Source organism: Phyllostomus hastatus, unplaced genomic scaffold, assembly GCF_019186645.2.
Source record: "Phyllostomus hastatus isolate PE091 unplaced genomic scaffold, TTU_PhHast_1.1 phas_contig_90, whole genome shotgun sequence".
Taxonomy (NCBI): domain Eukaryota; kingdom Metazoa; phylum Chordata; class Mammalia; order Chiroptera; family Phyllostomidae; genus Phyllostomus; species Phyllostomus hastatus.
In genome coordinates, this window is record NW_025333984.1 from 4,325,710 (window position 1) to 4,380,199 (window position 54,490).

Here is a 54,490-nt window from a genome sequence, read left to right on the forward strand (position 1 = left end):
TCACTTAAAATAATCTTTCCCATTTGTGCTCTCACCTGAAATGAGTAAATAAGCTTTTAGCCACCCTTTCTTCTTGGTATCCAAGAAGAGAGCAGCAGGCAAAAGGTTAGTTCTAACGTACCGGAGCAAATGGATAGATATACAATCTAAAATAGGAGTGACCTACAGAGCTGCCCTCCAAGCCCATCTCACCTGCTTCAATAACACCACCACCCTTTGTTGGGAAATGGAAAATTCCACAACCAAACATTAAAGCAGACTACTTTTCTAGAATGTAGTCCACCTCCTCTTCTCCTGTCCCAGAAATACCTCAGGTCTACAGGATCAAGAAAGGCAAGAGTACATGATAAAGAAAGGAAAGGCTAGCAGCCACTACTCATGACCAGAAAAATAGCCTAACATGGTGCAGAAAAATTCTCAGTGAGTATATCCAACAGAAACAGATGCCTTAGACAGGGATGGGCTCTATTCTAAATGGAATGAAGTCTACTAACAATTCTCAGCTTTGTTTTTCCCACCCTTATAAGTTCTCAACTAATTGAGTTCTGAGGGATGAGGAAGAAGGGAACAGCAAACCCTGTTTCAGAGAATTAGAATCTGAAGAGTTAGGAAACAGTAACTGAGAATTGGTTATTAAGTAAATGCTTAATTAGGCTGAGGTTAGTTGTTAAGCTCATAGTTGAGGCTGAGGAAGAAGTGGAAATTAATATCCAGCTATGGCGGAAGAAAGAGTGTGGTTAGAGTCAATTACATCTTCTGCCAGACAGGAGACCTGCTGAATGCTCCAGTCCCTCCAAAGTCCATTAAGCATCAAGTGAAAGGAGAGAGAGCCTGGCGAGACAGTGTGCACTAGGTACTTGAGCGTTGTCTAGTAACTTGGTTGTTGGAGGGGGAGGGACTAGCTCAGGATCCAGGGGAGGTCTGCATGGAAATTGCTGCCTTCAGAGAGCTGAGGAGGCAAGAGGCTGAGGACTGAAAAGGAGAAGAGGGTGAGTGAATATTAATAACCAGCAGGATCCCAGAGATGGCAAGCTGCCAGCCTGGACTGCCAGTGATGACCAGAACTGTGCTGCAGCTCTGAATTCACAGCTCCTTCTCTCCCAGCCCACAAGAATTTGAGTTGGAGAGCCAGCATGCTCTGGTAAGTGGAAATCCTGACACTTCCAGAGATGGAGTCATCTTTCTCATTTGGAGTGATCCTTGCTGTCCTGGCCTCCCTCATTATTGCTGCTAATGCACTAGTGGCCGTGGCTGTGCTGTTGTCAATCCACAAGAATGTTGGTGTCAATCTCTGCTTCACCTTGAATCTGGCTGTGGCTGACACCTTGCTTGGTGTGGCCATTTCTGGCATAGTCACAGACCAGCTCTCCAGCCCAGCTCAGCCCACACAGAAGACCCTGTGCAGTCTTCGGATGGCATTTGTCACTTCTTCTGCAGCTGCCTCTGTCCTCACCGTCATGCTGATTGCCTTTGACAGGTACCTTGCCATCAAGCAGCCCCTCCGCTACTTCCAGATCATGAACGGGCTCGTGGCTGGAGCCTGCCTTGCTGGGCTGTGGTTGGTGTCTTACCTCATTGGCTTCCTCCCACTTGGAATCCCTATGTTCCAGCAGACCACCTACCAGGGCCCCTGCAGCTTCTTTGCTGTGTTTCACCCACGCTTTGTGCTGACACTCTCCTGCATTGGCTTCTTCCCAGCCCTGCTCCTTTTTGTCTTCTTCTACTGTGACATGCTCAAGATTGCCTTCGTGCACAGCCAGCAGATCCGAAAGATGGAGCATGCTGGAGCCACGGCTGGAGCTTACCAGCCCCCACGGACTCCCAGCGACTTCAAGGCTGTCCTCACTGTAGCTGTTCTCATCGGGAGCTTCACTCTATCCTGGACCCCATTTCTTATCACTGGCATTGTGCAGGTGGCCTGCCAGGAGTGCCATCTCTACATAGTGCTGGAACGGTACCTGTGGCTGCTTGGCGTGTGCAATTCCCTGCTCAACCCACTCATCTATGCCTATTGGCAGAAGGAGGTGCGGCAGCAGCTCTATCAGATGGCCCTGGGAGTGAAGAAGGGGCTTGCTTCATTACTTCTTCTCTTCGGCAGGGATGGCGGCCCAGAGGTGTCAAGGGAAACTTCCTGTCACATTGCCACTGTCTCCCACCCACAGCTTGATGGCTAAGTTGGTAAGGGCAAAGAAGTTCAAAGTGCCTTTTCCCTCCTCTCTCAGGGTCCCAAATAGTAGATCAGAAGGAACGAGAGGAATGAGAGCACTTATTTCAGGCAGTGGACCACCCCTCACACCACCTCACCCCAGACTGAGAGGTAACTGATGCAGAGTGCTTTCTTCTATAATGTTTCCTTATTTACAAATCTCCACTCCACTTCTCTTGCAATGAGTCTGTTTCTCCTGTACAGGTATACTTACTTAAAGTAAGAAATGTACTACTATAAAGATGCTTAACAGTCAAACTCTATTTTTTAATACACTAGAGGAACACCATTCAATAGAAATATAATGCAAGCCAGGTTTAAATATTCTCGTAGCCACATTGAAAGGATAAAAAAAGAAGAAACAGGTGAAACTAATGTTAATGCTTCATTTAACCCAATATATCCAAACACTATTTCAATGTAATCAATATAAAAAAACTATTACATTATTTTTCCATGCTAAATCTTTGAAGTTTGGTGTGTATTTTACTCTTACAGAACATCTCAATTCAAACTAGCCATATTTCAAATGTTCAATAGCCACATGTGGCTAGTGGCTACCGTATTAAACAACAGAGTACTAGAGAAATGAAGTTCTGTTGTTTTTAACTGTTTACTATAGTGATTGCTTTGGTAAAGCAAAAAGTCCTGTCCCCTGATGCAAATCAGACGTTTTAAGTAGTGAGTTTGTATAAAATTTAGGAACCTGTATTAGATCCTAAAGCATGTCTTTCCCCATACTTCATGGTGTTCAAAACAGTGTTTCTTTGGGAAATAGCCTATCTTGTGATTTTTTTCTATTAAACCTCCCAATCCACCACCTTTCTAACCCTGTAATGCCCCTTTCCCTCAGTTGGCCTCTTACTTCACTTGTAGCTACTTGATTATGACAATGCTGAACCACAAATTCTGAGACACTGGAAGGGAAAGGAGAGGAAAGGGGGTAGATACCAAGGAGGGCACTACCAAGCTCTCCACACTGGGCCCACTTTGCTCCTTAGAGCTTGACCTTCTTCCATTTACTCCCAAACTTTCATTTTCCTAAGAAACCTGATCATATAAGAAGATGTTTCTAAAATGGCTCAGGAGATCAGCTGAGGAGCAGATGCCTCTTTCTGCTCTCTGTGGGTACAGAAAATGACTGTTGGCATCTGGGAATTATGCTCAGGCTCTCTCTGGGAAACCTAGAAGCAGAAATTCAAGAACAGAGTGGGGAAGAAGCCCAGGAACTATGCTCAGCCTTCCAGAGCTTCCCTGTAACCCTTTCCTCAACCTCCTGGTCTCCACAGTGGATTCCTAGAATGTTTGTCTCTTAAGACCCTAAACTAGATCATCTCCCTAGAAAGCTGAATAAAGAGGGCAAGAAACCTCAAAAGTATGGATTAATTTGTCTAGGATTTGGTGCCAAAACCACCTTGGACGGTTAACCACTCTGTATCTCTAAAATGATGGCCTGAGAATACATTTGAGTCCAATGTATAATTTCCAGCGACCCTCGAAAGTTTTCATTCAAATCTCAAACTGTGACGTTCAGGAGCTGGATGGAATCTAGCATTATCCCTCTCAAAAGAATGGCACATACCATAACACTTTGCACTTGGGTTTTAACGCCCCCTCAACCTTAGATGAACTCCTAGTTTGTTTTCCCTAAATTGTTCAAAGGTTAATGATCATCCCTTTCAATTTCTATACTCTCAAAAATTTCCTCCCATCCTCATCCTCTACCTTCAGCACAAATTATCTGTTTATAATTTATTCTATTTTTTAAAGATTTTATTTATTTATTTTTAGTGAGAGGGGGAAGGGAGAAAGAGAAGGAGAGAAACATCAATGTGTGGTTGCCTCCCATGCACCCCTTTACTGGGGACCTGGCCTGCAACCCAGGCATGTGTCCTGACTGGGAATCAAACCAGTGACCCTTTGGTTTGCAGGCTGGCATTCAACACATTGAGCCACACCAGCCAGGGCTCACTAATTTATTCTAATATATAAACCCTCCTTTGGCAGATCTTTTTGCAGTGGCTTTGCTTACCCCTCTGGCCCAGAGGAGGACTGTGCTTGCCTTCACCATAGTAGGTTTTGTGTTCCTTGACAACAGGAGAACTTTTTCACTGTCAAGGGGATGATGGAAGCCAATATGATTTGAAATGTTGAGTACCGAGCAAGGACAAGTTATGCCAGAAATAAGGCACACTCTTGGATCGGGTTATGAATTACTGGGAACTAGGTAAAACAAAAACAGTAACTGGGTTTTTGGACAAAATTGAAAGCTGCCTCCAGTGAGTGCCCTTCTTATTGGTGGTTCAAGGCTTAATTTCCTGGCTTTGATGCAAATAATTTATCTTGCCAAGGTAACACAAGCAAAGTATAATGGAAATTAGTTAATTATAGGGTAAAGGCAGGATCTGAGGGGAGGCTAGGTGATTATTGTGTTATTAGGCTCAGTCTGAGAAACCCTGCTATCCCTGGGAGTCAGTATGTGCAGTGGAAAAATCATGGGCTTTGAAGTCCAACAGGCCAATGTTCAAATTATGACTCAGTCATTTAAATTCTCAAAGCTATAGTTTCCTCATTTGTAAGATTGGGGTAATAATGTCTGCCTTCTATGGTTATAGTGAGGACTAACTTCAATAATGTATGTGAGAAATGCCTAGTAAACAACAGCACATTGTTAGTGCTCAGAAAATGTTCTCTCTCTTCCTTAAAAATCCAGAATAAAACATCAAAATGGCCAATTTAAGGGTGCCCATCATATCTGTAGATGTTATGACCTCCAGGACAAGGATAATTAGGCTCTGAACTGTGAATTCCTCAACCCTTGAATAGGGTTTATTAAAATGAGTGATGAGAGGTGACTCGGGTTGAAAAACACAAAGAGTAAAATCTAATATTTTAGCAGGATCAAGGCAGAGCAGATACAAGCAAGGAACTATTATCATACACTTGGGCTTTAGGGTAACTGAACTTAAAAACACTGCATATAAAAACCCACCACGAGCAGAGATACAGAATGCTATGAAAAAGTCTAGTGGCTTTCTTTGACACAGCCTCCTTCACAAATAAGGGAATGCACTTGGAGAAGAAACATTTGGATTTCATTCATGCGCCCAATGTTGTCTCCGGATAGACTTGAAAAAAGCCAGATCCTGTTCAGCAATTTGATCAAACTAGCCAAAAGATATTAAGATCTTGTAGGACAGAATGTAGGTCAATTGGTCCCATGTATAATTTCCATAAACAGCTTATTGTGAATTTGTTATGGAAATTGTGATGACTAAGTTTTATATTGATTCCTCAGGTAGCTAACATTATACATAGCACAACTCAATTTCAGAAGACTACTCTCAAGAAAATTAAGAACACACAGCACTCAGAACATGTCCAGGGGCATTTTGAGTGGTCTCACAAGTGTTAGAGGCAGGTTTCCCTGATCCACCAACACTGACCTGCTTGTCCACATAACCAGTAAGCCCATCTCTGAGAGTTGGCCAGCCAGAGTTAGTCTTGGGATATTTTTTCCCTATATGGAGAGGTGATCATGGTTCAAATGGGAAATGAACTCATGACTTTTATTTCATTCTTACTTAGTAACTGGCAAAACTGAATAGAAACCAGTGAAATCAGCAGGCATCAGAGATACTTCACGGACACAAATATACCAAGAGGAAAAATGGTGTTGAAAGCTGAGCAACAAGAGCAACAATGGACCTAAGGCCAGAACACAACTCCTAGGCTGCCATCAGCCACTCACTTATTTTGTGACTCTTTCAGTACCTTCCATGTCATCCTTCAAACAGCTGACTGATCTGGAATTTCCTCCTGTTAATTCAAAAATCTTCATTTTTTCATTTCTGCAGTTATATAAACTCAATGATGGTGCCTACAGGTGTCAACTGCCAATCATTCATTCATCTGTCTATCCATCTGTCTGTCTACCCCACAAACATTCATTCAGAGTGAGGTATTAAAATTGCCCCAGCTTTCCTGGGATGTTAGAGATATATATTGATGCATATATAATTGTAATGATTCTTTTCTGATTATAAAAGCAATTTTTGCTTATTTTAGAAATTTTTGAAAATACATAACCTATAATTGCATCATCCAGAGATGATCACTGTTATTCTCCTTCATCTGTTTTATTCATTTAACATTATATTGTATACTTTTTCTGTCATTAAGTTTTCTTCAAAAATATGTCTTGTAAAGGTTGCATGTTTTTTTTCAGGATGAGCATATAATATTTTAACCATTTCCTTATAGTTGTACCTTTATTTTATTTCCAATTTCTCACTGTTATAATAGCACTATAGATACCTTTGTGTATAAATATTTGACATGTCTGTTTAATTCCTTAGGATAAGCAGTATTACTAGGTTAAAGAGCATTAAACATTTAAAAGAATTCTGATTCATGTTTTTGCTGGCATTTCTTGAAGTGTAATGTTTCCCTAAGGTATCTGCTAAGAAAAGTCAAAATGAGCCATAAACGAACAGACTACACTGATATGAATATCTCAAAGAAATAAAAGTACATGATTTTCTGAAAGTATAAACCATAAAGAGGGGTTTACCCAGTTGTTTTTCAGAAAAGAAAACCTATTGATATGTCCTACTGCTAGAGTTAATCTGCAAATTTAGAAATCTAGACTAACGGGGCACAGCACTTTAAGAACAACCCTCACAGTACAACTAGATAATCAACCCAACATTGTGCAATATTCAGGTATTGATTTAAATGTATTTTCACTCTTAAAATTTTCTGAGGTAGTTGCTTTGTGCAATACCATAAAATGCTAAGGCATGAGAATATGAAAACATGATCAAATGGAGCCAGGAGACAGGTCTTGATCCAGTTGAGCCTTGAAGCTGTAGTCTCACAGTCTTGCAGAGAGGGAATGGTGTGCTCCACCTAATGGATCAACTGTAGCAGGGTAAAGTGCATGAGAGCTTAACGTGCGACTACTACCCAGCCATATGTTCACTGGATTTATAAGCTGTTGGGACCATAATCAGCCTCTGGGCTCAAAGAGCCCTCTCATGAGGAATCCTAGAAACAAGCAGTGCAACTGCTAAGGGTCTCAGAGTCTGTTTCAATGCACAAAGCAGCTTCTGGTTTTTGTTTTTGTTTTTTTTCCAAAACATTTTCTATACAATGGGACAGGCAGAATTCATTTACTCCAGAGCACTGGAGGGACTAAAATCATGTAAGACCAAGAGCCTGAAGCGGCGGGGGGGTCTCTTTTATTTGTTTAGGTTTGTTTGTATTTGGTGTATGTCACCCAACAGCCCTGTGATTGAATCATATTTCCCACTTACTATAATAAATCCACATCAGTTCCAGTTCTTTCTCAACTGTGTTGACATTAGGCACTAAAAAGCTGATAAACACACTGAGATAACACAGTCATTGGCCCAGTAAAATGCCACGCTGTCTTACAAAACTGTTCATTGTGCTTTTTATCACTCATAATATTTTTACAGATTTGCCCACTGGGCCATTTAACAAATACTAAAGCGCTTCCTATAGAAAAGCAAACTGGTGTCATATTATCTCAGAGGAGTTTTAAAAAGTGAGAAAACTGAACCAAGAAATTATTGCTGAATGGCGAGAGGTTATTTTAAATGTGAAAAAGACTTACAATCCAAAATTCCAACTACTAAAGTATTTAAGATTATCAGATCCCTTAGTAGTCTTATATACTGATATGTTAAATTGGTTTCCTTATTTACTAAATAAATGGGACAGACAAGGATGCATGAAGAGTGTTTAGAGTTAGTTAGGCACAGCCCAAAATACAACTGAATTTTGATGCTGTGACACTGAAGAAAATAAGTATCCTTTACTGAAACCTTAGGAATTAAGATTAATACAAAGTGGTCATTCTGAGAAAATATGAATATATTTGTTTTTTAAAAAGCAACATTACTTTAACTTACATGTAACGTCCTGACTGGCTAGGCTAACAAAAATATTACCCCTTATATGATATACTTTATTGAATAGAAAAAAGTATTTATAATCAGGTTCATAATAGTTTAATCATTCCTCCCATAAATTTATAAGACTAACAACACACTTCTTTGCACTGGATGCGAGAGGGCGAGAAGCCTAGCCCCATGTTCACATCATTCAATTTCAAACTAGAGGCATCTGTATCAATAATTCCAAGTTCTTTAATAAATAGTAAAACACACAAGAACAAGGTCCTCTGTATGTTGGACTAGTGATGAAGGAGGTCCTGGAGAACAAAGACCAACAAAGGAAAAAGAGGGAAAGCAGTAGAAAGTGGAGAATAAAAGTTCTACATTTTACAGTCACATGTCTCCAGAAAAATAGATGAAGTGCAGTATTACAGTTAAGTGTCAGAGAGTGACCAACCACAACAACTACTGACCTTCTTTCTCCCAGGGTGCTATAAAGATAGGGGAATTAATGAAATCAATATTCTTTACTGCTCACCTGCCATAAACTTTAAGTAAGCCTGGACAAGGTTGAGTCAGTACACCTCTAGCATAGTGATTACAAGCATGGGCTCATGAACCAGACTGCCCAGGTTAGAATCTTAGTTCTGCTATTTCCTAGTAACAAAAGTATTTTACTTTTCTGTACCTCAGTTTCTCATTGAAAAATAAGAATAGTACCTACCTCATAGGGTGGTTGGAAAAATGTAAACAGAATTTTAGAAACACAATATACTTATAACAGTATCTGGCACATAATAAAGCCATATTAAGTGCCAGTTGTTATCATCATCATCATCATCATTATTACATTGTATCATGCTCTAGCCTCTCAAATTAAAAAAAAATAAAATGATTAAAGAAAGAAAAAATAAAAATAATGAAAACTTTTTCATCATATAGCCTACAGACTTTGATCATTATTTTATCCCTTCAAACCCAGGGGTTCCTGATCAGAAATGTCAGTCATTTGATCTTCAGGTCGCTGGTAAAATAAGGGATTTGCTTATTCCAAAGGAAAAAATATCCATGTAATCATCTGGAGTTAATATGAATCAATCTGTATTTTGTTATCATGCAGCTTCATTGAAATTCCTCACTAGCCATCCCAATCACATGCTAGTCTTTAAAATAAAAGCTTGCTTGAGATATAATTTACACACCATAATGATTACCTATTTAAAGCATACAATTTAATGTTTATTAGTATATTTACAGAGTTACACAACCATCACCATAACCTAATTTTAGAACATTGTCATCCCAAAATGAAATTTTATACCTATTTCTAGTCCCATCCATCCCTCTTGCAAGCCATAGGCAACCACTAATTTATTTTCTATCTTTATGGATTTTCCTATTCTGGATATTTAACTTAACTGGGATGATATCATATGTGTTTTTTTGTGTTTGACTTCTTGCATTTATAATGTTTTCAAGATTAATCCATTTTGTAGCACATATCAGCAGTTCATACCTCTATGGCTGAATAATACTCCATTGTATGGATAAACCACTAATTTGTTTATCCATTCATCAGGTGATGGACACCTGGGTTGTTTCTTCCTTTTCATTTTCATTTCTCTCTTACAACCCAAATCCTATCCTTTAGCAAGTCATTATTTGCTATTCTCCAAAATATAGGTATTCCAACCACTTCTCCCACTTGCCCTCTACTGCTACTACCATCATCCAAGCCACCATCACTTCTTGCTTGTATCATCACATTAGACTTCAGGTACATGCTCACCTCAGGGCCTTTGCATTTGCTTTAAACCTAGATAGGCTTTTATCTCACCTCCTATAGACTTTAATCAAATTTGGCTTTCTCAATGTACAACCTTGCCCCAATATTCCCCATTCCTCTTCCTTGCTTTATTTTTCTACAAAGCATCTATCACCCTCCAATATATATGTTTACTCATTACTCTTTTATTATATCTCCTTTCTACACAGAGTAAGCTCCATGAGACAGAAATAGATGTTGAATAAATAAATAGTTAAAAAGATTAGGTGCATTTCCCCACTTTTATTTTCCCTTAAAAACCTGTTCTTAGCCCTGGCTGGCGTAGCTCAGTGGATTGAGCGCGGGCTGCAAACCAAAGTGTCACAGGTTCAATTCCCAGTCGGTACATGCCTGGATTGCAGGCCATGACCCTCAGCAACCGCACATTGATGTTTCTCTCTCTCTCTTTCTCCCTCCCTTCCCTCTCTAAAAATACATAAATAAAATCTTAAAAAAAAACAAAAACAAAAACCTGTTCTTTATCTACCATTATCAATAATCCATTATCAATAATTCAAAATTTAATTTCATTCCATTTAAATCCCATAGTATTTGCTGAACCCTTGCTATATTTTAGGCATTTTATCGGCTCTTTGGATATTGATCAATTCACTTACTCATTTAACAAATATTTATTAAGTAATATAACTGTGCTATGCACTGAGAACACAGCAGTAAACAAAATCAACAGAATCCCTATTTTATGAAGCTTACAGGCTGATGGGAGATAGAGATATTAATCAAATAATCACACAAATATATAGTTATAAATATATAGTATAAGAAATTATAATGAGCACTGGCTGGGTTACTCAGTTGGTTGGAGTATTGTCCCATACACCAAAAGCCTGCAAGTTTGATCCTGAGTCAGGGCACATACCTAGGTTGCAGGTTCCATCCCCAGTCGGGGCACATACAAGAGGCAACTGATTAATATTTTGCACATCTCTCTCTCTCTCTCTTTCTCTCTCTCTCTCTCTCTCTCTCTCTCTCTCTCTCTCTCTCCCCCTCCCTCCCTCCATCTCTCCCTCCCTCCCTCTCTCCCTCCTTCCCTCCCTCCCTCCCTCCATTCTCTAAAATCAATAAGCATATCTTCAGGTGAGAATTAGGGAAGAAAAGAAATTATGAGAAAAGTTCTTTAGATTGGTGACCAGAAAATCAATGGAAAATTTCCCTGAAGAAATTACATTTACCGGGAGGTAAATGAAACCTAATTGCCAATATATATAAACCATTTAAGAAACTATCTTTCACTCTATACCAGCAATTTTCAACCTTTTTCATATAGTGGCACACATAAACTAATTATTAAAATTCTGCAGCACACAAAAAAATATATACTTTTGCTGATCTGACAAAACCCAGGTATAATTTTGATTCATTCACACCAGACAGCTATTGTTGTGTTGGCTGTTGTCATTTCTTTATTTGACACTCTAGGGAAAAGAGGTCAGTGCCCCTAACTAGTCAGGTATTACGTGTTTTTTTTTAAATGAACATCTATTTTTTATTAGTAAGCATATATATTTTTAATTTTTAATTTTCAATATATTTCATTGATTATGCTATTACAGTTGTCCCATTACCGCCCCTTCATTCCCCTCCACCCTGCACACCTTCTCTCACCCACATTCCCCCCTTTAGTTCATGTCCATGTGTCATAAGTGCTTTAGCTTCTACATTTCCCATACTACTTTTGCCCTCCTCCTGTCTGTTTTCTACCTACCATCTATGCTACTTATTCTCTGTACCTTTTCCCCCTCTCTCCTCCTCCCACACCCCTGTTGCTAACCCTCCATGTTATCTCCATTTCTGGGGTTCTGTTCCTGTTCTAGTTGTTTGCTTAGTTGCTTTTTTATTTTGTTTTAGGTGTGGTTGTTAGTAATTGTGAGTTTGCTGTCATTTTACTATAGATGTTTTTTTATCTTCTTTTTCTTAGATAAATCCCTTTAACATTTCATATAATAGGGGCTTAGTGATGATGAACTCCTTTAACTTGACCTTATCTGAGAAGCACTTTATCTGGCCTTCCATTCTAAATGAAAGCTTTGCTGGATAGAGCAATCTGGGATGTAGGTCCTTGCCTTTCATGACTTGGAATACTTCTTTCCAGCCCCTTCTTGCCTGCAAAGTCTCTTTTGAGAAATCAGCTGACAGTCTGATGGGAACTCCTTTGCAGGTAGCTGTCTCCTTATCTCTTGCTGCTTCTAAGATTCTCTCCTTCATTTTTACCTTGGCTAATGTAATTATGATGTGCCTTGGTGTGTTCCTTCTTGGGTCCAACTTCTTTGGGACTCTCTGAGCTTTCTGGACTTCCAGGAAGTCTATTTCCTTTGCCAGAATGGGGAACTTCTCCTTTATTATTTGTTCAAATAAGTTTTCCACTTGTTGTTCTTCCTCTTCTCCTTCTAGTACCGCTATAATTCAGATGTTGGATCATTTAAAGATTTCCTGGAGGTTCCTAAGCCTCTCCTCATTTTTTTGAATTCTTATTTCTTCATGCTTTTCTGATTGTATGTTTTATCTTCCTTCTGGTCCACTCCATTGATGTGAGACCCAGCTTTCATTCCATCACTATTGGTTCCCTGTGCATTTTTCTTCATTTCACTTATTATAGCCTTCATTTTTTCATCTAATTTGTGACCAAAATCACCCAATTCTGTGAGCATCCTGATCACCAGTGCTTTGAACTGTGCATCTAATAGGTTGGCTATCTCTCAGTCGCTTAAAAGTACTGATTGTGAGGCTTTCACATCTGTTTTTTTTTCCCCTTTGGTCTGGTTGCACCTGTTATGTATGAGGGGCAGAGCCTTAGGTGTTCATTAGAGTGGGGCACCCCAATCACTGGGTTGTGACATTGTATGTGGGGGCAGGGTCCGAGAGGGAACAATGGTGCTTGCTCCGCTCTCCGTCGGACCTCAGTCCCTTCCGCCACTTCCCCCGAAAAAACTGGGCCCCTCTGGTGCCAATTCCCGTGTGGGTGGGCTTGTGCACCCCATGGGACTTTCCAGGGACCTCTCCTGTGAGGCTGGGAGTCTCTCCCTGCACCTCAACACCCACAGGTGTTTTCATCAGTGCCCTAAGTTCTATTTCCCAGCACTGTGATCCTGGGTTGTGCGCATATGCCTTGCTTCACAATTGCTGCCTCGCTGGGTCTGCCAGCTGCCTCTTGCGCACTCAGGGTCCACCCCTTGAGGTCTTGCACACCCTGGAGGCCTTACGCACCCGGTCCCAATGCTCTCTGCTCTCTGCACGGCGAAGGCACCCGGCTGCCCGACTCCACCCCTCCTACCGGTCTGGATGAATGGGTCTATTTTAACGTCTTGGTTGTCCGACTTCCTTACAGTTCAATTTTCTGTCAGTTCTGGTTGTTATTGTTTCTAAATTATTGTTGTCCCTATCTTGGTTGTGTGTGGAGGTACAGTGTGTCTACCTATGCCTCCATCTTGGCCGGAAGTCCCCTTAATTTTTATTTTAATTGTTCCAGTACAGTTTTCTGCCTTTTACTCCCCTCCCAGTGCCCCCAGCCCTCCCTACCTCCCTCCCATTGCCACTCCCCGCTTGTTTTTGTCATGTATCTTTTATACTTGTTCCTGTAAACCCTAGTAAGCATATATTTTAAACCTAAAATGCACATATATTTTCTTAAAATTTTTTATTGTTGTTCAAGTAGTTGTCTCCATTTTTACCCCACCATGCTCCCCACTCCACCCACCCCCACCTCCCACCCTCAAGCCTGCCCCCCTTTGACTTTGTCCACGTGTCCTTCATACATGTTCCTTGATGCCCTCCCATTATCCCTCTTCCTCCTCCTCTCTGGTCATTGTCAGATTTTTCTGCATGTTTTTAAAATTCTTGTGGCACACTAGTATGACTGTTACAGCACACTGGTTGAAAATTGCTGGCCTATACTATTGCAAAAACATGACTTCCTTTTTATTAATCTATTTTGGAGTAAGCTGGGTATCTGACTGGTGTAGTAGTCTTTATTTTATTTTTAATTACAGTTTATATTCAATATTGTTTGACTAGTATGTAGCCTTCAAATAAATATAAACAATGAAATACCTATAAGAGTACCCAAAATCCCAAACACTGGCAATTCCAAAAATTAGCAAAGATGTAGAGAAACAAAAACTCTCATTCATTGCTGGTGAGAATGCAAAATGGTATGGCCACTTTGGAAGACATTTTGGAACTTTCTTATAAAACTAAATTTATTCTTATCATACCATCCAGCAATTGTACTCTTTGGTATCTACCCAAATGAGCTGAAAACATGTTCACACACACAAAAAGCTGCACATGAATATTTATAGCAGCTTTATTCATAATTGCCAAAACTTTGAAACAACCAAGACATCCTTCAGTAGATGAATGAATATACTATAATGTATCCAAAAGTGGAAAAAAAAAAGAAAATGAGATATACAGCCACAAACAGCTGTGGAGGAACCTTATGTGCATACTACTAAGTGAAAGGAGCCAATGTGAAAAGATGTCATACTGAGTGATTCTGACTATATGACACTCTGGAAAAGGCAAGCCATAGAGACAGGAAAAGGATCAATAGATTCCAGTGATTATGGGATAGAGAAGAATAAGTAGGCAGAGCACAGAGGATTATCAGGACAGTGAAACTATTCTGTATGATACTATGATGGTAGATAACATGTCATTACACATTTCGCAAAACCCACAGATGTGTATCACCAAGAGGGAACCCTAATTAATGTAAATGATAGATTTGGGGTGAAAATGATGTGCCAATGTAAGTTGTAACAAATGAATCACTCTGGTGATGAATTTTGATGGGGGGAAGCTGGACACATGTGCGAACGAATAGGGAGTGTATGGGAAATCTCTGTACCTTCTGCACAATTTTGTTGTGAACCTAAAACATCTCTTAAAAAGGTCTATTAAAATTAATTTTCAAAAGGTAGTACTTTAGACTGACAGTTCAGAAGCCACTGTGGGGTGGTAGAATGAGACAAAGAAACCCGAAAACTATGTGCTAGTCTCAAACCTGCCACAGTCTGGCTATGTGACTTAGAACAAATTTTCTTAGTTTATCTGGACCCTATTTTGTCTACCTCTACATAAAGGGGAATAGATTTCAGTATGCCCTAACCTTTTTAGGGTCATTCTGTTCCATTTACCCTCCACATTAGGGTTATCTTCCTAAAAAACAAAAGCTAGTTATATTATTTCCCTATTTTAAACTTCCTTAGTCTGCCCCATCTCTCAGGATAAAAGTCAAACTTTCCTTGGGCATATAGAGACTCTTCATAATTTGACCCTTTAGCCATACTATTCTTATTTCCTTTCATTCTAGCCCAAATTTCTTTACAAGTACTTCCCTACAAGTACTTCTACAAGTATAATCTAAGGTCCACCTGCATTGACTGCCTATAACAAAAGCAAAATTCCTTTGACCCAAGTAAGGTTAGGTTCTCAGATGATGGGACACAAGGACCTACATTTGCACAAGATTGCCAGGTGATTCTGCCCCATGTAGTATTTGAAAACCACTGCCCTACATCTTTGCCACTCTGAACTTTTCCCCATTCTCCCACCTGGAATGTCATTTCCTACATCATCCACATGGTAACTAACATCTGCTTTTTAGCACAAATGTCACCTCCACTATGAAGCCTTTGCCCAATCCCCTAGGTAACTGGCTGTTCCTTCCTCTGTGCTGCAGAACTTGGTTTATCTTTCACATAGTACTTAGTGCCTACTATAATTATTGACTTAAATTGTTTCTCCTACTATGATGTGAGTTTGGAAACAGACTGTCTTAACTTTTTATATTCTCAGCATCTAGTACATAATACACACATAATATTTTTTAAACAAATAATGAATGGATAAATATGAAGAAACTAAACTACTCATTCCACAAATATTTGAGAGCCTTCAATGTGCTAGGCACTCTTCTAGTACAAGAAAGTAGGCAGGACTTTTTGCACATAAGACAATTATAAGAAGCCTAGACACAGGGTTCTATTTTAAGCCTTTTTAAAGCATCTTATCTGAAGAAACTTTCAAATGAGCTACTTGTTCTTTTTATTATTTATGCTTAGGAAAGGACCAATTGCCTGATGTTTACATGTGAGTGACATTATGACAATGAATGACAGTGGAAAACAACAATATACTTAGTGACACTTAGTCTGTTCCCATAAATGTACTTAGGTGTCCAGGTTCAATTTCATAGTTACCTTTTCTTTACCACTTTCTGGAAAATGTAACTTATAAAGAGTTGGCAAATTAGAAAATACTAAATGAAGACAAAGCCAAAGTGATTCTTGCAATAAATACTTTAATGAGAACCGAGGTCTGTAACATACATAGCAGTAACTGCCCTAGCCTATGCCTTCTGCTCTAGTCTGGGGCTAACCAACTACATTTATCCCACATTTGAAAAGAAGGCCATTTTCAATGTCACCCATCAGTATCCATCTTCACAGAAGATACCAATCAGGGTCCAGAATCTCAATGTTAACACCTCCTCTCGGGGAAGTTAACATGGTAACACAAACAAATGAACAATTTTGAACCATCCTATTGTTCTTCCATCAGGAGGCTCTTGGGAGACCAACGGTTCAGTAAACACTTATAAGTTTGTCAAAATACATTTGAACAAGGAAACAGAGAAAAGAGTACAAAGGTTGGCAGGGCTTGGTTCACATATAATTCAGTCCTTAGATCTGAAGTCTCTTAAGCTGCTCATATGTGATAAAAAACTGAAGATTAAGTCATGGAAGATCACCGAGATAACACTGAAAGCCAAATAAGTTCTAAAATTGTGCATTGCATTCTTAAATTAAGGTACTTAGACTGTGCCATTCTAAGTTGCACTTGTTTAAGTCTTTTTAAAAAACAGTTTCTGACAAATCAAGCATGCACTGAGTGCCCACCATGTGCCCATTATCATCATTGGTATTTAGTAATATAAACAGATTAAAACTCTAACATAGTCTTCAGGGGCATACAACACACACACACACACACACACACAACCAAGAACATCAATGACAGCATCTAGTTCAATGCTAGAATAATTGTTACAAACATTAGGTGATCAGAGCAATCCCAAGGAGGGAGAAAGATACTATCTCCCTCAACCTATAGACTCCACAAGGGCAAGAAATCCTGCAATGCTCACCACTACACACACGACAACATACACAGCGTCCAATTCATGGCTCTGCATGTAGAAGGCACTCAAATGCAGCTAAAGGAAGGAGATTCACCCCTGAAGAAATAGCCCTATTTGACCCTGGATTCCTTCACCCTACCAATGTTTTCTGTCTTACAGTTTCCCTAGCTGCTTGGCTCCTATAGTTACGGGATAGGAGATATGGACCTCCTCACCATGGAGTTTTCTGTGGGCATCTCCCAGCAGAGTTTCCAAAAACTTCACAGCACTTTCCAGATTTTGCTGTTACAGGTAGTGCTTTGTTTTTTTTCCTAAGTGGAAACTTTGCCATCTCTTTTCTAGTCCTTTCAGTTTGCTTTAGACTCCAACTGAAAGTCATTTCTCAATTCCATCCTCAATGGTCACCATTAGAATGCTTGAGTTTCTCACTTGCCTAAAGGCTTCAAGAATCAAATTTTCCTTCCTATAGCCTAGAATTACCTGGGAGCTTGAAACATTTGCTTTCATTCTCATGTTCAAAAAGGATACAATGATGTTCCAGGGTCCAAGTCGAAGCCAGTTCGGCCAAAATCCTTTATAGAGTGCAAAAAAGCCCTCGTGTTTCCACATCTGAGAGAAAGATAATAAAAAATAGAGTGAATTCCCTTTACTCTTTACATCTGACAATTACTTATATTTTAGTGCTCATCTTCTAAGCCCCTCCCCCACAACTCATGGTTCCACAAATGGACTCCTTTGTTTCTAAAGATGCACATTTGAATTCATTTGTAGTCTAAGTCCACCCACCCATTCATTCAACAAATATTTATTATGCATCTAATATATGCAAAGTATTCCTGATGCTAAGATAATAGTAATACTAGTAAACAAGAGACAAAAAGTATTTGTGATAGAGAGCTTCCAAGATGGTCCCCAAAGAAAGCCACCTCCAGTTACTCACACACTTGTGTAGGCCCTTCCACACATATCAGGATTGGTCTCTATCACCAATAGAATAAGACAGTAGTGAACACATGTCACTTCCAATGCCTCATTATAAAAGATTTTATGTGTGTGTGTGTGTGTGTGTGTGTGTGTGTGTGTGTGTGTATGTGTGTATCTATATCTTCTACCTTGTTCTCACTTGGATCATTCACTCTGGAGGAAGCCAGCTTCTGTATCATGAAGAGAGGCCCACATGGTGAGAAACTAAGGCCTCTTGCCAACAGCCAGAGAGGAAGAGAGGTGTCCTGCTAACAGCCACATGAATCATCTTAGAAGCAGATAATCCAACCCCAATTAAGCCATCAGATGACTGAAGCCCTAGCTGACATTTGGACAACACGCTCATGAGAATCTAAGTTAAAATCCCTCAGCTAAACCACTTCTGAATCCCTGACCCATAGAAAATGTGAGATAATAAATGTTTGTTGTTTTAAGGCACTGAGTTTTGGAGTAATTTGTTACACAGCAAAAAATAACCTATATAGTCCCTGCCCTTATGAAGTGCATACTCCAGTGGAGCTGACAAATACATAAACTTATGTATATTCAGAAATACACACTAATAGAAAAGTAAAGCAAGGTAGGTGAACAGAGAGTTGGGCAAGTCACTATCCTCTGAGTGTAGTTCATTATTGTAAGTTCTGCATAATGCCATGGCCTACCTCATATCAATGCTTTGAGGATCTGAGTTTGCATTTCCTGTTTTATACAAAGGGTTCTACACACACCAAGTGAATGGTTATTATGAATTAAATGATAAATCATGTATATCAAAGGTCACAAACTGGTGGTAAATGTTGAATTCAATTTATAGAAACAGTTCCTATTTCACGGACAAATTTCCATTAAGCGATTCCTGTGATTTAGGCATTGTATTAGACATTGAAAAAATGTGATTTTGCCTTTCCACTGATGAAGTGAAACCATTATAGTAAAAATGGATATATCTGGATTAGATAATATTATCAGAATCCAGATTTATAAATATCCCTTATCCCATCTTATAGATTAAGAATACTCAATTTCTTTGGACAAATACCCAAAAGCAGAATTGCTGCATTGTATAGTGATGATCATATTGTAAGGTATAAAAATGTCAAATCACTATATTGTACACCTGAAACTAATATAATATTATATACCAACTATACTTAAATGTTAAAAAACAAATAGTCAAGATAATTATCCTTACCATTTTTAGAGCATGTAGCAATTTAATAAGGGCATTATTTATGAAAACATGATGGTTAATGTAGTTCCCCCAATGGATTACCAGCAAATGCCCTGGGTCTCAGATGAAAACAGATATTGAAAAGTTGTGAAAATCAGCAAAAATAAAGCCCAGATGTTGATAACCTATAATCACAGATTGCTTAAATTATAAGGCATCTTAGAAATACAATCCAACCACATCACCTCTCACCTGAACTACCACAATAAGCCTCCTAACTAGTTTAAAATCTCCACCTAAACAATCTTTTAACAATCTTTTGAAACTTTAAATCAGTATCACTTCCCTGCTTGATGCTCTCCAATGACTTCCCAGTGGAATTCATTCTAATTGCAAGCTTTCTATGATGACCTATAGGATCCTAAATGATTTAGCCCCTGCCTCTCTCTCTGGTTTCATTTCCTACTATTGAGTTAGCCAAAAAGTTCATTTAGTTTTTCTCCACAAAAGACACACTTCTTCATTTTCACCAGTAACTTTATTGATTTGGATATTTTGAGTATGTCAGCTATTTCCCACATGGTATAATGTCAATTGTTCTCACTTAATATCTTGATTTGATCACTATCAACTTCAACTGGTCTACCTGACCATGGAGCATCATCCAGTGAGAAACCTCCGGCATGAAATTTCACAAACCACTGCTGACATGTTTGACCACTCATAGTACTTTCTCCATACACTGCACAATTTTTTTTGCATTTCAGTTGTGTTTTTCCTTTCTTGCAATAACAAAGCATAATGTGCCAAAAATGTTGCTTATTTTTCTTCCATCTTCAGCATTAAAATGGATCCACAAAAATTCACCAATTTTGATAAGTTTTTTTTTTTTAAATGAACACTGATATGAGCACTGGTTGGTGTGGCTCAGTGGATTGAGTGCCGGCCTACAAACCAAAGGGTTGCCAGTTTGATTCCCAATCAGGGCACATGCCTGGTTAGCAAGCCAGGTCCCCAGTAGGAGGCCCATGAGAGGCAACCACACATTGATGTTTCTCTCCCTATCTTTCTCCCACCCTTTCCCTCTGCCTAAAAATAAATAAAATCTTTTAAAAAATAAATAAAGGCACACTGTTATGACAGCTGTCACAATACAATCTAACACAATTGTTTCAAATGAAGTTGAAGACAACTAACCATTTTTTCCATAAGATGGCTCTAGTAATGTTTAGTTACTGTTCAACATTAGTTAATGTTCAACATTTTATATGGGAAAAAATGAACTTTTTGGCTAACCCAGTACTTTTTCCTTCATTTACCATACTCAGCCACATCAGCCTTCTTTTCAACGCTTGAACATGTCCAGCTCATTCCCAACTCAGAGCCTTTGTACCTGTTCCTTCTTTATGAAATACCTTTCTTTCAGATCTTCACATGGCCACCTTCTTCTCATCACTCAGACTTCTGCTCTAATGTCACCTCCTCACAGCCTTTTCCTGGCCACCCTAGCTAAAGTAGTTTTCCACCATCATCATGGAGTCACTATCTCATTATGTTCTGTTTGTTTTCTCGTCACATTTATTTCAATCTGAAATTGTACTGCCTATTATTTGTCTACTTATCATCTGTTTGCCTCAACTACAACATAATCTCCAGGAAAGTAGGGACTGTATTTGTCTCATTCAACATTATATTCCTACTACCTAACATTGTCTGGCGTATAAAGTTTCCAATAAACATCTAAATATATATATTTATTGACTACATGAACACACAAACACAGTGAGGGTCTCTAACACTCCCATGAGCCATCTGAATCCTTATAAAGCTCTAAAACCTTGACTAATTTCTTTAGAACATTAGAACTAGAAAGCACACTTTTTGGCTTAGGCAGTTACATGGAAACAAACAAGAATTTCTGTAAATAAACAGAGATAACAGGCTACTTCATGAAATTATACATTCATTCAACCAATAATTTAATAATTTGCTGTGAATAAACATATCCCTATAATGTTGATAAACAAGATGAACACTGCCTTGCCTTCAAGGAACTTACAATCCACTGGGTCGAGCAGATAGACATCAAAAGTAATTACAGAGAGGAGGGGTGTTGGGGGACTAGGTGGAAAAAACTGAATGGATTAAGCCATACATATAGATACATACGTGTGTGTGTGTGTGTGTGTGTGTGTAATTGGACAACAGCATTGTGTTAACCAGAGGGAAAAGGGGTAGGGGGAGGTAGAAGAAGGCAAAGAGAGGATAAATGGGGAAGGAAAGAAACTTTACTTTGGGTGATGAGGACACAATGCAGTGTGCAGATAGTGTTTTGTTGAGTTGTATACTTGAAACCTGTATGGTTTTGTTAACCAAATATCAGCCCAATAAATTCAATAAAAAAAGAATAAAATAAAATAAAACATAAAAGTAATTACAATAAAATTTTTAAAATGTGAATGTGATTTAGTCATACGATAGAGTATTATCCAGTTATAAAAAGGAACAAGGTAGTGATACATGCTACACCATGAATAAACCTCGAAACATTACAGTAAATGAAAGGAGCCAGTCAAGCCCTTTTAAGGTTAGTCATCATCCCGATATGCCAAGGTTGCAGGTTTGATCCACAGTCAGGGTACATACAAGAAATCAACTGGTGAATGCATAGCTAACTAACAACAAACTAACGTTTCTCTGTCTCTCTCCCTCCCTCTGTCTCTCTAAAATCAATAAATATTTTTTAAAAGAAAGGTACAGGGTTCCAGCCAAGATGGAGGCATAGGCAGAAATGCTTCACTTCCTAGCACATCAAAAGAAGGATAACAACCACTTTAAAAACAAAGAACCACCAGAATTTCCAGAAAAAAATTTGCATGGAAGTCCAACAACCAAGGAGTTAAAAAAAAATTCATGCAGACTGGTAGGAGAGGCAGAAACAGGCAGCCAGGGCAGAGATGGGCATCCAGGGTGGAGAGGACACGGGCCAAGGCAGCAGCTGGCAGACTAGGTGGGTGATCCCACATTAGCATGCAGATAAGCCAGGAGGAATGATGGGGGGAATGAGACAGACCCCAAAACCCAGGATTTCAGTGCAGAGAAACTAAAGACTCAAAACCTCTTGCTATAAAAAATCTGTGGGAGTTGCAGGAAAGGGGGAAACTCCCAGTCTCACACAAGAGTCTTTTGGAGAGGTCCAGGGGTCCTAAAATGTACACAAACACACCCACCTGCGAGTAAGTACATGAAAGGGTACAATCCACTTGTGGGAAATAGGGAAGTGATGGAAAGTGGGACAGAAGCTGAGCAAGTGGCATTGTTCCCTCTTGGATCCCCCTCCCCCACAGACAGTGCCCCAATACAGCAAAAGGGTTGCCTCACCCTGGCAAATACCTAAGGCTCCATCCCTTACTACACAACAGGTGCACTGAGATAAAGAAATATCACTAAATGAAAGAACACATTAAAACTCCAGAAAAAGAACTAAGCAACAAGGAGACAGACAACCTATCTGATGCAGAGTTCAAAACACTGGTAATCAGCATGCTCACAGAAATGACTGAGCTCAGTTGCAAAATGAAGGAAGAAGTAAAGGCTATACAAACTGAAATAAAGGAAAAGATACAGGAAACCAACATTGAAGGGAAGAAAACTGGGACTCAAAAAAATGATTTGGAACAAAAGGAAGAAATAAACATTCAACCAGAAGAAAATGAAGAACCAAGAATTCAAAAAAATGAAGAGAGGCTTATTCACCTCTGGAACAACTTCAAACACTCCAACATCCTAATCCAGAAGAAGAGGAAAAGCAAGAAATTGAAAACTTATTTGAACAAATAATAAAGGAAAACTTCCCCAATCTGGAGAAGGAAATAGACATGCAAGTCCAGGAAGCTCAGAGTCCCAAAGAAGTTGGACCTGAGGAGGAACACACCAAGACACATCATAATTAAGTTACCCAAGATTAAAGATAAGAAGAGAATCTTAATAGCAGCACAAGAAAAGGAGAGAGTTACCTACAAAGGAGTGTCCATAAGACTGTCAGCTGATTTCTCAAAAGAAACCTTACAGGTAAGGAGGAGCTAGAAAAAAGTATTTGAAGTCATGAAAGGCAAGGACCTACATGCAAGATGACTCTATCCAGCATAGCTATCATTTAGAATGGAATGGCAATAAGTGCTCCCCAGATAGGGTCAAGTTAAAGGAGTTCATCATAACCAAGCCCTTATTATATGAAACGTTAAAGGGACTTATCTAAGAAAAAGAAGATCAAAATTATGAACAGTAAAATGACAACAAACTGACAACTATCAACAACTGAACCTAACAAACAAAAACTAAGCAAACAAGTAGAACAGGAACAGAATCACAGAAATGGAGATCACACAGAGGGTTATTAGTGGGGGTGGGAACAGGGAGAATGGGGGTCAAAGGTACAGGGAATAAAAAGCATAACAGGTAGGCACAAAATAGACAGGGGGAGGTTAAGAACAGTATAGGAAATAGAGCAACCAAATAACTTATATGTACGACCCATGGACATGAACTAAGGGGGTGGAAATGCTGCAGGGTGGAGGAGGATGAAGGAGAGAAGAAAATTGGGACAACTGTAATTGCATAATCAATAAGATATACTTAAAAATAGAAAGGTAATGAAAATGTTATAAAACTGTGGTGATAATGGTTGCACATATCTGTGAATATACCAAAAGCTACTCTGAATAGATTAATTTTATGATGTGCGAATTGGTCCTCAAGATTTTTTAAAATGCAGTGAAACCTCGGTTCTCAAGCGTCCCCCATCTCAAACAATTCAGTTCTTGACCACGTTGTTCATGGAAGAAATTTCTCGGTTGTCAAACAAAACTTCAGTGCTTGGGTTCTCAGCCCAACAACCCTTACATACTGATACCTGTATCAGTGCTTGATCAAGCACGCATCTCTCACGTGACAGATAGGAGATTCAGTTCTCGAAAAAATCGTTTCTCAAATAGCCTTGCGAAATGAATTACGTTCCAGAGCTGAGGTTCCACTGTATAATAAATGCTATGATAAAGCAAGTGCACAAAACTATGTACCCATAACCTAGTTCAATACTCTGAGAAGGCCTTTATGAAAAAGTATTGAGATCTAAATAATCAGTAGACGCTAGCCAAGTGAAAGAGAGTTAGGATGGAGTGGGGGGCATCTAACAAAGTGCATGGCATGGGTGAAAACTTGGGAATGAGAGAAAGTCTAGTACTAGAAATTGTTCAGTACATCTGAAATGCAGAATAAAGGTAGCAAAGATAACGCTGTGGAAGGAAAAAGGGGTCAAGTCACATAGATCACTGGATGTATGACAAGCCATTCAATGGTTTTAAGATGGAGGTAACAAAATGAGATTTGCAGTTGCTCATTTCTATGTCAGAGATGAATGCATAATTCCACTCACCAAAGTGCTTTGGGACTCTTAGAGATCAAATAATATAGTATGATGCTATTATATATAATGATAATGTAGAGTGAAATTGATTTAAAGAACTTTAATAGCAAGTAAGTGAATATGTGAGCAAATATAAGTACTTAAAAGTTACTGCCAACATGAAAATATGTTTCTGCCAATACAACACAGAATAGTGATTAAAAATACAAACTTTGGAATCAGACAGGCCCTGGTTTAAATCCCAGAGCTGACATTTACCCGGTGTGTAATCTTGGATAAATACTTAGCTACTCTGAACCTAAAACCCATCATTTATAAAATGGGACAGATAATGGCTACCCCACAGGGTTGTTGTGAGTTAAAGGACATATTATAGTGTGTAGCACACAATAAGTGTTCAATAAGTGCTAGCTATAACTATATTATTTTCCCTTTAGCTCCTTATAGCCAACCTTCCTGAAGTAATATTTTATACTTATCTACTTATCCTCACTTCTCAGGTATTTATCTGTCTCTTCCTATTAGAATCATAATGTCATGAAAAGCAGGACTTTTTTTGTTCACCAACCTAGAAAAGTACCTGGCAATAAGACATTTAAACATTTTTTGTATTGAATGAATGAATGATTAAATTGAACCACTTCTCAATGCATAGCAGCTGGCTTTTGCAAACAGCAATCCAGCAAATCTCTCTAGAAAATATTATATCCAAGAGATACTTTGCAGTCCTTATACTGGATCTCTCTATTCCATTTCACAAATAATTACTCATCCCTTCTTGAAACTCTTTACGCTCTTGGCTTCCATGACAATATTCTCTTCTAAGTTTCCTCATACCTTTTGAACTATTATCTTTTGGTGTCTTTCCTAGGTTTCTCATCTGTCAAATCCTTAACAATCAGCATTGCCTCAGAGTTATTTCCTTGGCCCTACTCTTCTCTCTACATCAGTGATTGTCAAGTGGAAGGGTGAACATGTGAAAAACAGTAAGGGGGGCTTTTGCTAAACTCTACTCTCCAGAGTCCAAGAATCACTGCCTCTGTGAATCACTATTAATGGAACAAATCTTGTAACACTCCAGTGATCTAGGAAGGCAAAAAAGCTGTGACCTCCTCTACCTGCTCTCCTTGGTCTCCCCCTCCACAGTTATGTAACATCTGTACACTACTGATTCCCAAGGCTCTCAGCTACACCCCTGAACCCTCCTCTGAGTGAAGACTAGTATATACAAATATACCCACTGTGTCTTCCTCATGAGCCTCAAACTAAGTGCCCATAACTGTAATGTCTCCCACAAAACCTGTTCCTTTTCCTATGATGCCTCTGTCAATGAATGGTACCACATGGTCACCACTAAAATACGTAAGGTCTCATTAGGATAGTTTCTGATACATAGTAAAGTACTCAACATATATGAGTTGTTATTATTATCAAGATGTCACCATCTACAGGGAGCTTATCCTAAACTTCCAAACTGGACTAAGATTTCCTCCCATAGATCCCTGAGGTTATCAGTTACCAACTGTGTTAATTATCTGTTTATACACCTGTAGTATGCTATTATTTCTCTGTGCCTACTAAAATGTGCCTGATATATAATAAATAGTTGTTACACTAAACTGAACCACAGAGAAACCATATGGCAATATCATATTTTACCCTCAAATTTGTTTTCTATAAAAGTATTATCACCAGTGATTATATAATACATAATTCATTTACAATATTCAGCTTTCTATAAGAATAACATTGCAGAAACTTTCAAAGCAAAAGTGTGAACAACAGCCCAATGCTTAACTAAAATTGAGTGCCAGATTTTCTATCACAGGGACTCCGTCTTTTTTGAAATGGGTAAATGTGGGGATATGTTAAATGCTTTATATCAATTCTACATGGTGCTATTAATAAAAGTATCCTGCAGTCACAAGCATTCAAATCAGAATAACAAGTTTAAGGACCACTGTGCATCAGCGGATTGCCAAGGGCACAGCTTTTCTACCTGGGAATTACTCTGAGAGCCTATAAAAATGTATATAATGATTCTTCCATCTTCAGAATTATATGTACCAATTAAGAATAAGCCTTGAAAGTAGGTCTGAGACATTGAAGAAGATTAAAAATTTAACCTAAGCCCACAGTGTGCATACCTTTAAAATACCATCCAAAGTACCCTTGTAGAGGTCCACATGTCCCACAATTGCCCTCTGGTTCATCATACGAGTTCGAACCACATCAACTGGATTAGAAGCCAGAGCCCCAGCCAAGCCGCATGTAAAGCTGGAACTAAAAAGCAAAACTTTAAGAAGATAGATTGCCCCAATTCCATACCTGCCCACTAAACAGAAATTAGGCCAAACTTAAATGTACAATGAGTCAGACTCATCAGATAAAACCTGACACTTGCCCTTTCATGATAATCTAAAGAGAAAGAAAATATTTGCTAAAGAGACATCATTTAAAAGTTGTCCCTTTCACTTTTCAATCTGAAACTTAGACAGCTTTTTTTTTTTTCTTAAAAGGGGACGGTTTATAAATCTAGCAAGATCCCTAAGCAGGAAGTGTCACACACCATATATTAGTTATGTAAATTTTTCAAAACATAGGATTACATGCCAAATGCATTTAAGTAGTAAAATATCATACAAGTTGCAAGATGAAGAAAATGTAGGATGACACTAGCAAAAGTCTTCAGCCCAAAACTATGGTTTTGTTTCAGGGGCACTATTAAATTATACCTTTTTTCTCAATCTCACTGATAAAAGTTTGCTTGCCAAAATAAAGCAAAGCAATTAATAGCTATTTAGGCTGTGTATGAACAAATGCAAACCCTACAGACATCTGGTAGGCTGCTGTATTAGACACTACCTCTAAGGACCTAATTGATCATAGCTTCTGGGATATAAAATAAAGGTATCAGCCCTGGCTGGTGTAGCTCAGTGAATTGAGCGCAGGCCTGTGAACCAAAGGGTCACTGGTTCAATTCCCAGTCAGGGCACATGCCTGGGTTGGGAGCCAGGTCCCCGGTAGGGGGCATGTGAGAGGCAACCACACACTGATGTTTCTCTTCCTCTCTTTCTCCTTCCCTTCCCGTCTCTCTAAAAATAAATAAATAGAATCTTTAAAAAATAAAATAAAGGTATCTGTTCTATAAGAGGATCTCACTGAAAGATGCTTTTTCGTGCTCAAAGTACTGGGAATATGGCATGAACACAATCTATCATACTTACACAAAGTGAGTTAAAATTGTGTCTCCCATCACCCCTGACAATATTAAGTGCTTCTTTGTAATATCATAGACTGGTAGCTCTACTCCCACAACGATAGCAGCCCGTTGAGCAGTTGGAACAACACCCTACAAAATACAAGTGATGTTAGACACCAAGAAAATACACAGATAGTATGACATAAGTCTAAAAGTAAGCAAAGTAGGTTGTGAATTTAAAAGTGACAAAAAAATTCAAGTCTGAAGTACAGAGGTTACTCTTCCAAATCAATACTGGAACAAATCTATGAATTACTAAAAAAAAATTATGTATGCTTTGAGGTGGTGAATGTAATGGTATGTGAATTATCTCACTAAAGCTATTATAAAAAGTAAAATGAAGCAAAAGTCAGTGGGGAGAAAAGAGCTTCCAAGTTTAATTCACAGTATTTTAGTATATGCATAAAGAGCATACTAGGGTGACAGTAAAGGTATGATGCAGCTAGGAAAAAGGACAAGGCAAACAGGGGTGCTACCTCACAAGTCCACCTTGGGTAACACTACCATCATTTCACTCACTAGCATAATACTCCTATTACAGTTCACATGGAAATTCAGGGCTTCTAGAGCATTAAAAGAAATGTTTTTGAAGAATACTGACACAATAAAATACTTAAGATATAACCTTAAAGAAGGCAAGACATAAAGTTACATATAGTACTCTAACTTAGAGAAAAAGGTATACACATATGCCAAATCTTTGTAAAGGGCTAGAGAGAAGTACACCAAAATACTTTTCTGCATCTGGAATTAGTATAACAGACCAGTTAATTTCCATTTTTATGTCTTTGTATATTTAAAAATATCACAATGAATGTTTTCCTTTATAAATTTTGTTTAAATGTTTACAATTGAAAATAACAACTGTGGGGACAACTGCTTTCTGGGAGACTGATAATATTAAAGTATCAATCATCTCTAATATCCCTAACTCAATGTATGCAGTGGAAGTAACGTAGCTGTGTTGTCACCAGATGTTTTATGTTGCTGATCAGGCTCACTAGTCCAACAGTGCCTTCATCTCTGACCCCTCCATCTGCTTTAATCTATTAGAAGACACCATCTACAGAAGGCTACTTTGGTGAACAGTAAGGTCCCAAACTAGAGCCCACAGTCTGGCTGAATTCAGACCACAGACATGTTATTTATACACATACACACACACACACACACACACACACACACACACATATGTGTGTAGGTATATATGTGTGTGTGACACATACTCTGTCTAGAAGGTATCCAGCCATATGATACGAAAAACAAAGACATTTATTGAAAAGGATACAAGATACAAGAAACATTATACATACAACAATTAAGACAATGACAACTCAGTCCCCTTCAAAGTACGCACCCTGGGACATCACACAGTTCTCTCAGTCACCATCAGCTGTCCTATCATATGTTCCTAAATCTCATCTACTATATGAATTCTCTCCCCTTCCAAAGGTGATTTTAGTTTTGGGAAAGGCCAGAAGTTTCAGGGCACCAAATCTGGGCTATAGTGGGAGAGAGTCATCTGGGTGATTTGATGTTTCATCAACAAACTGTATGAGACAAGATGAATGAGTGAGTGCATTGTCCTGATGAAGCTGCCAATCACCAGTTGTCCATAGCTGTGGCCTTCTGAATCATCTGAATAGTTTCCACGGAGCAATGTTCAAACTTAATGCAAAATTTGATGCAGATTCTTTGCTCTACTTGCTCAGTCATTTTGAATGCAATGGCCACAGAGTACACATGCTCATTCAATGGCATCTACTGCCCCCACTGATTAGTACAGTGAAGTCATCATTGTTCACGCATGTGCATTCCAGTCCACTCTCCTTGGCTGCAGGTTACATCAATGTCTCACAAACCATTTTCATTTTATTAACAATGGCTGGACTTTTTCCAGACAGACCTCATATATACACACAATAGAATATTATTCAGCCTTAAAAAGGAAAGAAATTCTGACACATGTGACAACATGAATGAACCCGGAGGGCATTACGCTAAGCAAAATAAGCCAGTCACCAAATGACAAAATTATGATTCCACTTATATAAGGTACCCAGTATAGTCAAATTCACAGATACAGAAAGCATCAGGCTGGGGGCAGGGGGAAAATGGAGAGTTGTTTAATGCATATGGAATCCTAGGTTTGCAAGATGAAAAGAATTCTGGAGACTGGTTGTAGAGCAGTATAAATGTACTTAACAAAACTGAACTTGAAATGGTTAAGATGGTAAATATTATACTATGCATATTTTACCACAAATGTCCATAATACCCAAAGCAATCTATAGATTCAATGCAATTCCTATCGAAATACCAATGATATATTTTACATATGTAGAACAAATATTTTACAAATTTATATGGAACCACATGTGACCCTGAATAGCCTCAGCAATTTTGAGAAAGAAGAACAAAGTAGGAGGAATCACAATACCTGATATCAAACTATGTTACAGGGCCACTGTAATCAAAACAGTCTGGTACTGGCATAAGAACAGACACATACATCAATGGAGCAGAATAAAGAGCCCAAAAATGAACCCATGTCAATACAGTCAGTTAATATTTGAAAAAGGGGGCAGGAACATAAAATGGAGTAAAAAGAGCCTTTTCAATATATGTGATGTGGGAAAGCCGGGTAAGTACATGCAAAAAAAAAATGAAACTAGACCACCAACTTACACCATATACCATAATAAACTCAAGATGGGTAAAAAAACTTAAATATAAGTTGTGACACCATAAAAGTCCTAGAGGAGAACACAGGCAAGAAAATCTGATATCCCACACAGCAATATTTTCACTGATATGTCCCCTAGAGCAAAGGACATAAAGGACAGAATACACAAATAGAACTTCATCAAATTAAAAAGCTTCTGTACAACCAAAGAAAACATCAACAAAATGGAAAGGGAACCAAACATATGGGAAAACATATTTGCCAATGCTACCCTGGACAAGGGTTTGATCTACAAAATATATTAAGAAACTCACAAGACTCCACACCAGGAAGACAAGCAATTCAATTAAAAAATGGGCAAATGACCTGAACAGACATTTCTCCAAGGAGGACACACAGAGGGCCCAAAGTCACATGAAAAAATACTCAGCATCACTAGCCATCAGAGAGATACAAATTAAAACCACAATGAGATACCATTTCACACTGGTGAGAATGGCCATCATAAACAAATCAACAAACAATAAGTGCTGGTGAGGTTGGTAAGAAAAAGGAACCCTAGTACACTGTTGGTTGGAATGCAGAAAGGTGCAGCCTCTGTGGAAAATAGTATGGAATTTCCTCAGAAAACTAAAGATGGAACTGCCTTTTGATCCAGCCATTCCACTGCTGGGACTCTACACTAAGAATCCTGAAACACCAATTCAAAAGATCCTACATACCCCAATGTTCATACCAGTGTTATTTACAATAGCCAAGTGCTGAAAACAGCCTAAGTGCCCACCAGTAAATTGAGTGGACAAAAAAAACTGTAGTACACTTAAATGATGGAATTCTATGCAGCAGAAAGAGAGAGAAAGAGAGAGAGAGAGAGAGAGAGAGAGAGAGAGAGAGAGAGAAAGCAAGAACGAAAGAAAGAAAGAGAAAGAAAGAAAGAAAGAGAAAGAACGAAAGAAAGAAAGAAAGAAAGAAAGAAAGAAAGAAAGAAAGAAAGAAAGAAAGAAAGAAAGAAAGAAAGAAAGAAAGAACTCCTATCCTTTGCAACAGCATGGATGGAACTGAAGCATTATGCTAAGTGAAATAAGCCAGGCAGTGAAAGACAAATACCATATGATCTCACCTATGAGTGGGACCTAATCAACTAAACAAACAAGCAAGCAAAATATAACCAGAGACTTGGAAATAAAGAACAAATTGACAATTACCAGAGAGGAAAGAGCATGAGGGAGGGGGTAACAGGGAAAGAAGAGGAAGGGAGTAACAGGGAAAGAAGAGGAAGGGGTAAGAAAAGGAACACAGAGGACTCATGAGTGCAGACAATGGGGGGAATTGACTGTGGGAGTGGGTGGGGATGGGGTAGGGGTAAGTAAAGGGGAAAAGGCAGGACAATACTAACTGGACAGCAATAAAAAATAAAATAAAATAATATATGCAAAAATAAAAATAAAGTAGCTATGTTTCCCTGACAAAATTTCCAATTCTGTTTATTACTGTTTTTCCTTTAGCCTTTGTTTGTAAAAAAAATTCTAGCAAGTTCCATTTTATGATTTTATATTAAACTAATAAAGAAACTGCACACTGCTTTTATCAAAAAGCAAACCTCAAGGATCATTAATGAATGCCAAGACCACTAGGTGAAAGGTTATTAGGTAATAGGATACATGCATGACACTAGAATATAACCCTATCAACTACTTGCTAATTGCAAAGGGGGAAACAACTTATCTTTTACAATGGTGAGATCTAGTAGATACCATCTCACCAGGTAATCAAACTTGGCATCACTGTGGGATAACCTAACATCTGCCTATTGGTGTGATGCAACATGAAATACATAGTTTTACCTATGAAGGTCTCTTACTAAAAATATTTAACATGAATATAATCAAGCCAATGGATATAATTTCTAGTTTACAGGAAATACAGGTAAAATATGATAAAACATTCTATAAGAAAGCTGGTCTGGTCTCATCAATAAAGAAAATTTGAATATGGGCTTGATGTTAGATGTTAGGGACTTACTGTTAATTTCCTTATTGAGATAATGGTATTATTAGATAGGAGAATGTCCTCATTCTTGGGAGATTCATAATGAAGTATTTAGGGGAATATCATGATGTCTGCAACTTCCTTTCAAATAGTTTAGAAAAAAATGTGTGTGTATATACACACATAAATAGATAAAGCAAATATGGCCAAAATTTAATAGTCATTTAATCCAAGTAGGTAGGTGTTCATTATTCTATTCTTTCAACTTTTCTGCCTGTATATTTGAAATTATTACAAGAAGTTGGGAAAAATTATAAAGGAAGAAAAAAGCAAAGTTCTCTTTTTAAAGAACCTATTAATAGACTCCCCATTTGACTATCTCTGAATATTCTACTAGTAGTCTTATTTAATATTACAATCTTAAGTAATTAAAATAAGATAAAGTATTATAGGAAGAACAACAAAACAACAAAGTATACATAGAAGACTGAAAGATAATATGACGGAATGTTAAGTGATTATCTCTAGCTAGGTAGACTTAGTGGATTTTTTTCTCATTTATATATTTTTTTAGTATTTTACAGTATATCATTTACATTTAAAAAAGCTTTTCTCAGGCAACATCTTTAGAACATAAGTACTACAGAGACTATTATAAATAGACATTGCTGTGTTAGTACAAAGCTGGCAAAAATATATATTGAAGAACTAAATTCACTGTGAATTTGAACAAACCAAAACAGTTATCTCAAATAATGTAATATCTTCTCTCATACATACAACCCCCAAACATTAAGCAAAAATAAAGTCGACTGATAAGTTCTGGTCCTTTCATAGGTGATGAGGAGCTTCTTATGTTACTTTATGGGTTACCAAGAATCTTACACAGTATGAGATGACAATTCACAATTTTATGGCTTTAAATAAAAAGCAGTCTTTGCAAATTCTATGAACTGAGTATAGAACAATAGGAAAAGAGCACTCACCCTCCACAGACCCTTGGTACCTTCTTGTTGGTATATATCAATGAAGCTGCCAATCATGCTGCCTTGGAACAAGCTTCCCTGAGCCTGCATTCGAATCTAAAATAAGAAGAGGTGAACATTTTTTTTTTTTGACAGAAAAACCAAAATGAAATGGTTCACTCATTTAAAGTTAAGAAAACAGTATTTGGGAATTAAAGAAAAATCAGCCTGCTATTATTATGAAGTTAATATCTTAAACTATATGTAGAAAGAATGTACTTTGTGTCAAAGTATCTTATAAAGATGATTTTATCATGCTCCTCATACCTAAGTCCATCTTTTCTGGAGTTGCAAGAAAACTTGGGAAAAAGGAAGAATAAGTACTCAGTGAAGGTAGTAAACAATTCATCTAAAATATAACTAGTTTAGTGAAAAATTCAAACAGCCTACATATCCAAAAACCACAAAGGATTGGCTGCATAAATTTATGACGCATCCAGTTAACAGAATACTACGCAGCCATAAAATTTTGTTATAGAATAATATTTGACATTGAAAAATGCCAACAAGTAACTGCTGTATAGAAAAAGCAGGTTGCAAATCAGTATGTATGGTATGTGATTTTTTTATTAAAAACATGTAAACTTAAACTACATACACAACAAGGAGACTGGATGAATATATATACCCAAATGTTGACTGTGGTTTAAGCCTGAATGACGAGGTTACCCAAGAACATTTTTCCCATTTTTGTCTTTTTTCCTGCCTTCCACTTTTTTCTACATTGATCACGCTTTGCTAATGTAATTATAAAAAGCAAAAATGCTTTAAAATATAATTTTATGCTGTAAGAGATTAAACTGAGTTTTGTTTGTAAAAAGCATGATACTGTGTTCTGTAAAGTGGCCTTTGAGAAGCACAAGGAAGGAGATATAGCACTAAAAAGCCATGTGAAAGATTTGATACGATCTCCCACTGACTCTTCACATATAGAATCACATTAGTCAATCACTAAATACTAGTGGCCCAAATGTAGCCCTGATTTTCATGAAGCAAAATTCTACATTTCAATAAATGTCATGTAAAAGAAACATGTTTTTATGTAGAATGTCAAATGCTACTACTAAGAGTTGAAATAAAAACCTAAACCAAATTAAATCAGAATAGAAACTATCACAAAAACATATTGAAAACACAAATATCCTATGATAAGTAGAAGATTTCTTTTTTATTTAAATTATATTTTATTGTTTATACTATTACAGTTGTCCCAAATTTTCCCCTTTGCCGCCCTCTACCCTGGAACTGAATCATAGATTTCTTTAAGGAGATGATTCCTGAGCAGGACTGGGACTCAGGTGAAGCAACAAGTGTGGCACTTCCCTCAGGCTCAAAATGTAGGAGGAACATACAAAATACTTCAGTAATCCAGGTAAGTAATATCTTAATGAAATATTTTTAAAAATCAAAATTAATATACAAGAATATATGAAGAACCAAATATCAAATGATTGTAACTAAATACAGGATCCAATACGGTGGGATTAGGATCAGGCAAGTGAGATGAATTGTACAAAATATTAATAGTTTGTTCATCAATTTTTGCATTCATTTTAATCTTTGAAAATTATTGCACAAAAGTGTTATTTCTCTTGATTCCTGAGTGTTTTGGCATCCCCTTCCATTTTGCACCCAAAGAGAATACCTCGTCCTAGTCCTGGCCCTATTCCTGAATGGTCTTAAAGGATAAATTCATGAGGAAAGGCGGGGAAAGCACTGAGGCAGAAATAGAACTACATGCAAAAAGGCAAGGAAGCAACGCATAATAAACCAGGGAAAGAGCTGTCCAAGAATAAGTAAAAGGACTGAACAGCCCAACTGTGATTATAAATCCTATATTGGTATTGTCACAGTCTGACTGTGACTTGAGATCCTCTCACACATTTTACCATATATTTAGTGACAATAATTAATCATATGTTCAAATAAGTTAATAAACAGAAAATTTTTGCCATTTAATAAGATAAAATAAAATGAAGATTGGTATTAAAATAAATGTTTCATTCTGTTTTGATAAAATCTGAAAGAAATCCAATTATATTTTAAAATCTCAGCACCACTAACCTATACTGTTCTGGTTCTGAATTCAGAATATCCCAACAAAAGCCAAAATATACCATTTTAAAGCCAAATCTCACTTAATAGAAATATGGATAAGACAGGAAAAGACAAAAACAGTACAGATTTAAGGTACTTCAATTAGTTATTAAAAGAGGTTTCTCCAAAAACTGCATTTCGATTTATCACTTTGTTTGGTATCCCAGCTTACACCACAGGCCAATATACCATACTAAGCTCTGGAAGGGGTGGGGAATGTGCCTTGCTTTTGTAAAGTGAGGAAAGGACTATTACATACACAAGTTTACTCTCAGATCGCTTTCAGAAAAGAATACAAATGGAAGTAGGGGATCTTGAAAATAGTTTCCTTAAAATTGCATAGCCCTTGGAAAGACCTTATAGAGGCTTACATATTTTGGTTTGAAGACCAATGGATTAACACATGTCTTAACAAATTGACTACTATTTATTGAGCATATACTACCTACCAAGTACAATGACAGACAGTTTATATATATTATCTATAATCCCTAACAACCTTATTTGACAAATACTGAATTAATTTCATTTTATAAATGAGAAAACAGGCTTAAAGTAATTAAGCAATTTGCCCCAAGTTTTACAGCTGTCAAGTGATAGAGTGGGGAATCTAAACCCAAATCTGACTCAAAACTCATGATCTTTTCACATCACACTGCATACATCCAATGCTACCAGACCTCCTTACCTTTAGTACATCAGTGGGATTGGCTATAGTGGAAGATATCACTCCTGACACTACCCCACAGATCATATTAACTAGAAGAGTTTCATCTGTAAAAAGGAGCAAAGAAAGAAAGAAATGTCTGCACATATTAGGTACCAGTTTCTGAGAACAGAGTACTGAGGTATCAGAGGAAAGGAACCCTAGTCAGAGACATGACTGTAAAATGAAGCACAAAGCTTATGGAAAAAAAAAACAAATATTTCTACACTTCAAATCAGTACTGCAACATATAAAAATTGTAATACACAAATCATTGTTTTAAAAAACTATTCTAAAGGACACTGAAACATGTCCTGTTGTTATATGCTACTGCTAATACCACACAGAAATTCAAACATGGTATTTACCCCTCAATCAACTCAAATATCTAAAGAAAAAGACTTTTTAAATCAGAATAGAAACTTTTTCTGGAGAATCATCAATAAAATCTCAGGAAAGAATGTTAAAACATAAAATCATTGTCTAATGGAAAAAATTCTAAATATTAATTTTGACTGGCCTTAGTATCGACTGGCCTCTATTTATTTATAGGTTTCTGTAATCAAATGTGAAAAACTAGTCATTTGGAACTATACCCCTTCGACTACCAAAAACAAAACAAAACAAAACAAAAAAACCCAGAGCATATTGTTCTGAAGTTAAAATTCAATCTTTACCATGCCTCTTCACCATGATGAGCCCACAAATAGAAACTATATAAACCCAAGTGAAGAATCTGTGTAAGGAAATGACTTCAAGAAGCAAATCCTTCAGGATCCTCAAAAACAAAGCTCCAGAAAAAATTGATTTCATAAAGTTATACAGAGAATACTGCTAACCAAAAGGCTCTCCAGCTGTTCCCAATCATGTTAACAACCCCAGGCCTATAATAAAATAACCATTTAGTACAGCATCAGGCTGGCACTGTTGCAGCAGCAAATAAAGAGACATATAATACTACAGTGGCTCAAGCATATAATACTAATGTGGATAAAGTGGCCACAGGTACATCGGAATCTACAATATAATAGCATAAAATTACTCCACCTAACAAAAACTTGTCAAAATCAGCAGCTAGAGCCCTGACTGGTGTGGCTCAGTGGGTTGGGTATTGTCCCGTAAATCGAAAGGTCACCAGTTTGATTCTGGGTCAGGGAACAGGTCAGGGCACATGCCTGGGTTGCGGGCCAGGTCCCCAGTTGGGGGCGTGAGAGAGGCCACTGATCAATGATTCACACATGGATGTTCCTCTCCCTCCCTTCCCCTTTCTCTAAAAATAAATAAATAAAACCTTTTTAAAAATATCAGCAGTTAGAAAAGTCCTTATAGTTGAAGCCCTCTTGTTGTTGAGGACACCATTAATTTTCTAGACAAGTTTATTCCATGTTCCCTCTCTGAAGACCAGAAGCCATTTTTTTTTTTGTTTGATAGGAAAAGGGACAAAAGATCAGATCTGCTTGAAGAGTAGATCCCTCTAACATATGATCACCTCTGCAAGGATTAAGCCCAAGTCAGTACAAGATTACCTCACTTTATCCTTACAGTGACTGTCACCCTTTCTCAGGCATCCCATAAGGAGCACTTTTCACCAAGCATGATTTCAACGATCTCTTTGAATATTACCCCAAAAGAGAATAAGGAGTCTATACTGACCTTCTAAACGTTCTACAAATAATCTCTTTAAGCTCTGGTAAATGCCAATCTTAATGGTGCCATATGATGCCTGCCTCAGTAAAGCAGGAGCAATTCTGGAAAAAAATTAAGAAGAAAAAAGTCAATTATACTCAACATGCACTTGCAAATTATATAGTTCTAGACAGCCTACTCATTTCCATCACCTACCTTATTCCACCCATCAACACCAAAATACACATTTTTTTCAAGCACCCATGAAACATTCACCGAAAGAGCATATCTGGGTCATAAAACAAACCTCAACAAATCTTTTAAAATTGAAATCATATACAGTATGTTCTCTAACCATAATGTAATTAAACTGGCAATCAAGAAGGAAAATCCTTACACATTTTGAAATTAAACAAAACCCTTCTAAACAATCCATGGCTCATAGGAAGTCTCAAAAGAAATTTCAAAAATACACAGTACTGAATGAAAATGATATATCAACCTATTAAAACATGTGGGATGCTGCCAAAGCAGTGCTGTGAGAGAAATTTGTAACACAAAATGCTTACATTAGAAAAGAGGAAAATCTCAAATCAATAATCTAATTTCCTACCTCAACAAACTACAAAAAGAGCAAAATAAACCCAAAGTAAGCAGAAGGGAAGAAATAATAAAAAGCATAAATTAATAAAATTGAAACAGGAAAATAGAGGCAGAAAAATGAATGAATCAAAAAGTCAGCTGTTTTGGGAAAAAATCAATAAACATGGTAAACCTCTAGCTAAAGAGAAGACATAAGTCATCAATATCAGGAATGCGATAGGGAATAAATAGCACCACAAATTCTGTAGCCATTAAAAGGATAATAAGGGAATGCTATAAAAAACGGCATGCTCTTAAATTCAACAACTTAGACGAAATGGACTGATTCCTTAAAAACCACAAACTACTAAAACTACCAGAATCAAGATGAAACAGGTAGTCTGAAGTCTCATAATCATTAAAAATTTTTAATTCATAATTTACAATTTCCAAAAAAGAAATCTCCAGGCCCAGATAATTTCACTGGGGAATTCCACCAACCTAGTAAGGAACTGATACCAATCTTATACAATCTCTTCCAGAAACAGAAGACGGAATGCTTCCCAACTCATTTTATGAGGCTGGGATGACCCTGATACCAAAACCAGAAACAGACAGTATTAAAAAAGGGAAGTTATAGGCCAGTATCTCTCATGAACTTAGAAGCAAAATTCCTTAACAAAATATTAGCAAATTGAATCCAGCAATGTAAAAAAAGTATACACCCATTACTCACCTCATAGGTTTTTTGGTTTGTTTGTTTCTTTTTTAGAAAAAAATCAACCTTACCCCCTAACAGTTGCAAATACATCTTCCATCCTTTTAAGAAGGAAATACCAGAACCAAGATTTCACCCTATTTAGTTTTGTTTATAAACTGGAGACATTCTCACTTATATATCCTTTGAGATTCTTCCAAATTACAGGACTATACTTAGGAAGTTATAAAAATAATCTTGTGATTATCCATATTGATGAAAGAATATGGATGTATTACTTGATTTTTCCCCAAGAAAATTGTCTTTGAAATTCAGCCTAACATAGATTAGTAATAAAATTGATGTCCATTCTCTGAGCGAAAACTGGTACCCTAGATGCAGGAGTGGCCTAGGAAGCTGGCAGCAGATAAACAACAAACTGGACAATAAACCACAAACTTATGGCTAATCAAAAGTGGACCAAAAAAAACAAACAAACAAAAGATGGGTCTCCCTCTCTCTCATTCTGTATTTTGTTTAAACTGCCAGAATATCATTTCTTTAAAGAGGAAAAAATTTTAAAGATAAGTCAGTATCTGGCAACTCAAGAAAAATACCACAGAAAAATACACAGTTAACTATTGTTGCTATTCATAGTGCCTATCAGTGACTCTTGGGAAAACAGGAGAAAGCCAATGCTTCAATGGACTATGCATTTTATTTATTTATTTTTTTAAAGATTTTAGTTATTTATTTTTAGAGAGAGGGGAAGGGAAAGAGAAAAAGAAGGAGAGAAACATCACTGTGTAGTTGCCTCTCGCATGCCCCCTTCCTGGGGACCAGGCCTACAACCCAAGCATGTACCCTGACTGGGAATCAAACCGGCGACCCTTTGGTTCACAGGCCAGCACTCAATCCACTGAGCCACACAAGCCAGGCCTGGACTATCTACTTTAAAATGCATCACTAATAGCCTTGGCTGGTGTGGCTCAGTGGATTGAGTGCTGGCCTGTGAACCAAAGGGTCACCAGTTCGATTCCCAGTCAGGGCACATGCCTGGGTTGCAGGCCAGGTCCCCAGCAGGGGACACGCAAGAGGCAACCACACACTGATGTTTCTCTCCCTCACTTTCTCCCTTCCTTCCCTTCTGTCTAAAAGTAAATAAATATATATTTTTTTAATTTATGCCCACACCTCAGGCATGTACCCTAGACTGGGAATCGAACCAGTAACCCTTTGATTCACAGGCCGGCAATCAATCCACTGAGCCACACCAGCCAAGGCTAAAATCTTTTTTAAACAATAAAATAAAATAAAATGCATCACTAATAACTACACACACTTATAAATGGACTCAAAATACAAAAGGTCAAGGCTTTAAAATAAGCAAGTGAAATACAAACTGGTACATCAATATTAAATTACAACTTGAAATGGTGAATATGAATGGCACAAACTCTCAGACAGCTGAAATACATGGCTTCTTTAAGAAGTATTTCTATTGATGATGTAAGGAAAGAATCCAGTCTTACCCTGAATACAGAGCCAACACACCTTCTTCTTTATAGATTCGGAACAAGGCATGAAACATTCCTCGGTATTTTATCTCTTTGAAGCGGGCATCGATGCTTTGGCCTTGAACTTGCAGTCGTGTTTTGGTTAGATCCACAGGAAAAGTTCCTATGAAGGAACACATTCATTTATAAGTTTTTCCAAGGAGCCAGAGTTAAATGTTGGTCAAATGTATGCCAATGGTAACTTTTAAAACAAGACAAAGTCCTTTTTATAACACATAAAAGAACACTAGAATACCACTGTCAGAAGACAAAGAGTTGTATGTGGGAAAGTAAAATATACTACTGTATTCTATCTGGTCAGCAGGATTTGACCCACAGTATATTTGAAACTGTGATATAATATAGTACTTTAAGATGGTCTTTATATACTGTAAATGAAAAATAATTTAAATGTTGTTTTAAAGTCAACAAAGAGGAGTGGATTGGAATCACTTATTTAGTTTAGGAAGAAAAAATTTGAAGATGAAAAAATACAATCGAAAAATATTCCAAAATACAAATCAAATAGAGAAAAATCTGTTTTGATTGTGATAGTCAATTTGCTTGTAAAATGAACAGAAGTTTGAAAAGAAGTTTGAATACTTATACTAAAAATGTTACAAACAACTTATCATAAAGGAAAGACCATTAGTATAGGTATAGAGCAGAAACCCCTATCATAATTAACTCCCTCTGTATTTTCAGGTATATTACTTAAGCCTAGCAAATTAACAAATCATTAAACTATCAAAAATCTTCCTAAGTTTGACTTTTCTTAACTTCACTTTTCATACCACTAGTGTACTTCCTCAGAAAATGTCATTTGATGGCTTTGAGACTAGTTTTTAAAACAAAGAAGGCCTTTCTTTGTACTTTTTCACTAGCAGTTACCAAAAATAACTGTCACCATAAGCTTCCACCTGTACCATAAGAAGCAGATTCGTCAGTTTTCACATTCTTACCAAACTCAGCAACAATAGAGGCAAGGCCGCCATATACAAAGGGTTTCCAGTTCAGACCAGACATCTCATGGCTTAGAGTGGCACTCTTCTGGGGCTAAAAACAAGCACAAATCAGAACAAGGCACAAGAATGAGGAGCATTTGTTAGTGTCTAATCACAACACTTACATTAACAAATTTGGTAAATAAAACAGACATACCAAGTGGAATGACACAAAATGGGGGATCCTGTTTTATGTGATAGATGATCATGAATGTGTTCTTTACTGCTATTCTGTAGGGGCACACATGTGAATCACTCAAAGATCAATCTGTGCCCTTCATCCTCTCTAGTTTCTTTAATGCTATCCCCATCCCCACCCAAAGAAGAGGTTTCAGGCCATCCAGCACACCCAACTTAGACATTCAACAACACAATTACTAGTGAAGGAACCTGGAGTTTAAGTTATAGAGGCTGAGGCATCTCATAAAAGCAGTTCATGGTATTCAGTCACATTGATTCCAGTGCAAAGCACAAGGTGACACCATTACCCTCTCATATACTTAGCCTTCTCATCTCTCCACTAAACTTTAGGGTTTTAGTTCATCTAGCTAGTTCTATCTATCCACAACTCCCCCTGACAAGGCCCAAGTTGAGTTAATCATCTTTTCACCTTCCTTCTGGTTCCCAGAGGAATGACAGCAATATGGTGTCTCTATTCTGTGTGACATTTAACATCCACACATCCAGTTAATCTCCTTTTCTCTGGCCTTTTAAAGCACATACAAATATTTTTTTTTTCTTTGAAGATCAGGTTCTTTGACAATGTATTCTACTCTTCATTTCCCTTTCCTCCTTTCTCATCCCACCCCAAGTAGACCCGTCATCAGCAGTCTTTTCAGCCTTTTTCCCTGCTACTCTCAGATATCTCTCTTAAATTTTTTTCCCACAGCTCTGCCCTCTAGATCAGTGGTTTTCACATTTTAATGTGTGCCAGAATCATCTAGAACGTGGATTAAAACATAGATTGGTGGGCCTTGTCCTCAGATTTTCTGATTGGGGGTCTGGACCTGGCCTAAGAATTTGCAAGTTTCCAAATACTGCTGATGCTTTCACATATTAAGAAGTACTGCTCTAGGTGTCACCTACTAAATCCTGGTCAAGACTGTAAGTAATCTCTTTGCTTAAGTTGGACTCTCAATTCCCAGTCAGGGCGCATGCCCAGGTTGCAGACTGGGCCCCCAGTGAGGGGCATGCAGGAGGCAGCCACACATTGATGTTTCTCTCCCTCTCTTTCTCCTTTCCTTTCCCTACTCTCTAAAAATAAATAAATAAAATCTTTAAAATGAAATAAAATGTTAAAAAAGAAAGGTGAAAACATAACTGAAATGCAAAAAAAAAAAAGATTTGTGCAGCATATGGAGAAGGTGCTGTGACTGATCAAATGTGTCAAAAGTGGTTTGCAAAGTTTCTCAGTATTATTAATATTTTGGCCAAATAATTCTTTGCTGTGGGGCTGTCTTATGCACTGGATGATGTCTAGTGGGCCTCTACCCACTAGAAGCCAATAGCAGCACATAGCAAGTATACGCAAAATATCCAAATCTATAAAGTTATTGGTGACAATGAAAAATGTGTATTTTATTTTACAGAAAAAACTAAACAGACTTTTTGGCCAACCCAATATATTTCATTTAAAGGATTATTAGGAAATCATGTTCTTCGAACTCCTGGAACATTTTTTTAAAAATCACCTTTCTTATATAAAATGACAATAGATTGGTAGTTGATTTTTGCTTTAGTGTCTTAACAAAATAAGACTGGCAATCCTAATTTGTACCTCCTCCCAAAACTTTCATTTAAATTTTATTGGTCCATGAAATCCAAAAGTCTGGGAACTACTGGCCAAACTAACACTGCTACCACTGCTACCTCCCCACTCCTATCTGATAGCAAAATCCCTTTCCTTTCAATGTTAGGAAAAAATCTTGCTATGAAGAAGTCCTGTATTATATTTCTTCAGATCTTATTTTAGACATCTCTTCCTCCTACTAAGCCAAAAGTCTGCCTTCCTATAGTTTTCACCCATTTTTGGAGGTAATATTGAATAAATTTACTTTTTTCCTAAGAAAGTCCTTCTAATATTTAAATACAGATATCATGTTGTTATCTCTCTCAGGCTACATAACCACAATCATTTTCATCATTATTATACTTTAATTACTACAGCTGAAAATTGCAATTGCTTTTGTGAGGGCCACACCACACCACTGAATCATTAAAATATCAGCTAAAACCTCCAAATATTTTACTTAAGGCTGTTCACAAGCATGTATGTTATGTCACACCTATTCTACAACTATGCAATGTTTTCTAAACTTTCATTTATCTCTTCTACATCTTAATCTCAAGCATACAAATAATGACTAGGATGTGGTTTACCTTCTAGTTGCCCATGTTATTTTCTCTCTTAACTAGGTACGATCCCTGAAGGCAGAAACCACATGTCACAGCACTTTTTTAAACCCCTGCAATAGCTTGCACAGAATTGGGTACACATCCATTAAACACATGGTTGGTTCCAGTGTGATGTCCTTTATCTATGAATGCAGCCTATATGTAAAATATTACAGAGAAATCACAAAAATTAAGTTGCTGGACCTAACCAATACTGCACATTCAGTACACAACACTTTGCTGATCTCAAAGATTCTCTGCCTATTAATTCTGTTCCCTTGCTTCTTTTACAGAGAATTATTTTTGTAAAATACCCCAAGCACTTAACAATGATTTTGACTTGTGGGGGCTATCCCCAGATATGGGTAATAGAAGAGAAGTCATATCTAAGTTCAAATAGAGTACCTTAAATATTTTTATTGTATAAAGAAGCCAATGAAAAATGTCTTCAAAATGTGGATATGTATTCTGAAGTCTAAGAAAAATTTGATAGCCTAAAGAGTGCGAAGAATGCCGTAAAATACAAGCTACCTAGCTATACACTACTACAAAGATCTGATCAGAAAAATCTAGGTGACTTTCTTGCTTTCCTCTTTAAGAAAAAGTAGGTATTAGAGATTCTCAGATTCAGAAGGTGATAATGGAGAGTCAAGCAAATATTTATTAAAGGGATATTATATGCCCAAACCTGCAATGTACTATGGTCTAAACGTCATGTTAAAAAAAAAAAAAAAGAACAAATGTTCTAACACCATGACAATATTTATCATTCGACCTATATTTCCTGGATAATCAAGGAGACTGAGGTGGGGATAAAAGTTCTATAAAATACTGTGCCTGCCTTTCAAGAATTTATACTCTGGTAGAAATCATACTATCTCATCAGAGAAAAATTAAATGCTGAACTATATAATACAAACTCTAAGAGCAGGGTAAGCATGGAAAAGGAGACAGATCAGCATGGGCTTAAATAATTATGAAAGGTTTGTGGAGGTGAGAAAATTAAAAATGGGTTTGGACACAGGACAGGTAGAAATCTGGATAGGTGTAGGTAAGAGAGAAGGAAGGGGGAGAAGAGCAGGATGAACAAAGGCACTAACATCGGGAAAGCACAGCACGTGGAGACAGGCATCAGTATGGTTTGTTGTGAGAAGGAAAAATGCAACCTAACTGGAACAAAAAAATCCCTTCTCTTATTGAAACAATACCAGTCAAGAAGTGTAAGGAACAGATCATGTTGAAAGGCTTGAAACCAAAGTGTGTGTGTGGTGGGTGTGATGTATACTGTAAGATTTTGAACCAGGAAGTGATTTGAAATCCATATTTTAGTTTGCCTATCAGGGCTTCAGCAAGCAGTTATTACAAATGAGAGAGGAAGGGAAACTAGCTTAGGATGGTGTGAAGTAAAGCACACAAGTTGTTTGTTGGCAGTGAGGTTAGAGATAAACTCCAAAAATAGAGACACAAAGAAATTTGATGATGTAGGAAATGAAGGCAAGGGAGGGAGAGAGTTCATGATGACTCTAAGCATACCTAGCCTGAAAACAAAAACAAAAACAAAAACAAAAAACAAGGAAACACTGACAGAAAGCTACAAATATCCCTTCTGTTACCTTGTCTGAGAAACTAATTCGTGTTGATAAAGGCTGTCATCACAATTAGTTATCTGAACTGCATTTTAATAGATGCCTTCAATGCCTTTTTTACCTCGGGGAGTGGAAGGGGGTAGAAACTGAAGGGGAGCATCTTTCAACAGCACCCTTCACACTAATACAATGGAGGTGTTTGCTTACTCCGCTTACAATCACGGCCGCCGTTGCAAACTTCACCCTTAGAAAAATTAGGATTATTCCAGGAAAGATACCCATTCACCCTCTGGATAGCAGGATCTTGCCAGTTCCTCAGCTGTCAGAGCGAGTTCGTGAAGAGAAGGGAGGCGCCTGAAGCAGGCGGCCTCCCAGGGGGGTCGAGGAAGCAGGGTTCAACCGAAGAAGTAAAACCAACGATGCCAGAAGAGTGAAAGACAGGGAAGGGACTCAGCTGAGGGGAGAGAGAGACCAAAGGACCGTTAAGCCCCTCCCAGGCCAGGAACCAGGCGAACCAGGCCAGCCCGGCCCCGCGCGGCCCGGCGCGGCCCGGCGCGGCCCAGCCCCACTCCCCAGCCTGGTAATCCAGGAGCTCCCCCTCACCTGCTCGGGCTCATCAGATGACTGGGAAGCCGAGGCTCCCCCAGTCGGAAACGCCACTGCAACGCCAACCCGGAAGCATTGAAACCAACGGAAGTAACCAAGCTGTTGCCCTGGCAACGGCGGTGCAGGCATTTCAACTGCGCCTCCTCCAATCCCTAAAAAGAAGGCGCGAAATGAAAGGGGAAAACAACAGGAGTCTTAACGGGGAAATCAGGCAGGCTGCCCAAAGGGGCACCCTGATTTTTGGGAGGTGTAGGAAGAGGAAGGTAAGGCATCTTCTGCAGTTAACTTGCTTGTCGGTGAGAGCAGATTTCGTGTTACTACCCACCTAGCACCAACTAGGCCTGGGAGAGAAGGCGCGGAGTAAAAGCCTAGGGTCTGCGAGGGGTGGGGTAAGAGGAGAGGCTAGGGCTGAGTGAAAGGGCGGGGCAGCCACTAGCAGAACGCGAAAAAAGAGGGAAAATGAAGGGGCGGGGCAAAAGGCTTAAAATAAAAGTGGGAAAATGAGGGAAAGGGGATGAATGGTATTTAGTAAAGTGCCTAAGCTCGGAAAGGTCAATAGAGCAAAAGACGGAAAACTGTACTTGAACAACAATTAAAATAAAATTAAAATTTAATTTAATAAAAAAGAAAGGTCAAATAAACAAATACATCTCACCACCTATTAGGGTTCCAGGTGTTAGGTTCCAGGTATTAGGGACCGAAGAATAAGGTGCGGGCCATGTACTCAAAGCACATGGTTGACAAACAGCAAGTTGTAAACAAAAGAGAAGACCACAAAAAAAATTAAAGAATCTGAAGAGTAGAAATGAAAACGGGGAGTTTCAGTTAACCTGTAACTCACAATCAGCCAGAAAACCATGAGGGCCTGCTCACTGGCTTCTGGCTATAGACCACCATGGTGGAAGGAATAGATACAAAGCACCCTGGGTGATTCCGTTTACCCAATGGGCTTCATTCGAATTTTAAACCTCTCCTGTGAAAGTTCTGTAATCTTGCGAGATTACATAATAATAGGGTTTATGTGTTGTGTGCAGTATAACAGTTTAGCCAGTGCAAAGGCATGTTCCTAAATGATTATTTGTTGAATGAATGCATGTTCAGAATACCTTTGTTCCCCATTAAATAAGTTCTTAAGGCAGCACACATGTTAGCCGACATTAGGGAATAATTACTAAGGATGATGCCAAGAGCTTCATGTGTACACAACTACCCTATTAGACAGTTTCTATTATTTTCCCTTTTTGATAGATGAGAAAACTTATATAGTAAGAAGTTGAGAAAGTAATTTGGTAAGTGGTAGAGCTGAGATTCAAATTCCAGTCTGACTTCAGAGCCCAGGCTCTTAACCACTCTACCATTCAGTTCTCAATTTTAATGCCCTTGTTGCCTTCAGAAAGTTACTTATTAAAAATAAAGATAATTGCCCTGGCTGGTGTGGCTCAGTGGTTGAGTGTTAGCCTTTGAACCAAAGGGTCACTGGTTCCATTCCCAGCCTAGGACACATGCCTGAGTTGCAGGCCAGGTCCCCAGTAGGGGACGCAGGAAAGGCAACCACACATTGATATTTCTCTCCTTTTCTTCTCCCTCTCTCCTCCTCTCTAAAAAATAAATAAAATCTTTTTAAAAAATAGAGATAATATAAGAAACATGTTCATACATTCCAAAATGTGAATCCCCTTCAATTTATATCTCAGCAAAGCACTCCCTTCCAGCCAGCAAAAGAATGTTGTAGCTTAGAGTCAGTCCTCATTCAGAAGGACTGCACTCTCTTCAGTGACATGAATTGTATGTCCAGCTGTGGCCTGGGCTGTGCCTCACATCCAGGTCTGTGAACCTTTTAGAATTACTCATATAGCCCTCTCCGTGAGCAAATCACTACCAGCTTTTCTACAAAATTGCACTTTTGCCTCTTCGGCAGCCACTGCCGCCACCAACTACTCTCACCGACCACCTAAATAAACTTTGTTAAAAGGAGCTTTGTTCTCAAATTACTTATTTTAAAAGTTCTAGAATAGATAAATTTTAAAACAAAATTTGTAGAAACATTATAAACATACACACTTTAACACATTTTCAGTTTGCTTTGTTCTCAACATTTTTCTAAAACTACATTAAAAATCTAGTCCTCATTATCAAAGTTGGTCATTTTCCTTTTAAATCACCTTTTTGTTGTCTTTACCACATAGACCAGTATTTGATTATATTCTTTCTTGTGTTATGCTTGAATTCTGATCTCTCCAAGAGGTAAGCTATTGAAGAGGATAGAATCCTGGAATCCTCAAGTTGGAAAGATATTTAGAGGTCCCTTCTATAATATTTATTATAGACAATTGTCCAGTCTCTGCTAGAATACTTCTAGTGTACGTATATACCACAAGTCAGCTCATTTCACTATTGGGTAACTTTGTTAGACAGTACTCATTTATGATGAGGTAAAATGTGCCTTCCTCTTTCTACTCTACCAAGAGAAACACCTGGTGGGTTTTTTTTTTAATTCTTTTTAAAGACATTTTTATTTATTTTTAGAGAGAAGGGAAGGGAAGGAGAAAGAGAGGGAGAGAAACATCAATGTGTGGTTGCCTCTCATGCTCCCCTACTGGGCACCTGGCCTACAATCCAGACATGCCCTGACTGGGAATTGAACTGGCAACCCTTAGGTTCACAGGCCGGCACTCAATCCACTGAGCCACACCAGCCAGGGCACCTGGTCTTATAATATGAAAAGAGCACTGTATTTTGAGCCAGATGATCTTTTTTATTAATTGAGGTGAGGTTCACCTCACTAATACAATATTACATGTCAATTATATCTCAATAAAACTGGAGGGGGACAACAAACAAAAAATAATATAAAATTGAGAACATTTTTATTTTTTTAATATATTTTATTGATTGTGCTATTACAGTTGTCCCATTTTCCCCCCTTCACTCCCCTCCACCCTGTACACCCTCTCCCACCCATATCCCCCCCCCCTTTAGTCATGTCCATGTGTCATACTTATAAGTTCTTTAGCTTCTAGATTTCCCATACTATTCTTACCCTCCCCCTATCTATTTTCAACCTACAATCTATACTACTTATTCTTATTCTCTGTACCTTTTCCCCCTCTCTCCTTCTCCCACTCCCCTGTTGCTAACCCTCCATGTTATCTCCATTTCTGTGGTTATGTTCCTGTTCTAGTTGTTTGCTTAGTTTCTTTTGGTTTTGCTTTAGGAGTGATTGTTAATAATTGTGAGTTTGCTGTCCTTTTACTATACATGTTTTTTCTTTATCTTCTTTTCTTAGATAAGTCCCTTTAACATTTCATAAAATAAGGGCTTAGTGATGATGAACTCCTTGAACTTGACCTTATCTGAAAAGCACTTTGTCTGCCCTTCCATTCTAAATGAAAGCTTTGCTGGATAGAGTAATCTGGGATATAGGTCCTTGCCTTTCATGACTTGGAATATTTCTTTCCAGCCCCTTCTTGCCTGCAAGGTCTCTTTTGAGAAATCAGCTGACAGTCTGATGGGAACTCCTTTGTAGGTTACTATCCCTTTATCTCTTGCTGCTTCTAGGATTCTCTCCTTCATTTTTACCTTGGCTAATGTAATTATGATGTGCCTTGGTGTGTTTATTCTTGGGTCCAACTTCTTTGGGACTCTCTGAGCTTCCTGGACTTCCTGGAAGTCTATTTCCTTTGCCAGAATGGGCAAGTTCTCCTTTATTATTTGTTCAAATATGTGTTCAATCTGTTGCTTTTCCTCTTCCCCTTCTGGTACCCCTATAATTCGGATGTTGGAACGTTTAAAGATGTCCTGGAGGTTCCTAAGCTTCTCCTCATTTTTTTGAATTCTTATTTCTTCATTCTTTCCTGTTTGTTTGTTTTTTTTCTTCCTTCTGGTCCACTCTATTGTTTTGAGTCCCAGTTTCCTTCCCATCCCTATTGGTTCTCTATGCATCTTCCTTCATCTCTTTTATGGTAACCTGCATTTTTCCATCTAATTTGTGCCCAAAATCAACCAATTCTGTGAGCTTCCTGATCACCAGTGTTTTAAACTGTGCATCTGATAGATTGGCTATCTCTTAGTCACTCAAAAGGATGAGTCCTGGGGCATTGATCTGTTCTTCTGTTTGAGACATGTCTCTCTCTCTTTTTTTTTTGGGGGGGGGCAGTCTGGTCGCTCCTGTTACGGTGAGGGGCAGAGCCTTAGGTGTTCACCGGGGCTGGGCACCCCAGTCGCTAGATTGTGACGTTTGTGGGGGCGGGGGGAACAATGGCGGTAGCTCCATTCTTCTGGGATCTCAGTCCCTTCCCTGGGATCCTGGGTTGCGTGCTCTGCCCTGGTTCACAATTGCAGCCTCACTGGGTCTGCCAGTTGCCGCTTGCATACTCAGGGTCCACACACTGCGATCTTGCGCACCCCGGACGGCTTACGCGCTCCTGGTTGTCCACGCGCCCATTCTCCCTGTTCTCTGTGCCCCAGACCCGCGCCCGGCAGCTGCTCGTCTCTGCCCCTCCTACCGGTCTGGATGAACGGGTCTACTTCAACTTCCCGGCTGTCCGACTTCCATTCAGATAAATTCTCTATCAGTTCTAGGTGTTATTCTACCTCTAAATTGTTGTTGTTCTAATCTTGGTTGTACGTGGAGGTATGGTGTGTCCACCTATGCCTCCATCTTGCTGGAAGTCTGAGAACATTTTTATTTTCATTAAAAGACACTGGTAAAGCCCTGGCTGGCATAGCTCAGTGGATTGAGTGTGGGCTGGGAACCAAAGTGTCCCAGGTTCGATTCCCAGCCAGGGTACATTCCTGGGTTGCAGGCCATAACCCCCAGCAACCGCACACTGATGTTTCTCTCTCTCTCTCTCTCTCTCTCTCTCTCTCTCTCTCTCTCTCTCTCTCTCCCTCTCTCTCCCTCTCTCTCCCTCTCTCTCCCTCTCCCTCCCTTCCCTCCCTAAAAATAAATAAATAAAATCTTAAAAAAAAAGACACTGGTAAGAGAATAAAAAGGCAAGATCCAGACAGGGAAAAGAGATTTTTAATCCTTGTATCCTACAAATTGCATATCCAGTATAAACTTCTAAACTCAGAGATAAAAAGGACAACTTAATTTACAATGGGAAAAATATTTGAAAGGTATTTCATAAAAGAGTATATCAAAATTATCAATAAGCATATGAAAAGTGCATAGCATTATTAATCTAAAAAATTCAACTTCAAACACACCCACAAGCTAGGCCAAAGTTTAAAGGACTGACAATACAAGGGGTTTGGTAGAAAGCACCTCAAATTCTTATCCACTGCTAGTAGGAGGATGTATTAGTTTTCTATTGCTGTGTAAAAAAACATTGCCACAAATTTATCAGCTTAAAACACCACACATCTACTGCCTTCCAGCTTCTGCTGGTCAAGAGTCCAGGCATGACTTATTGGGCTGTTAGTGTCAGAAGGCTGCAATCAAGGATCAGCCAGAATTTATTTTTATCTTGAAACTTGACTGGGGAAGAATTCACTTCCAAACCCATTGAAGTTGTTGCAGAATTCACTTCCTTACAGCTGCAGTATCAAAGACTTCAATTGCTTGCTGGCTATTAGACAAAAGCCACTCTCAGCTCCTAAGACTGTTCCCAGTTTCTTGTGACATGACTCTCTCTATAGGAAGTTCATACTGCAGCCACTTGATGCTTCCAGGCCAGCAGGAGACAGAGAGCCTCAGATGTGGTTTTATCAGCACAGAATATGTGGGACTATTATTTTCTGTGATAAAGACTATACCTATATTTTAAAACTACAAAGAGCTTCTTTTTTTGGATTATAATAAAGTATATAGTCATTATAACACTTTAAACTATACTTAAAAGTGGAAAGTAGTAAAAATTAACAGAAATCCAAATATTCAAAGAGCACTACTCTTAACAGTGTTGAGGGGCTCCTTCTAGTGTGTTCTCAATGCATACACACATAGTTATACCACCACTCTTGTGATGTGTGTGTTGCAGTCACATCCTCCTGCTGGGTGGCCTCGGGTGCTGAAGTCAGCATCGTCAGTATAGCTAACCTATATTCCTCCTGAATTTTCCAGGTGTTTTCTTGTTGTTGTTGTTGCTGTTGTTGTTAAACTATATTTTGTTGATTATGCTATTCGAGTTGTCCTATTTTTTTCTCCCATTTATTCACCTCCACCCTGCACCCCCCCTCCCACTGGCATTCCCCCCTCCTTCGTTCATGTCCATGGGTTGTACATACAAGTTGTTTGGCTTCTCCATTTCTTATACGATTCTTAACCTTCCTCTATTTTCTACCTACCATTTATGCTACTTATTCTCTGTACCTTTTCCCCCATTCTCCCCTCCCCTCCCAACTGATAACTCTCCAGGTGATCTCCATTTCTATTATTCTGTTCCTGTTCTAGTTGTTTGCTTAGTTTGTTTTTGGTTTTGGTTCAATTGTTAATAGTTGTCAGTTTACTACTCACAGTTTTGATCTTCTTCTTTTTCTTAGATAAGTCCCTTTAACATTTCATATAATAAGGGCTTGGTGATGACGAACTCCTTTAACTTGACCTTCTCTGGGAAGCACTTGATCTGCTCTTCCATTCTAAATGAAATATTTGCTGGATAGAGTAATCTTGGATGTAGGTCCTTGCCTTTTATGACTTCAAATACTTTCTCCAGCCCCTTCTTGCCTGCAAGGTTTCTTTTGAGAAATCAGCTGATGGTCATATGGGAACTCCTTTGTAGGTGATTGTCTCCTTTTCTCTTTCTACTTTTAAGATTCTCTCCTTATATTTAATCTTAGGTAATGAAATGATGATGTGTCTTGGTGTGTGCTTCCTTGGGTCCAACTTCTTTGGGCCTCTCTGGGCTTCCTGGACTTTCTGGAAACCTATTTCCTTTGCCAGATTGGGGAAGTTCTCCTTCATTATTTTTTCAAATAAGTTTTCATTTCTTGCTCTTCCTCTTTTTCTTCTGGCACGCCTCTGATTCAGATATTGGAACCTTTAAAGTTGTCCCAGAGATTCCTAAGCCTCTCCTCATTTTTTTGAATTCCTGTTTCTTCGTGCTATTATGGTCAAATGTTTATTTTTTCCTGCTGCTCCAAGCTGTTGATTTGAGTCTCAGTTTCCTCCCCTTCCCTGTTGGTTCACTGCATGTTTTTTCTTTATTTCACTTTGCATAGCCTCCACTTTTTCCTTTATTTTGCAACCACACTCAACCATTTCTGCCAGCATCCTGACTACCCGTGTTTTCAACTGTGCATCTCATAGGTTGGTTATCTCTTTATCACTTAGTTCTATTTTTGGAGTTTTGATCTTTCATTTGAGCCATATTTCTTCATCTCAGTGTACCTGTTTCATTGTAAGAGGTGGAACCTTAGGTATTTTCCAGGGTGGGGCAACCCACTTCACTGCATTGTGGCACTCTAAGTGGGGGAGGGATCATAGAGGGAACAATGCTGCTTGCTTGGCTTTCAGTTGGCTTTTAGTCAGTTCCCCCACTACCCATAAGCAAATTGGACCCTTCTGGTTCTGATTCCTAGGCAAGTGGACCTGTGTACACTCTAGGACTCTGTGTGTCTCTGCAATGATCTCTCCTGTGAGGCTAGAAGTTTCTCCCACTGCTGCAACCCCCAGAGGTTTTTACAACCATGAGTTTTGAGGCTTTCTTTTTCCATGCTGGAAACCTGGGATGTGCAGTCTGTCTCACTCTCCAGTTGTTCCTCCTGGTTTATCCACACAGAAATGTGGGCTGCCAGCAACCACATCACCTGCCTGGTCCTTCAGCCACCACCTTGCCATGTGTCCTCTCCACCCTGGCCCTGGCTGCCAGTCTCCACCCCTCCTACCAGTCTAAATGAATGTTTCTTCTTTAACTCCTTGGTTGTCAACCTTCCATACAGTTCAATTTTCTGGCAGTTCTGGTTGTTTTTGTTTTTAAATTTGTTGTTGTCCTTCTTTTGGTTGTGCAATGTATATCGACCTACACCCCC

General features: G+C 38.4%; 2 protein-coding genes across 7 annotated transcripts; one reads left to right on the forward strand and one right to left on the reverse strand.

Annotated features, from left to right (window-relative positions):
• Positions 1 to 979: 979 nt before the first annotated feature.
• On the forward strand, positions 980 to 5,888 carry GPR119 (G protein-coupled receptor 119). The gene is made up of 2 exons (XM_045852315.1): positions 980 to 2,178; positions 5,795 to 5,888. The coding sequence occupies exon 1, from the start codon at positions 1,170 to 1,172 to the stop codon at positions 2,172 to 2,174; it is 1,005 nt and encodes a 334-aa protein (XP_045708271.1). The 5' UTR covers positions 980 to 1,169; the 3' UTR covers positions 2,175 to 2,178; positions 5,795 to 5,888.
• A 10,375-nt stretch (positions 5,889 to 16,263) lies between these two features.
• Positions 16,264 to 46,606, reverse strand: SLC25A14 (solute carrier family 25 member 14). 6 transcript variants are annotated; one of them, XM_045852250.1, is made up of 11 exons: positions 46,514 to 46,552; positions 46,189 to 46,364; positions 41,889 to 41,982; positions 40,903 to 41,050; positions 38,119 to 38,213; positions 36,448 to 36,533; positions 33,624 to 33,719; positions 27,928 to 28,052; positions 26,848 to 26,983; positions 17,649 to 17,729; positions 16,264 to 16,704 (listed from the first exon to the last, which is right to left on the reverse strand). In XM_045852250.1, the coding sequence occupies exons 3-11, from the start codon at positions 41,950 to 41,952 to the stop codon at positions 16,663 to 16,665; spliced, it is 873 nt and encodes a 290-aa protein (XP_045708206.1). In that variant the 5' UTR covers positions 41,953 to 41,982; positions 46,189 to 46,364; positions 46,514 to 46,552; the 3' UTR covers positions 16,264 to 16,662. The 6 variants fall into 6 exon arrangements, with proteins under 6 accessions (XP_045708206.1, XP_045708205.1, XP_045708204.1 ...); XM_045852249.1 differs by having other exon boundaries at positions 46,127 to 46,364; XM_045852248.1 differs by having other exon boundaries at positions 46,118 to 46,364.
• Positions 46,607 to 54,490: the final 7,884 nt, after the last annotated feature.

What these genes read in the sequence shown, in the direction of transcription:
- SLC25A14 (XM_045852248.1), bottom strand. Translation starts at nt 46,192, where the DNA reads ATGGGTATCTTTCCTGGAATAATCCTAATTTTTCTAAGGGTGAAGTTT. An exon ending in CGGCCGTGATTGTAAGCGGA is followed by an intron (nt 41,983 to 46,117) that starts GTAAGCAAACAC and finishes GCTTGTTTTTAG; the next exon opens with CCCCAGAAGAGTGCCACTCT. An exon ending in CTCTATTGTTGCTGAGTTTG is followed by an intron (nt 41,051 to 41,888) that starts GTAAGAATGTGA and finishes GTTCCTTCATAG; the next exon opens with GAACTTTTCCTGTGGATCTA.
- GPR119 (XM_045852315.1), top strand. Translation starts at nt 1,170, where the DNA reads ATGGAGTCATCTTTCTCATTTGGAGTGATCCTTGCTGTCCTGGCCTCC.